Source organism: Haliotis cracherodii, unplaced genomic scaffold (assembly GCF_022045235.1).
Source record: "Haliotis cracherodii isolate W230 unplaced genomic scaffold, xgHalCrac1.p SCAF_7, whole genome shotgun sequence".
Classification (NCBI taxonomy): domain Eukaryota; kingdom Metazoa; phylum Mollusca; class Gastropoda; order Lepetellida; family Haliotidae; genus Haliotis; species Haliotis cracherodii.
The window spans coordinates 19,148,489-19,207,511 of record NW_027266330.1 but is presented as its reverse complement, the minus strand read 5'-3'; the positions used below and the strand labels follow the sequence as shown (position 1 = coordinate 19,207,511).

Genomic DNA, 59,023 nt, shown 5'->3' with positions numbered 1-59,023 from the left:
AGATGCATTTTGAGCTATCATTTGAAGGGATCAGGGGTTTAATGTCTGTTTGTAAGATGTAGGGACTGTGTCACTAGAAGGGACCAGTAAACAGACAACGATATTGTACTGGCATCTTCATTTTGAGAGCGTTGGAATTCGTATCCAGTCAATAAATCAAGCAAATTGTCAGTGTAAGACTAGACTCTAGCATCACCTTAGTCACCATGACACCGGCATATCCTCCTGCAGCCTGGGGCAGTCTGTCACGTATTGAAATAGCCACAAACACATGTTATGTTTTAAGAATGTATTCTATATATTCTCCCCACATTCATGATTCGATTAAAACCGAATTATCTACATTGAAATCTAGACTAATACTCAGATAACTAATACAACTAACTAAACTTGCTTTACATCTATTTCTAACCTACATCTGTGAACCTCTTACTAATATACTACTACTACGACGACGACGATACTAATACTAATATCTTACTACTGACAATAATACACACAATAAATAATTAACCACACGGATTTGCATAAAAACACTTCAGCGCCTATTCCAATTCTAGTAGATACATTTACTTCAACATATGTGTAGTTTCACTACCATTAGTGTCACTGTCACTCTCCACAAGGGGTCACTTCCTCACGATGTTGTTGTCTCCACACGCTGTATGTTTTGCCTAGGTTGTAGACGCGTCATGTGACATCCGGATGTCACGGCTGTGTACATCCAACACGAAACGCAATCCCGGAGATGTACGCTGTGTGAGACTCATGCGGATCACGTGATTCCGTCCTTACAATGCATCGGAAATACTTCTCTTCTTGTGCCTTCTTGGGTGCGAAATTGTTTGTTAGGGTCGCATAACAATACAAAGTTTGGAGCGAATCACGTGGAAAATGACAATTTGTGTTCATGGTGCTGTGACAATGATGAGACCTGATTCTGCCCCACCCTGATTCCGCGAGAACCCGATTTCGTTTTATTGTATACCACACTACAGCTCACCCTGTAGTCAAATGAACCGCCATCTACTAAATTGTATTGAAGGTAACTCTTCCGTGTTTATGAAATTTCCATCATCAATATTGTAGAAGCACACTGAGTCAAATAAACACCACATGAAACACTGTCGTAACTTTATGTACCTTTCACATCTTCAAAACAATTGTCCTTAAATTCCAATTAAACCTTTCATGACGTCAGGCTTTTTTGAAAAATATCGAATCGTCAATGCTTCACGAGTAATGTATTCGCAATGGATAGAGGGACGTAGTATGTACAAACCCCTACAATATTGACAATGTAAATTACCTGGCCTGGCGGTGACATATGACAATGATCTTGACGTATTGTGTATACGATTTCATATGGTAAGTAGTCATGGAATTATTCAGGCAATCTCGGAAACATATTTTGTTGCTTGGTATTTCTGAAGAAAGATTAATGACAGTTTACCAGATCGTTAGGCATTGCTTGTAATATATGCACGTGAGATGACAGTTAATAATATGGAAATAGTTGAAGCGATGATGATTGAACCAGTGATTCATTTTGGCAACATATTTGTTTCTACCCAAGGAAAGTTGTATACATGGTACAGTAATACAGAAGGAGAGAGAGAATCTACACCTGACAGTGATATTTCACTTCTGCAAAACAGCATGGGGAAAGGGAGGTAACCCCACCGCGCTGGTTATGGTGAAGTGCAACCATACAACTGTCACCTTGCAATTCACGCTCGAAGTTAAATGACGTGCTCATTGCACTTGAAATCAGTTCTATTATCCGCGATCCGAACCACCAAATACATGTACATGTTTTCGCGACTGCTGAGGGGCTGAGTCCATTCAGCAAGGATCTGAATGCCACAAAGGGTGCCCCAGTAGCATGGTACGCTTTATTATGGCCGTACTTTATTTATAATGGATCGTAATGGCGACAACTTACTAACACATTAACCGCATCATACGCAAAATGTTACTTATTTTTTATTCAACTTTTATGACAGATCAATTAGGCTTGATTGATGCTGACTGTCTTTACCAAGTTCGGTAAACAAAGTACCTGTCATTGACGACTCAAGGGCGGGCAGCTCTATATTATCGCTGTATCAATAGTGTGTGTGTGATACGTGTGGATTATGTGATTTACATCACTTACTGGGTTTTTGGATTATGCTCAATCAGTATTCATACGACCTACGTTGGGTCAAAGGACATGGTCCAAACAAGTGGATTCTTTTCTTACCAATTTCGAATGCAGGTAGGGGTAATTCCACTTAACAAACATTCCGGAAACTATCATAAAAAAGTTAACGTGACATAACGCAACGAGTCCCGTATTCGATCATGCGATGAAATATTGTGATGATTTACCGATGCCGCGATACTATAGAGCCAGTGATAACATAGAATCATACTGTACATGATAAATGCGTGATCACCAGTATGCGACCTACATCAGCTAAATATGCATTGATTTGTGCTTTTATCATAAGTTTCTGTTCTTTGAAGAGATGTATGTTGACCTTTGTCACAAAAGGCGGGCAACCCTTTATAAGTGAACAGCAGCATTTTAATCTACAATTTCATTGTCATGTTTGTGCAAGAGAATGAAACAATCTACGTCCAGTGTGAAGGTTTCGCTGCTGAATAAGGTCCACTCCGTACGTTATCTTTCCTCAAGAAGTGACTGACATGAGATCGGGTGGTTACAGTAGCACGTGTTCCACGACAGAGTGTGCACCTGGAACTGCGGGCCTCAAGCAACAACGCCTCTGTGGTATAATCGATAGAGCATTTGACAGTATGTTGATTAAACAAGGACAGGACGCTCTGAGTCAGTATACTGAGTAAGTAAAAACCCAAGAAGATCCTGGTTAGAATAGGTCTTCAGCAACCCATGCTTGCCGTAAAGGCGACTATGCTTGTCGTAATAGGCGACTAAAGGGATCGGGTGGTCAGGCTCGTTGACTTGGATGATGCCTGTCACCAATTGCGTGGATTGATGCTCATGATGTCAGTCATTGGATTGTCTGGTCCAGACTCGATTATTTACAGACCACCGTCATATAGCTGGGATATTGCTGAGTGTGGCGTTAAACAACAAACAAACGAACAAAAGAAACTAAGTTAAAGCTGTAGCCTTTCGATAAAAAGAGAGACAACTCTTCCTGCTCTACTGTGGTAAACAGATAGAGGGAGAGAGTGAGAGAGAGAGAGAGAGAGAGAGAGAGAGAAAGTGCCAAAGCACATTGCTGGTTGGTGTTCCATATCGATGTAAAGGGAGATAAATCCTACTGACTTATTGAAGTAAATAACTGCTTCTCAGGACGCCTCGTTTTAAAGTATTTATCTCACCCAGACTAAGCATGTTAGCATTTACATTTACATTTACAGACATACATACACATATCACTTATAATTGCAGTTGACCAAGATACAAGAATGTGTATGTTTGTTGTTTAACGCCGCACTCAGCAATATTCCAGCTCTTTGACGGCTGTCTGTAAATAATCGAGTCCAGTTATTGATACGATGAGCATCGATCTACGTATTTGGGATACGATGACATGCATCAACCAAGTCAGCGAGCCTGACCACCCGATCCCGTTAGTCGCCTCTTACAAGGAAAGTGGCTTTTTATTGTAAGCATGGGTTGCTTCATGAAGACCTATTCTATCCCGGATCTCAACGGGACTCAACCCCAAAAAGTACTAGAATCTGTGCTTTACTAAGAAAGTTGTATCCCAAATATAACATTTGTTACATTTGACCACTTTCTAAATGGCATTGTGTATTCATAGCTTTCGGCCATGGGAGCCGTGCCAATATACACTTGTCAGAGGGGTACTCAAAGTACGTGATCTAGACTACCAGTTGTCGGACTTTCATTTTGTGGAAGCCTCGGTGGCTGAGTGGGTTAGATCGCTGACTTTGTGTGATGGCGAGTAGGTGCCTCACTCTGGCAAGTGTGAGTTCGAATACCGTACGGGCTCAACCCCAAAAAGTACTAGAATCTGTACTTTACTAAGAAAGTGTTATCCCAAATATAACATTTGTAACAAATATATGGCAAATATACTTAACCAAATTAAAAACTTCACAAACTATCATAAAAATTCCTAAAATTTTAACATTTTGACCAGTTATCATTGTGGGCCCTTATTGTGTATTTAAACAGTAATGGCCACATATTGTCTTCAGATAACACCCGTTTTTATGCAGGTGAATCGATCAAAATCATGTGCACAGAACTATAGTAGCAAAAGTGTTTTTTCACGTGCAACTGGCCATAATACCGCACGTGTTTTCAGCCATACTTGTTAGCAGTCATTAACAACAACAACAGACACAAGAAAACAAAAGTCTTTACGGCCATTTGTCAAGTGTTCAACGTGAACGTGCCATCGGCATGTTGCAGACGGGAACGTCCGTAGCTGAAGTCGCAAGGACGATGGGTTGTAGTTGACGGACTGTTTATGATTTACAGACGCGTCTACAGCAAACGGGTACCACCGCTGATCGCCCTCGGCCAGGTAAACCACGTGTGACGTCACATGCAGAGGATCGTCAGATTGTCTTACGTCACCTCCGTAACCGATTTTTGACGGCTACATCAACCAGAAATGAACTGTTTAGGGGTAGACATAGTGCGCAAACTGTTCGAAACCGTCTGAGAACTGCTCACCTTCAAGCACGACGGCCATACTGCGGGCCGATTCTGACTCAATTACACAGACGTTAACGTCAATTGTGGGCACAGCGACACTTACGATGGACTCAGAGGAATTGTAATCAAGTCGTCTTCAGTGATGAATCCCGATTTAATCTTCGATTTGCTGATGGTAGGGTGAGGGTGTGGAGGCGCCGTCATGAACGTTACTCCCAGTGTTGTGTACAGGAAGTTGACAGATTTCGAGGCGGAAGTGTCATGGTCCGGGTGCTTTCTGTGGCAATGCACGTTCCAGGCTTCTTGTCATCCGTGGCAACCTCCACGCTGCTGCTTACCGCGACCAGGTACTGGCACCGGAACTTCTGCCTTTTATGGCAGCACATGGGCGCGGCTTGATCTTCCAACACGACAATGCCAGACCCCACACAGCAATTTTGACAAGGAATGCGGGAGTGAACGTCATAGACTGGCCGTCAAGGTCTCCCGACCTCAACCCCATCGAACACGCCTGGGATGCTCTTGGCAGAAGTCTGCGCACTCCTCAGAACCAACCACAGAATTTGCAAGATCTTGGCACCATTTTGCAGCAACAATGGCGTACTCTTCCCAATCATGTGTTCACAAGCATCACAAGGTCCATGTGGAGGCGTTGTGTGGCAGTTGTCAACGCACATGGTGGCCATACACGCTACTGAACTTGCGTGCCATCAGATTCTCGTGCTTGGGACTAATGATTTAAACTGTTGATGTTATTACCGAATACCGTAGGTGCTTGGAATAAATTATAATTACCACCGTTAATTAAAATCCTTCTTTGGACATAAATGATTAAATAATACCTTCTCTGATACATTTGGCCTCATATAACGGATTACTTTTTAAAATGTGAAGTTTTTAATTTGACTCAGTATATTTAAACAGTTAATCAATTAAAACCAGTTGTTTGACTTCCTTTGTGTTGAAGACTCGATGGCTGAGTGGGTAAGATCGATGACTTGTGTACTGGCGATTAGGTTAAAATCCCTTCTGTGCTGTATTCCAAAGCAGCACAGAAACCCGTACAAAGAGGTTTCTGTTCCCGTGTCAACCAAATGTACCGCTAAATTCCTCTCAAAGATTAACGATAATCCTTAATGCAATCAAGGACAGACTGTCTATATATTCACCAACAGTAGTTGAGACAAGTGGATACCATGTGGATTCCCAAAGTCAAAGGATTTGTTTGTATTTGTGCAATCTCATAATAGAACCACGTTGCATTATGTCAACAGGATTGGTTATTCAACTTTGTACAAAACTATCTCACACCATATATCTTGATCCATGGCGCATTTGTCATGATACGCGGTGACCATAGATACATACACGTCCTCAAATGTATGTAATATGAGGATGCAAACTAATGAACATAAATAATGGAGACATATCGACTGAAATAAATGTATTTTCATTCATTTCAAACTGTATTACAAAATATATGAGGTCAAGGTTTACCGAACTCTCCGATGGGTACCCTACAGCATGATGTTTACATAAACTGCTGTAGTACTCAGGACGTTTGGTGTAACCTCCCTTCCTTCCGATTCCCTCTGTGCATCATGCCCACATGCTCCTGACCCGGTTCATAATCACAGCCTAGAACTGACTTGATCCCAGGTCAGGAGCACAAGCCGACTTCTCCATCCTGTGTTTTCCTTGTAGATGAATAAATTGAGGACCATGAGGATTCTGCAGGATCGGGGGTGACGCATAATCCTTATGAATCGGGACAAGTATCTCCTTTCTGGAGCGTTGTGAAGTGACATATCCAACTACAATGTGTAATTGTGTCCTTGCAGTAGCTGTAAATCCACCCCAGACCATCATGGAACCACCCAAAATCGATTATGCGCCACTACGGTAGTATAATTAAAACGTTGATGTTGCCACCTGTATACTCGCGGCCATCATTGATGGGGATCTGCTTTCATCCGTCAACAACACTGATAACCACTGACGTTGATTTCAACCCTGATGACTTTCGGTAACAAGGGAGTTTGTCAGTTGTGGGCGAACTGATAGACTTCAAGAGCGGGGACCAGCAGAACGCAGTCTGCTTCTTATGGTGTCTGGGTAATGCGGATATGGTTGGCGTTAAAGTGTTCATCCCCTATCTGACGTGATGTCAGAAATCGGTCAAGAAGGGCAAGGCTCACAAGATACAAATCCCGCCCTGTGTTTTGATCCTATGACGACCTGGTGGTCTGGTATCGCTGGCTTAGCCTCCCAGTCCACACTCTGCACTCTGAGTGACGTAAAATGGGCACAAAACTCACGTTAACCTTTGCCTGTTTGGAGCATCCCAACAGCTCTGCCTCGATGTTCATCACTCTGTGGTCATCTGTATGAAGGCCCTATGGTTGGTGCCTGGCATCCCAACTTGTCCATGCAATCCATGTCGACATCTGTGAGAGAACCCAGTTATCAGTTCACTGGTCAAGCAATCTTGTACCGATACAGAGACTGGTCCTGCAATTCCCCCTTTACATCTGCATCTGTGTGTGGACATAGACTGGTCCTGCAATCTCCCTCAACAGCTGTGTGTGGACACAGAGACTGGTCCTGCAATGCCCCTCAACAGCGGTGTGTGGACACAGAGACTGGTCCTGCAATCCCCCTCAACGGCGGTGTGTTGACACAGAGATTGGTCCTGCAATCCCTCTAAACAGCTGTGTGTAGACACATAGACTGGTCCTGCAATCCCCCTCAACAGCTGCGTGTGGACATAGAGACTGGTCCTGCAATCTCCCTCAACAGCGGTGTGTGGACACAGAGACTGGTCCTGCAATCCCCCTCAACAGCTGTGTGTGGACACAGAGACTGGTCCTGCAATTCCCCTCAACAGCGGTGTGTGGACACAGAGACTGGTCCTGCAATCCCTCTAAACAGCTGTGTGTGGACACAGAGACTGGTCCTGCAATCCCTCTAAACAGCTGTGTGTGGACACAGAGACTTGTCCTGCAATCCCCCTCTACAGCTGTGTGTGGACACAGAGATTGGTCCTGAAATCCCCCTCTACAGCTGTGTGTGGACACATAGACTGGCCCTGCAATCCCCCTAAACAGCTGTGTGTGGACACAGAGACTGGTCCTGCAATCCCCCTCAACAGCTGTGTGTGGACACAGAGATTGGTCCTGCAATCCCCCTAAACAGCGATGTGTGGACACATAGACTGGTCCTGCAATCCCCATCAACAGCTGTGTGGGGACACAGAGACTGGCCCTGCAATCCCCCTCAACAGCTGTGTGTGGACACAGAGACTGGTCCTGCAATCCCCCTCAACAGCTGTGTGTGGACACAGAGACTGATCATGCAATCCCCCTCTACATCTACAATCCTACACTAGATCCAGTGACCAGCCACTGTAACCCTACTCGGCATGTAATTCATGTATTAACTAATTATATTTATGATGTTAACTTTTCAAGACGTTGCTGTTTATTTATTTTCCAATTCGTAACTGCACTTATGTTTTAAACATGCTTTGTAAAAAGAAACATATTTGATAAAAAAATACGTCTTACACATTCAGTCCCATATATGGCACATTGCAACCTGTACATGTAATATTACATGTATAAGGGAGTGTTTTCTGGTGATCAACAGACCTTTACTGCTTCCTTCATTCGACCTACAAATGTGCACTGCTGTCACATTTATCTGCGTGTTGGCTTTCCCTTGAGAGGTTTTAATATTACCTGTCTCTATATCTGGTTTCAGTTGGGCAAACATCTGTGTCAGGCGTATTGAGTGGCTGTATGGGGATATATTGAGAAGCAGCCATCAACAAGTATACATCAAACACATTTATTGACGACAAAAGATGTTGAAACTATCGTTGCGTTTAATCCATCATATATTACCGACTAAAACATATATTTACTTCACGTGAATCTGATGTTTGGCAAAGGGTATTAACTGTTCTCTTTCTGCACTGCTATACTACGTTACATGTATTTGGATACTTAGTGTATTTTAGCTTGCTTAAACAGTAATTGGATGTAGGTGATAAACACCTACATGTTTTTAATGTGTGTTTCCTGCAGCTTTGAAGACGCCAAATAGAATCAGGGCCCAGAGGTTTTGTCTCTTGACGTTTAGTAAAGGTTCACACATAACACTATTCAAAACAAACGAGTCTGTTGTATAGCTTCCCTTATATTCTGTCGGTGGTATGTGAAAGACGCCATGCAGCCACGTCGAAACTCCCTTTCAGCGTCTTTAAATAGTCTGATACACATGGACGCTTTCTATCAGGGTGTTAGCTGAACTGAAACCATTTATAGAAACAAGGTACAATACAATCCTTTCCAGGAATACCATCAGGCAGAGTATGTGACAGTCATGGACATTCCGTGGAAGTATAAAGTAAGCCACGAAGCTGACGATCAGTTGTTCCCTTCTAATATTACAAGTAGAAATGTGCCCTGCAGTGGGGTACTATTGGTGTAGGTTCCTATCACTTTATGTGGCGATAATAAGGCAGTCCTGGCCTTTACTAAAGCCGTCACAATCGGCTTCCTCAACCACGCGCTTAATAGTGAGTGAGTATGGTTTTACGCCGCTTTTAGCAATACCAAACACCCCCCACCCCCACCCCCCACCCCCCACCTCCACCCACACCCACACCCACACCCACACCCACACCCACACCCCAATATACATATACAATGATAAATGCATGTCTCCTGTTTACAAAATTATTTGAAATTAATTCAACAATTCACACCAAGACTAAATTGAATATGTTCATGCTTACCATCGATGGAATGAACTGCTACCCAGAACCATAGACTAGCCAGTTTGTTCAGGTATATCCTTCTGACCATAAAACAACCACGTTCACCACTCATGCATGAACATTGCTACATCCACAATATAGGCTCTTACTACATATATTCCAAAAACATCAAGCTTTAGAAATGAAGATTTAATTATGTTGCGAAAAAATGTATTTTTTCGGGATTATATCTCAACGATGTCACTACAAATCGTCACTTAGGGCACAGGATCAACAGATGGTATTTAAAGAATAACTTTATACTACTCTAGTGAAATTACCGTTTAAAATACCGAGCCATGCACAATTGACTTGCCTGTTCACGTTTTTGTGACTTCTTCCACCAGCACGGTAGGCAAGGCTTACCTTTTGTGAAGACCTGGTATCATCACTATTTGATAGTGATTATTTAAGACATCCTTATGATATAGTCTGAACCGTACAATGGAGTCTTCAGATTTCTTTAGTTTATGGAAAGAGGTTTGAATCTTTAACTCCCGTGGATCTATATGGTATTTAGAAATCTGAGTGTTGGTTAATTTGGTTTAATGACAAAAACCTGAGTTGACCTATCCTCGCCGCTCAGGTTGTTGTTGTAGATGTCCCGTTAGTAGTAGTTGTAGCAGTAGTAGTAGCAGTAGAAGTAGTAGTAATAGTAGTACTACTACTAGTAGTAGTAGTAGTAGTAGTAGTAGTAGTAGTAGTAGTAGTAGAAGTAGTAAGAGCAACATCAGCACGACCGATGAGGAGTGATGCTCATGATATCAATCACTGGATTGTCTGGTCCAGACTCGATTATTTACAGACTGCCGTCGTATAGCTGGAATAGTGCTGCGTTAAACAACAAATAAACAAACAAACAGCAGCAGTAGAAGCAGAAGCTGCAGCGGCAGTAGTAATAGAAGTTATTATCGTTATTATTCCTTTTGTTTATTTTTATTCCTACCAGTTTCAACTGGCGAAGAGACGTTAGGGAAAAAACATCTAGTAACGGCATCCTTTGAAAACAGTAATATCGTGAGGTGAGCGAGTAGTCAGCCACTGCAATATAATTCCTCCAGCATTATACGGGGAGGAATGTGTAATGCATGGATGGATAATCACACTGCCATAACCTACAGCTTGATGGGAAGGGTAGAATGAGTTGGCGGATGTAGCCAAGCTCTTGATAAAGTCACACTGACATGGTGTTGAATACACCGTTCCCCTGGCAACAACCACGGACTATTGATCCTGTACAATGACAATCTGTTTCTCCGTGTAAACCTACCGTCCGTGTAGCAGTATTGTATAACTTACTGTTTTATGTACGCACCGCTTGAGTTTGGGAGAAGGTATCGATTCCATTAAAGATATATGATATTTCAGACGGTCTATGTATACAGGTATTCCTGTAGGCAGTGGCGAGTCACAACTAGATGCATGTTTACCTTATTTGCCTCTACAAACAAACAGGTACTAACGGTCAGCTTCCCCAATCAAAATAAGAAACTACAGGTGTTAAGATAAGGTGTTGAGGTTAGGAAACTGAATGCATACATGTTATACAAAATATGTTATGTTGGCAACACAAGAATCAGGTAAACAAAATAACATGTGCCGCGCCATGTAGGTGCAAGTTACCTGAACTGATATTTTGTGGACAATCTTAACTTTTTGACAAGCAGTTTATGAAGCTGACAAAGGTTTGTTATTTATGTACAAAACATGCGCTGTTGAATTGAAGGAATTTGGTATGAAGCTTATATATGTCTTTTTCTATCCCTGCTATGAAAAACTTTTTAAATTTAGCTGATGATAAATATCTACGTAAGAAGACAATTACATACTTCCTGTTACATATAAGAATCTGGAAATATCAAGCTGATGCTAACGTTTCATTCCACGCATTTACATAGCATAAACGAAAGTAGAATTGGATGTAGTGATCTCAATAGTCACAAAAGTGAAAGACATTTGCAGCATGACAATGCGGTATTTATTTGGATTCTCCACCTCATTTTCTCCTCACTTGTTTTTCTTATCGTGACATTAGAAGCACAATGTACTACTACGCAAAAGGTTTTGGTCTGAACAACACGACTGTATGGTAACAGGAATTTGACAAGAGATGTCAAACACAACATACTTATGTCTGTCCATGAATTCAACTAGTGGTAAATTTGTACCTTGAGTATGAATATAAAAGCTTATATTCCTGTGACTTTAGTCCTGGAGACATGAGTGGTCGTCTTACTCTATAATGTCTGTATTGTTTCTTGACCTTAAAATCTTGATGTCTTCACAAATGTATTTATGTAATCGATCGGTATTTAGATATGCCAGTTAGTCCTGTTTACCAATCCCTTTCAAGTAAAGTTAAATAAAATATATTTAAACTATGAAGGAACGGTGTTTCCTCAATTGATGTTATAAAACGAACAAGTAATCTGAGATCCATATGAATATAAATATAAGCGATAAAACACTGTCAATATTTGTAAGAAATCAATGCTAAAATAAGAGTTGATTTACCATTCCGACTTTATCGTGAGCAGGTGGTTATGAATCACTATGCGTATTATTAATAGTGACGATACGAGGTGTTCACGTACATGTAGGTGCGCGTAGCCTGTCCCGCCCATGGCACCCATCACAAACATTTGCAAGGGTAAGTAAATTTTTCAAGTTAAAAAACACGGAAATATATGGTTCAAGTCAAAATAGGGAATTGCATAATTTTTTATCACCCCATCATAATAATATCAGTAGTGAGCAAGGGCACCAGTGCAGGGGATACCACATATTGGCTTCTCACATTGTATCCATGTAGGGAATCGTGTGTCTAAAAACTTCAGTTTGAACCATCTCTGATACATGCCTTATCTCAAGAAGGCCTACTTACTGACTCTGTATATTTTATCAAAAAGTAGATCCTTTAATGTTTTCGCCAATGTGTTGATATCATATCTCTTGCAGAGAATACATTTACATCTAAAAGCCCCCGTGGGGACCCGGGGTAGGATGTGTCCCCCAGCACCCCATTGCTGGTCGTGAGAGGCTATGTCGGCAGAGGAAGGGAGCGTGGTGGTTGAGGTCGCCGGAGCCGGCAATATTGTTCCTTAGTCCAAGCACCACTTCGACCATAACTTTGCCTTGACCTTCGGTAGAATGGGCCCGATTCTATCAATCGGCTGGGCATGTCAAGCTCTGTGCATACACTATTACACAAACGTTTTAAAATAAATTTATTCAAAATGTCTATTATATATGTATCAATCTATAAAACTTGCTTAGAGCCTTATGCCCAGAAGGCTCATGTGCCAATCCAGGTGGCTCATGTGCCAATCCATATGGCTCATGTGCCAATCTGGTGATGCTCATCTCAAAATTCTGTTCGTCTCCAGTCTGGTTTTGTGTCGAATTTGTTTGATTATACAAATTGATCTGAAAATATTTTTTAAATATGTTTGTGAATAATTAATTGCTTGTTTTTAAATTTGGTGCGATGATTTTACCAACTGACATTACTGAAGGCTTTGTCAAGGAGATTAAAGTAATGTAAAATTATTGTTCCCATATCCCGTAATCCTATCACAATTGATGTAACTATCATCAACCGGTATTTTAAGCTAACTCATTTTTTAATATATTTTAATATTGGCTTGTATTGTCCACAACCACAAATAGCTAAACTGCTGAATTACGCACTGCTGGGATATCATCCAGGAGGTTGAGGTACCGTATAACTAAGTCCCCACGATCTCAAGCGAGGTGGCCTAGCTTTGGTTATTGGTGGCCTATAACCTGTGTTTTAAACTGTTTGAATGATATTGTTATGCCCAAATGTGTTAGATGAAATTTGTTTTTAAGTATAACTTTCGTGACTACATTGTGTATATATCAACTTGGTCTCGTCTCTATATGGCTGAATAGACGATAATTTTGAACCCTCTCACTCACTACATCTAAAAGCAACATTGTATTATATGTTTTTATTTCTACATGGATTAATGTGACATCAATATGAAGCGGCACATTATCACTTAAAATAAGGCACTCTAGATCAAATATATATTCAAAATATCAGACATTATCATGGCAGGCTGAAACCTGAGACGTACTTCATGTGACGATTGTTCTTTACAAATCTTGGACAGATCTTCACCAATGGCAGATCAACAATTGTCATAATGTATAATCGAAGAGGTTTCGATAAATATTGATAAAACGTCATATTTGATTAAAGTGACATTTATTTCGTCAAGACAAATGGCAGGGTTTTATGCAAAATTCTAGATTGAGAAAACAATACACTTTTAAAGAAAGTTTTCATATGCAAATAAAAAAATAAATACCTGGGATCCAATCTGTTTTCCGGTCAATCAGATTGCAGCCCACGCGCAAGAATATGTTGTTGTATTATGTTGTGCAAACAATTATGAAGCATTAAATCAAATTAATTATACTTTATATCTTATATTTGAAGCAATGATTTCATTTAAATATGACTTTTGACCTAGGATATGGTCGATTCCACGTGCACTCGAAAATGAACTGCCATGGTATTTTATAAACACGTCTTACATGTACAGATGTATATAATTAACTATTTCTGTTGTGTCCATCTCCATCCGTATTTGATGTTAGAAATGGAAATGTAACAGCTACTGTTGCGTGGCCTCTATGATAAATGGAACTGTAAACACTGAAAGATCATAGCCAAATCCTATTGTCATGGAAATGTATGTTTCAAGTTCCTACTTGTGCGAAGTTGACTGCTGACACCTTCAGTGGCTTGAGTGAATGTGTTTAAAAGTCTAGATGCATGCGTTTTGAACATAGCCTTGTAATGGGGTTTGAAGGATTTAGAATTACCTGGTATTGAATTATGTTATCATAACTGGGTGATATCTGGTGATACACTATAAAGAAAGGTTTTATTAAAGGTTCCAGAAAGGTAATTCTAGGTTCCAGGAAGGTAATTCTAACTACCAAAAACTTCAGCGAGAAGGAGGTCAAATAGATTTAATCAAAAAAGCATATCCTTCCCAGGGAATGTGGTTATTGAGGACTTTGCAAATCGTTGCAAACTGTGCTTCTTTTCAGATAAGCTTTTATAAAAACGAAGTAAATTACAACTGACTAACCACTGTCATAACAGAAAATAAGATGGCTCTATATTCAAAACATACAACATCAAATATGTGTCATAGTTTGTAAATTTAAATTATAAAAGAAGATGTGTTGGAAGTTTGTGTTTGTGACCATTCCAAAAGTCATGTATATGCTCTTATCCTTATGAAAATGTTTATGTTTGGAAACATATTACACATACAGTGCGAGAAATGTGTGTTTTCATGCGGAAATAAAAACAAAATTGAACATCTGTGAACATGACATTGACATATAAACAATTCTTGTAAAGAAAGTTTTGTGAATATATCTTTTCGTTATGACATTCACATATGCTGATGGATAACGAGAAAGATTTTAACATGCTAGTTAGAATCCCAAGCGTAAAAAGTCTTTTCTGGTCAATTTCAGTGGGTTTTCCTCTACTAAAATCCATATGGGGACAGAAAAAAATGCATATTATTAAAATTTAGTAATATACGTGGTTTTTTTTATCTATTTCACACATAGTGACACAATGTGTGGAGGCAGAGTTTACTTCAAGAGGGCTTGTCTAATATGCAGGTGAAGCCTTCTGTTGGGATGGAAGGATATTTCTTTTACGCATATGGTATGTTATTTATTAGATTATGAAATGCGTACGTAATTACAGCTCCATAACCAAAAGCAATAAAAAACATAAATATAACGATTGTTTTCAACATCATATGATATAACAGATATAATGGATGAGACAAAGCTGTGTAAAATGTCTTTGTTACATGTATTCATCAGTCAGAGAATCATTCAAACAATCGTTGTTTATTCAGATTAATGAATGGTCTTAAACCAGTATTGTACATCGGTATTATGCGAAGTGGTTGTGAGATACTACATTTACAGTACCCTTTTCTCTTAAATTCAACTAACAAAATTTCTTCTTCAACATATTCATTTCTATCTTCCGAGATGAAGCAACAATGACAGTTCAACGCCAGGTACATCAATCTGATTGGTTGATGAAGGAGTGACGTCACACTCAAAATAGCTCGTATTGTACATTCAAACCGGTCGAGAGCGTGAAATCGGGTCATACAGCCAATCGTCTGTCAGCTGTCTAAACAAAATGTTTTTTGAATAACATAGCGGTTTGCTTATCATTACATGACCTCCTCAATTTGTGTAAAGGAAACATTTCACATTTCCACGAGATAATACACATATACAAGTATGCTTTTGAGAATGAATGTAACCCAGCCTCAGCTCTAGATGAATGACAAATGGGGAATGAATATAGAATTTATGAATACTCTATGTATGTATCATTTCACATGCAACCATGGCTGACGGTTGGAAAGTTTATTTGTATGATATTTATTTTTACTCAAAACATCCAGTCTCCTTTTCCGTACCCAATAAGCTGTATCACACTGTCAAAAGAGAGGGGAAGTATGGTATCAGTTTACATCATATTAAGAAGTGGTTAGCTTTTCAAGATGTCTATTCACTGTAGCAACCTTTAAGGTATAAATTCAAGCGGAACAGAGTGGTGGCCTCTGGATTGAATGATCGCTGGGATAGACTTGGCTGATATATCCAATATTGCTTCAGACAATGATGGCGTTAACTACCTGATGATAGTTATTGATGTGTTTACCAGGTATCTCTTGGTTGAACCATTGACCAATAAAAAACCCGACTCTGTTATTAAATCTTGAAAGTTGGAGATCAAGTCAGACAATCCCATTTAAGGTATGCATTTCAACGGGACTATCAAGAGAAAAGGACTGAAGAAAAAAAAAATTGTGAGAAGGCGCTATTATAGAGACGGTATTCCTGTCTACCAGTTGAACGATATAGGGAAGTTTTTTATGAGAATGAACTTCAGAAAGTAAACAAGCCTACTGGCACCATCTGGCGTGTGGAGAATGTTTTGAAGAAAAGGAAACGAGTTGGCTTAAAGGAGGTGCTGGTGAAATGGAAACGATATCAAAAGAAGTTTAACAGCTGGATCCCAGAGGATATTATGTGACACTATTCAACTCCCCTGTGGACAGACATCAAGTCCAGTTGTTTGCCATACATTTGAGTTTTTGATTGACTGTTTTATCTATTTTTTTCATGATTAAGTGGCTGTCATAGCCACGGAGATTGTTAAGGATTACAGGGATAAAGTACTCTTCCCTTTTCTTCCCATCTCTTCCTTTTGTCTTTTTAAAATGGTATTGGCGATTGCACTTCTGATGTGCTGCTCCACGATAATTATAACCAGACATTACGTGATTATGATCCCGAACTTTACATGACTCGTCACTGAATGGTTGACAAGATATGTGACATTGATCAGCCATTTGAAAAGCTCTTTCGTCACGTTCAGTCATGTCATAGGTTCAATGTCTTTCAGATACTGATTAATCCCCTTCTGTTCCCCCAACAGGTTCATGTTTCTGATAAGTAGATGTATGAGATACCTCAGGATTTGGTTGACATCCACTGACTTTTCCGTTATGGCCTCAAAATCAGCAACTTCCACATAAGGGACTCTCAGTTGTTTTTCGATGCTACTAAACTTCACCCATATTTGCTCCTCAGTTTGAGGTAAGTTAACTGTCTGAATAGTGAGTGGAGCAGTAAAGACTATGATCTTTTAATAAATCTGACCTAATAAATTCATGCAGACATCATCTACAATAAAATGTTTTACCATCATGCCGGGTCCTATCTCCCATCAGTCGACTGAAACTGCGAATTAAACAAAAGTGTCTCTTGTCTCCCTGGCTTAAAAGCAGCAAATCTACTGTTGTCTTGAAACCATTTGAACTGACGTGTAAAGGGAACATACCACCATCTTCCTCATAACCAAATACACTGACAGAAATGGCATTTTGTGTTTCAAATGTTTGAATTTGGGCTAGGGGTACAGGTATATCAATACCTTCTAGATTGAGCTCTGGCTGATAGGGAAAATACTTGCTGACTCTATTCGCATAATTCTTAAATGGGATTGAATGCAAGGCAGCGAGTATGGACCACATGAAACATTTTTTATCATCATTTTGGATATTTAAAATAGCTTTCTTGTCGGCCAGACACTCAGGCAGAGGAATGTAGGTTCTTGCTGCCAGGTGTGCATATTCCACGGTGTTGATTTCCAAATGAATAATATGGTCTAGTACCCACCCACTCCCTTCTGCCTGAAACTCTTGTGTTGATGTATACAATTTTTGGTAAGTCTGCTAACTGTTGCGCAATTTCAGAAAGGTTTGTGGTCCAAAAGTTGATAGTTCTAAGGATAGGCTCCGCTAAAACACTCTCATTGTTTTCATTGTACTTCATAAATTTGAGTTTCAGCGTTAGAAACCACTTCATACCTTTTTTCTCTGTAAGAAAATCGTTCAAGATTGATTCAATGTTTGTCTGTTCATCTGCGAGAAACTGGAGAATGTCCACACTGTTAGAATCATTTGGTGTTAGTGTTGTGGTTGACACCTGGCCTCCACCGACCTAGTAACGGCTGACATCATAACTTTCTCGCCTGAGTATACAGCTATCACATAGATCTACACGTTGACTGTAGAAACGCTCAGGCAGGGGCCGATGACAATGGAGACATTCACGACCTATTCTCGAGCATCGTTGACAGAAGTGTTTGCCTGGTAGTAGACACTTGTAATGTACACACCAGTTGCAAGTCGCAAGTTGTGTCGATGGTCTATTGTTGTCATCGAGATCTCGCCGCTGAAGACAGGGGCGTTTTGGTTCAGGAGCACTCTCCGTTGACTTCCGTTTTAGGTTACAGCGGTGACTGTCAAAGTTATCCTCTCTCGTAAATGTATGTTTACACTTTTCACATGTGATTTTATTATTTCCATGAACAGTACGGACGTGTCTAAGCAGACTTTGTCGCTTCTTGAAGGACTTCGTACAGATGTTACAGATGTTACCTAGAGGTTGTGCTGACACAGTAGACACAGGACGTGGAGTCACTCTAGATGTCAATAATTCTATGCGTTTGAGATTGACCTCTGGATCATCTTTACAGTTGTTAGCAGCAGCCCATGTCTAAGTCGGACAGTGTTTTCACATTGGTTAGACATTGTTTGCATTCAATTCTAAATAGATAAAATGGAAAAATCTGTAGAAAATTCTCACAAGTCCAAGCAAAATATTACTCTTTTTGCTTAATTGATAATTTGTCAGTTTTTAATACAGTTTTTAACCCGAAAATCTTAAATGTATATGATACTCTGAACCTACATACTTTATATCTAGTTGATAATAATCGGGACATTTTACACAATAAAGGATGCTCTGAGCGAAGAAGAAACATATATATTACTTTCCTTTTTTTAACAATATTAGGGCTGAGTGAAAGATACTTTTAATACAGGAGTGTGTTCTTGAATTGTATTTTGATTACCTTGGTCAATACAACACGCAGAGTAGACAGGATAAACTGACAAGTGTATGCTGTCAGAACGTCTGTCTTGGCTGATGGTGTGAAACAGAATTAGATTTAAATAATGTTCTTCCTTTATATAGGATTCCAAAGGATTAGTTCATTTAAGCAGATGGCATACGTTTACATATAAACATATGACATTTTCCATCACAACCATGCGAGGGGTGATAGGTGAGGTCTCATCCAAAATTTTAGACTGAGCCCCTGGTGTGATTATTTATGAATGATCCTCAAAATAATAGACTCTCCGTTACCGCTCCATTCAGGTCAGCACTTGTTTGTACCTTTTAACCAGACGTGCTGAGACTGTTATTCGTTACCACTGTGCTAGGCGACCTAGTTTGATAGAGCATGTATGTACACTATCGAGTATGTATTGGTTGAAGGAATTAAGAAAGGTATGTTCCTTTCTTGAATGAATGTATGAAACACATAGTTTATGAATCATTTCTAAAATCCATCTAGTATTTGAATGTAAAACCGTTTAGCGCGGGCTTCCACAGTTATTTCACCATCCCGTGTCAGCAATAGATGCTGTGCTTGACAGGTCACGTCTATTTTTAGTGTGACGTCACTCCTTCATCAACCAATCAGATTGACGTACCTTAATATACCTGGCGTTGAATTGTCCTTGTTGCTTCATCACTTCCGTCCTGTACGCTAGTTTCCTCTTTTCAAAAGCGTGAGCATTCTCCTTCGTGACTGATGTTTTCTTTCCTTGCAGAACCGGTTCACAGCCATCGATTTTATGAATACCGTGTGGCTTTGCAGGATATCTATGCACTCAATAGCTATTTATCACGTGATGTGTTGACGTGGTTGACTCGAATGTGTGTTAGTCGATATCACCTTGGTTACGGCGCAGTTTGACAGGCACCTCAATGCAAATAGTTTCTCCCTCCATATGAGTTTACATTAACAGTCAGCGCTTCTCTTTGCATGTTGTAAAATGTAAACCCCAAGGTTCTAGATGTCATGATACTTTGTGATTATTGTGGAGATGAAATACTTGCAGACTCTCAACGTGTGTATCACAAGGATGTAGACGTTCGTTATGTAACACAGCAGGATTGTATACCGGAGGACTTTGAATGTGTCACTGTTACTGTATGTGGCGAAGGAGACAACATCAAATATCTCAAGGAGGGGAGCTTATTACCTGAAGGTTTTCAATGTGTATCTGTTTCTGTCAGAGATGGGGATGTAAAATATGCAAGGAAACAAGACTTGAGACCAGAAGGTTTTGAACAGGTTTCTGTCTACGACAGGAATGGAGAAATAAAATATGCAAGAAAAGGGGACATCTCACCAACAGGGTTTGATCATGTTTCTGTCTTTGCAAAGAATGAAGAAATAAAGTATGAGAAAGAAGGTCAGCATATCCCAGTAGGTTATGAACACGTGACTGTCTATGTCAAAACCGAAGACATACTATATACAAGGCAAGGAGAGCTTGTACCGACAGGTTCTGAACCCGCAGACGTTTATGTGAAAGACAAAGACATAACACATGTAAAGCGTCTACAAGTAAAAGAAGAATTTCACACAGACTGTCTGGAGTAAGTATTGTATTTCAACATTGGATGTGCACACTGTAAAATGCCTCGTTAGTAATTGTTATACATTTCTTGCACCTTGTTCAGATATTTGTTTTCTCAAGTTGTGTTTGATACGTGTTTTATTAGTATTTATTGGGGCGGTCGGGTAGCCTAGTGGTTAAAGCATTCGCTCGTCACGCCGAAGACCCGAGTTCGAATCCCGACATGGGTACAATGTGTGAAGCCCATTTCTGGTGTCCCCAACCGTGATATTACTGGAACATTGCTAAAAAGCGGCGTTAAACCAAACTAACTCACTTACTATTAGTATTTATTCTGATGATTGTGTCATTACAGAAAACATATTCCAAGGCGTGATGAGGCAGTTCGTAAGTTTCTGAAAAATGTCTCTTCAAAATGCAATGTCCTGTCTACCGGGGTTCATGTCAAGTACCTATTTGGGGTTGGGAAAGAAAAACAAGATAAGTCAAAGAAAAAGGAGAAGAGAGATTGTAAAGCAGCGGAGTTACTGAGAAAAGTATCAGCTCTGCGCAACTCCAACTCTGGATATATACTGGTTCATTTTGTTGGCCTCGCGCCTGGAGATTCCTTCACTGGCGCATTTGATGAGTTTGCTGACCCAAAACTTCATGATTTGATTCAAGATGGGAAACAATTCTGTGATGTTTATAGAAAAGAGACACTAAAAAGTCATTATGCTTGTAAGGATTTTGGCGACTTCCTTGTTCTCTATGTTGGAGCTGCTTCTACTGTGACAACTTCTAGATTCAATACCAAGACAACATTTGATGACTGCATTATTGACATTCCTGCAGCAACGCTCAGGACATTTGTTAGAGAAAGGATAGCCTTCAAAGAAACATTCCATACAATTCCTGGTGTGACTCATGCAGATGATCTTCTGAATGTTCGTGAAAACAGATCACTTCAATTGAAAAGTAACTTTGAACAAAAGGAAGGGGATCAAGCATTGGCAGAGTATATTATCAAGAATCTCAAACTTGCAGAATACATAAGCGCATTTACTAAAACTGAATGTGGTGGTTCTTATCTCTATGGTGTCCATGAGGAAAATTGTTTTCTAGAGGAATATGGTTATGAGACTAAAGTAATCCGCATCCAGCCTGTTGTTCTGAGGGACAGAACTGCATTCAAGGACACGTTAGAGGATAACATTGGGAATACTGTTCTCGTCTGTGACTATGATGGAAATGAAGTATCTGTCAAAGATGAGATTATATTCCAAGTTCACTTTATTCCTTGCACACCAGCAGAGGAAGAAGTTTATCTGAGAGAAAACTGTGAATCTGTAAATCACGGACATGGTGATGTAGATGCAGTAGTTGTTCATGTCTCAGTCAGACCAGTGAGCGGGATAGTGTTCTATGACAAACAAGGACCACTTGCATATCGATATGACAAACAATTCAAACTGATCACACGGATAAATATCAAGGATTGGGTACGTGCTCTTACAAGACGAAGGGAAACACCAGAGTGAACTGATATAATACACAAAAAGACGGTAAGTTACTTGTGTCATCTAAAATTTCTATCTAATACAATAAATGGGGAAGGCTTCCGGTAAAGGCATCACATGGTCGATCACCGTTTAGGAGTACTCAGCTAAAATAAAGAGTATGTACAAAAATGCATGATTTTCTTATGTGATTGTAAAAAGACTTAATTGTTACGTATGGACTGTAATAATGAAGAAATATGTCTTAAAAAAGCCTTTAAAATTGAAATTGTTATGAGGTATCATAAAGGTACGACATAGTCGGAAGCACATACATGCAGCATAAAGTGAGCACAGACACGCTGCAGAACACGCAGGGAAAGCAATATTTTAGGTTTGCTTCATCGGGAACCTTTCATCATTCCTCATTAGTCATAACATAACGGCGATCGCGATCTGTTTCTTTCTGCCCGACATTCAGTATGCTCTGACCGAGCATCCGGTGGAAGTTCATGGGACTCAACATTTTAACATGAATAATACAATATGACAATGAATATAGAAAACAATATTTTTGTGTTTGTATGTTAAGAAAGGGAATGTATGACAACTCAATTATTGTCCAAAATAATGACAATTATGGGTTTGTTTTATAATAAACGTTCAGCTTAATATCACGTGCGTATGACGACAAATGGGTCCATTTCAATCCATGTCAATATAAAACAATACTGATTTGTCGTATAGAAAGTTCCTCTTCAATGAACATTTAAACTAACACAATATTGATACCTGATACCTGCGGTTCCTGTCAATGATAAATGTTTGTTATGTGAAAGAAATTTGTTTTCATAATTATATCAAAGTTATCTATGTATCTCTCAAACGATAAAATCATGTATAATTAACCAGAAACATTAAATAAGTTCCTGCTTGATTAGGTTTTGCGACTACACTATTGATGATGAGAGTTTGGGTGGTATTCCAGAGTGACGACGGATAATGGGAGCGTGGGTGGTAGCCAAGTTTCTTAAAGTGAGCTTGATAATATATGATAAAACATGATAAACTGTTACTCCTTTTAATTGCATACTCCTATTAAATGCATCCATTTTATTTACATTATTGAATTATATAATTAACAAAATTCGAACACACACCGTTTTCGAGGGATTCAAGTTGTTCAGTCCATGGCACAACTGCGGGTGTAATAAAAATTATTGGGAATTGATAACGTTGAATACAATACTGGCCGTCTTGGGTATAAAGACCATAACGTATGCGCGCGCTGTCTAAGCAATGTTATACTTTTTTTCGATTTAGCAAGGTTATACCTTTGCTAATAACAAGATATATGCAGATGAACACACGGTAGCTTCCTCATAATCATTGTTTTGTGGTAAAAAGAAAACACTTACACCGTCAGTTTCGAAGCTATCCACTTCATTTTTTTTATTTTGGAGGGATGACATTGTAGATTAGAAATCCACTCTTAACTCAATACCGACCACGTGGTTCCTTTACCCATAGGCTTGATTACGGCTGTGACTTCAATTCTGTGTACACATTTGGAACATAACCTTGACGTTGCTTGGCCAAAAATATAATTAAATCTTATTAAATGATTTCTTCTTCTCGTATCGTGATATATTAACTGTAATTATTATTTGACACAACATATATTGTACCTACAGAATTGTATATGTCAGACGAAACAACATAATATGACAAAATATATTCAATTACTATCTCTACACTATCCTCCAGACAGAACTAATTGTTCATGGTGAATCTAACAACCCTTAGAAAAGGGAACTAATCAGAAGAAGTCTTGATACATAGGCTGCTGTATTGATTCACAATCGTTAAGGGACACTTTGATACATATTTCAGTGTTTTACAAACAAATTTCATGTATATGTTGTGCATAAGCATTTATCACGCTTGTGAATTGCAATGAATTGAACGTCCAATCACTACTATAGCAGTTGCAATAATACACAGAACACACTAGAAAAAAGAGTCTAACTTACTGCTCTGTGTGTGCATGCGTGCATCATAAAGACAAAACACTTTATCACTCATTTCAAGCGTACAACACATTTGCCAAGGACATTTCTATACACTAAACTGCTGAAAAAGTGCCGAAATATTTTAACTCTTACCCAAGCTAATTTAAGACGGCAGTTGGGTCGAATATCGACTTCTGAGAATGCCTAGATACATAAATGTAATCAATATATAGGCACCCATGATTAAGTTCTGCAATAGTCATTCATCCACCAATTAAGCTACTTATCCAATCCTTGCTTATCTATTTCATTGTACATCCGAGTCATCATTGCTCGAGGTTGGCAAACTCAAAGCAAGGAAATTTGGCAACTAAGTTTAATTTAGGCTTCAGGTATATGGATGGTATTAGATTGTTCAATAATAGCCAAATAGCCAAGTTAACTTTCCCTTTTATCTTGAACAATATTCCAGCCTTTATGGGTGTACATTTCTCAATTGTTTAGGTAAAGTCGTGCTTGTCCTCTCCACGATGCCCTTTCCACGTTGTCATACAACTCTCACTCTAAAGTTGTTTGGTCAGGATCACAACATTCAAAGCGTCAGTAAATATTTCAAAACGTTTATGATAGACATTTCGAAATTTGAGGCAAAAGTTACAGAATTATTGCCCATGCAATTCCCTAGTTTGACTTGTACCATATGTTCCCGTGTTTATTCAGGTGAATAACTGACTTGCCTTTGCATGTATTTATGGCAGGTGAGACCGGTGGGGAAGGTCTGCTCGTCTTTTCGCGAACCCCTGGTATCATTACTATTTGATAGTGATTCATAAACACATGCTTATGATATAGTTGAGATTGTACGATGGACTTAATGGAGATTTCTTATGATTATCAACATGATTTTTGTCGCTTTTATGAAGTATTATATATTTGTATTTGACGTTCGTAAACATGTATCAAGTGATGCAACTTTATGTGAATGTGATAGATACAGTTCATATCTGGAGTAGTGTGTAAAATATAAGTTTAAGCTGTTATGTATGTCAGCTAACATTACTCAAAGCAGTGTTGTATATAAAGATATTTGACTTCGAAGGGTAACAGGGGGCACGGGTGGCTCAGTCGTCTAAGGCGCCGCGATTCGCTTTGCAGATTTGCTTCCCTTGGGCACTCCAGGGAACCTATGATTGTGGGTTCGAATCCCGGTTCGCCCCGATTATGTTTCTAGGTTTGTCAGCACCATACCGGTGCTCGTGGGTTTCACCGAAGTGGTAAACGTCTGAGACCTGCATCACTTCGGGCTTTCCTCCCACATTAAGCTGACACGCCGTGATATAACTGGAATACTGTTAAAAGCGGCATTAAACCCAACTCACTCACTCACTCGAAGGCTAACAAGGATTTGAACTGTTTGTTATGTAAGATGTGGATTTAGTTTTAAATCGGGGTTATTCTAAACGTTAGGTTCAAGCATAGAATAGACGATTATGGAAACTAGTGTTTTATGGAAAAATGAATCATCACATATGTTAAACTGTCAGAATATTAAGTCATTGATAACTATGGACTATAAGTCAGAAACATTAATATAAGAGAACATACAAGATTCCTCTGCATGATAAATGAGACAGTGAGTTTAACGCCACTTTCAACATAATTTCAATTATATCATATTGTATGAAAGGCATTGTGCATTCATAGCTTTCAGCCATGAGAGCCATGCCAATTTATACTTGTCAGAGGGATACACAAAGAGTCTGATCTAAACTACCAATTGGGGGACGTTCATTTTGCCTCGATGGCTGACTTTGTGTGCTGGCGATTAGGTGCCACACTCTAGGAGTGTGGGCTCGAATCCTAGATGGGACTCAACACCCCAAAAGTACCAGAATGAGTACTTTACTAATAAAGTGTTATCCAAAATATAATATTTGTAACATTTCTTAATGGCATTCGATATATGTTGCCTTTCAAGTTTGCTAATATGATAAGGATGCGCATAAATGAAAATTTACTGTTATGTTCTTTTTATTGATCGGTTTTGTCAAATTAATGTGATATAATTGTACACAGACTGATAACAAATATATACCTGCCTTCTATTCCCAGAATGTATGCATTTCTTGTCGATGGAGATGTTTTTAAAATATTCTTGATTTTTACTCAATTTTTAATAATTGCAGGCAGGATGTGGAGGCTACTAGTAAGTGCACATATATTTGTTACAAAATTTAAGAAAACATATATGCATGTAAGGAAAATAATTATTGATATTTATTATCTTTCTGTACAGCTGCCAAGATTAAATACCATTTATTTCTATAAATAGGCGACAATCACAAGACTAGTAATGTTTCCTTAAAGAGTTGAACATTGTTTAACGCCACAGTCATCAATAATAAAGTTGTTTCAGTTTCATTTAACTTTGTCAGTATAAACGTCATGTTTAATTTCATGTTCCAGCAAAATATCGCAAAGGAGGATGAGCATGGTCTATGTCTGGGGACAAACGACTTCTTTCGTCCGGGCCTAAAACAGATTGGAAACAGTCTCTATGAAATAAGAAGTTACTTCATTCAAAAAGGTAAAAAACGTAATCATTTTACGGACTGCCTTCAATAATTTCAACAAAGCATATATTTTATAGCATGGACTTCCTCCTGTTGAGTTTGGTGAGGCTATTTTCATACACATTTTATTAAAATCTTCGAAAGACACCAAAACGTGTTACCCCTTGAAACGTTTAACAGTGCTGTCCAAACACACACATATATGGGCTAACTTATTTGGTTAATTTGATCTATGTAGTGAATAGAACATTTTGTAATCATATTTAGATCTGTTGTGTTGTAGTCTTTTATCAATATAATGTGTAGGAAAGAATTACTCATCCGTCCACATGATAATCACAGTCTGCAAATTAAGATTCTGTTATGTGATACTCGTTAATTAGCGGTGTCACAGAATTGGCATGGGACCATTCTTCATGTAATAGCGTGCCTTCAAGAACTGTTTATTTGTACATTTCCAGATGGTCAGGATATTGTGCCAACAAAACTAACAACCTCTTTGGAACAAGTGAAAGAACGACTCATTGAACACATTGAAAATCACGCGTTCGACTTTGTATTTGATCCTCTGACCAATGAAGTAGTAGACGTTCCAAACCCAAAGGCTGGACCATGCTTTATGTTCTTAGCCCATTCCTTATCCGTAGTACTAGATTTCCCCACATCACCCCGTCCACGCCACACAGTATGTGATGTATTCCTAGCACTACCTACACAACCTGTGATAGTTTTGTCACTGGTTGATGGAGATGCAGAGTCTCCTGAGGCAGTGATGTACAATACATCAGTGGCCAGAGGACTGATAGAGACACTCAGCAGATTCACGGATGAAGATGTCAACTCCATACATGGAGTCATTCATACTTCAATCCTCGGGGACGCTGCCTCATTTGAGACTGGACTGAAGAAGTTGGCAAATGATTCTTCACATTTTGTCACAAGAGATTCTTTGGTAATGACACCTGGCAGATATGAGAAAGTCCTCACTGCTTTCTGGGCTGGTGTTGCTGAAACAAAATCGGTGCTTAAAGATACTGGTGACACTGATGGCGATTGTCTGAGATTTCTCACCAAAGAACAATGTATCATTCTGGTGGAGAACATAAACAATAAGAATGTCCAGGTGAAGTGTGTGCCCGGAAGTGGAGCCACGACGTTGATGCTTGAGGTGGCCAGGAGACTGAACCGACAGGGGGACACTCTGCTGGTGTGTAGGTCACGGGAGGAGAGGGACAGACTCAGGTTTGTATTAAGTTATAGCAAATGTAGATTGTATGCAGTCGGCGTACTTATTGGTTGGCGCCATCAGTAGCATAAGTAGTCGTATTAAATTAGGTAACACCATAAAGCATCAAACAATAGAATTACTTTCGTATAAATGAGTCTGCAGGAAGAAGCCTTAACTTAAAGCCTTAATGATTGTTTGAAACCATCACTTGATATGAGTTCAGTTTGGTAAAAACCTGTTTCCAGGTCGGTGTACCCATCTGCTGTAGCAGCAGAGGATCTCAGTATGGTTGACCTGTCCTCCTGTGTGAATATCGTGGATGAAACCAACACAGTCATGACACACGCAAGCGGTCGGAATTGGCGATTTGCCCAAATATGTGAGGCAGAAAGGGTAATGTATGTTGTAACACTAACCGTATCATGGCAGGGTATAGAGGTGTGAATGTTTCGATTGAGACAGGTACTTTTCTTCATAGATAGTCGTCATTTCCATAGGGATGACATGCACAAATGCATCTCATGAGTTTGTTTCCTGAGCAGGATTGCCAAACACTCATAAACAATGAGACTACAACATGTTATGTGAGAGCTTCCACGTCCACTCAATATAGCCTTCTGTTATGCAGTGAACACTTAAATAACAACTAGTTGCTATTAATACCAGTCAGTCGTATCAATACCCTACCTCCATATGGTGTTTGTATATTTCCACAAACCAAGCCATGACAAACCGTTTTACAGGGACAAGAATATATTCATTGAATAGCCATAACTGGTTCCCTCGGGGCCGTTTGTTCCAGAGTTGCTGATTATTAACAAAGCTTTCATTTTATGTTTGCAGGAAAAAGAAGGAATGAAGAAACAAATAGATGTTTTGTCTGATGGTAAATGTTTATTACAAAGCACGATAAATAATGAAGTTAAATAGAATAATGCTATTTCCTGATGATGATGATGATTATATTGAATATTATTCAGGAAACATTAATATTCGGGAACTTACACTAAGCCTCTGTATGCTCAATGAGTGAGTGAGTTGCCTCTTTAAACATAATTTAAATAATATCTCGGCATATACGCTTGATGTGGGAGGAAGGTTTTAGTGAAACCCGCGAGAATGAGTATAGTGCTAACACAACAAGAAATAGAATAAGGGCTAATCTTGGATTCGGACCCACGATGACAAATTGTAGGCACGCATAAGTGTCGCAACTTTGCACAAACTCGTGTAACTTTCAAAAGTAATAAAGGAAGTGATAATTTAATGTGTACACTGCGTGAATCAATTTTGTATTTTATCGAAAAGCTTTGCGACATAAGGGAAATTACATCACACAGCACCAAAGTTCGACGATCATAGGTAGATTCGTTAAATGATTGAATTCTAATGATATATCCGTTTCTTTTAAAGTTTACTAAATGCATTAAGGATGCTCATAAAGGTAAATCTACTGTTATGTTCTTTTCCTTGATCTGCCTTGCCAAATTATTGTAGCATAATTTTACACAGGCTGATAACAAATCTATCCTTCCATAAAACAAAATATTCTTATGCTCTACTAGTGTTCTGTTAAGAGAGAATATATTGTAATACTTGTCGATGGAAATGTTTTTTTATCATATTCTTAATGTCTCGATGTTTAATCATTTCAGGCAGCATGTGGAAGCTACTAGTAAGAGCATATATATTTGTTACAACATTTAAGAAAACATCTATACAAGATCGGGGAAATATTATTGATATTTACTATCATTCTATACAGTTGTCAAGATTAACATCATTTTATCTGTGAATAGGCGACAATCACAAGATGTTTCCCTAAAGAGTTTCTTTGTGTCACAGTCATCAATGATCGATAAAGCTGTACCAGTTTCATTTCAAATTATCATTGCAAGCTTCACGTTTTATTTCATGTTCCAGCAAAATATCGCAAAGGAGGATGAGCATGTTCTATATCTGGGGACAAACGACTTATTTCGTCCTGACCTGAAACAGATTGGAGACGGTCTCTATGAAATAAGAAGTTACTTCATTCAAAAAGGTAACAAAAGTTATCATTTTACGGAGTGCCTTCAATAAATTTAAACAAAGCATATAGTTTATAGCCAGGACATGTTGAGTATGTTGAGGTTATTTATAGATACATATTATTAAAATCTTCGAAAGACACCAAAACGCTTTGCACCTTAAAACTTTGATAGTGCCCTTAACATACACAAATACATCAGGTAAGTTATTCGGTTTATTTGATCTATGAATAGAATTATACATAATGTAACTATATTTAGATCTTCTGTATCATCAGCCTTTATCAACATAATGTGTCACATAATTGGCATTCTACGTGCAGTGGACAAACTTTCAAAGAACTGTATATTTGTATATTTTCAGATGGTCAGAATATTGTGCCAACAAACCTAAGAACCCCTTTAGCACAAGTGAAAGAACAACTCATTGAACACATAGAAAATCACGCGTTCGACTTTGTATTTGATCCTCTGACCAGTGAAGTGGTAGACTTTCCAAGCCCAAAGGCTGGACCATGCTTTATGTTCTTGGCCCATTCCTTATCAGTAGTGCTAGATTTCCCCACATCACCCCGTCCACGCCACACAGTATGTGATGTATTCCTGGCACTACCTACACAACCTGTGATAGTTTTGTCACTGATTGATGGGGATGCAGAGTCTCCTGAAGCAGTGATGTACAATACATCAGTGGCCAGAGGAGTGATAGAGACACTCAGCAGATTCACGGATGAAGATGTCAACTCTATACATGGAGTCATTCATACTTCAATCCTCGGGGACGCTGCCTCATTTGAGACTGGACTGAAGAAGTTGGCAAATGATTCTTCACATTTTGTCACAAGAGATTCTTTGGTAATGACACCTGGCAGATATGAGAAAGTCCTCACTGCTTTCTGGGCTGGTGTTGCTGAAACAAAGTCGGTGCTTAAAGATACTGGTGACACTGATGGCGATTGTCTGAGATTTCTCACCAAAGAACAATGTATCATTCTGGTGGAGAACATAAACAATAAGGATGTCCAGGTGAAGTGTGTGCCCGGAAGTGGAGCCACGACGTTGATGCTTGAGGTGGCCAGGAGACTGAACCGACAGGGGGACACTCTGCTGGTGTGTAGGTCACGGGAGGAGAGGGACAGACTCAGGTTTGTCTTAAGTTATAGCAACTGTAGACTGTATTGAGTCGGTGTACTTAATGTTTATTGCCATCAGTAACATTAGTAGTCGTATTAACATCATAAAGCATCAAACAATACAATTACTTTCGTAGATGAGTCTGCAGGAAGAAGCCTTAACTTAAAGCCTTAAATGATTGTTTGAAACCATCACATGATATGAGTTCAGTTTTGTAAAAACCGTGTTCCAGGTCGGTGTACCCATCTGCTGTAGCAGCAGAGGATCTCAGTATGGTGGACCTGTCCTCCTGTGTGAATATCGTGGATGAAACCAACACAGTCATGCCACACGCAAGCGGTCGGAAGTGGCGATTTGGAACCTGTAAGTATATTTACATATGACAATAAATTCAGTACTCTATAGTCAAAACCAGACTCTTTGTCGTTAATATATATACATCCTTGTTAGATCATGAATGTTATTTTTAATCTGACAAATTTGGTGAAAGAAAGAGAAAATGAACACTATAGCATTTCTTATGTACTGGTGATACAAAAAATTATTCTATGTTCAGCTAACAATATTTTTGTTGACGACTTGCATTTTCTTCATTTTAGATGAAACTGATATTAAGCAACTGACGTCCCAAATGTGTGAGGCAGAAAGGGTAATGTATGTTGTAACACTAACCATATCATGGCAAGTTTTAGAGGTGTAAATGTTTCGATTGAGACAGGTATTTTTCTTCACAGATATTTTGAGTAGTCACTTCCGTGGGGATGACATGAACAAATGCATCTCATGAGTTTGTTTCCTGGGAAGGATTGCCAAACACTCACAAACAATAAGACCAACAACATGTTATGTTAGAGCTTCCACGTCTACTCCATATGGCCTTCTTTTATGCAGTGAACACTTAAATAACAACTAGTTGCTATTAATACCAGTCAGTCGTATCAATACCCTACCTCCATATGGTGTTTATATATTTCCACAAACCTACCCATGACAAAACGTTTTACAGTGATAACAACATGTTCATTGAATAGCCATAACTGGTTCCCTCGGGGCCGTTTGTTCCAGAGTTGCTGATTATTAACAAAGTTTTCATTTTATGTTTACAGGAAAAAGAAAGGATGGAGAAACAAATAGATGTTTTGTCTGATGGTAAATGTTTATTACAAAATCACAATAAATAACGATGAGAGAGATATGTGCAAATTACAACCCAAATTACCCTGATGATACGACTCTCAGTTACAATGTTGGTACCTATTACACATACTTTAAGGTTTATGTAATTTTGCTTTTTTTCAAAAACATTTCAGATGCTTGGAAGAAACAGATTGAATATCTACTCAGGGATTTCAGTTTGCTGAAAATATATAGTTACAAACGTATGACTGTAAGTTGCTAACATTAATTACCTTAAGATAGATAGATAGATAGATAGATGGATAGATAGATAGATAGATAGATAGATAGATAGATAGATAGATAGATAGATAGATAGATAGATAGATAGATAGATAGATAGATAGATAGATAGATAGATAGATAGATAGATATTGTGTATTAATGCCACTTTGGTACTTTTGTTTATTTGCAGGTTCATCCACTACACCATAGTCTGGAGGACAAGCCACATGGGCTTATAACAAGCAAAGGTCACTATGAATGTGAGTATTTCCATCCATGAAGGCAATGCATGTGTTGAAAGAATGTTATAACCATGAACTTGGCTAAAACAATAACCGCTACTTAATGCAGTATAGAGCTATTATCGATGTTTCTTTATAAAACTGCTTTGTGTAATGTTTACTGGGGGTGGGAGATATGATGACATTTGGAACAATTATTTCCGATGTAAAAGATATTCTTTCTTCTTATTCATTTCAGCCTTGGGCGGCTTCAGGCAACTCTCTTCCACACACGAGGCTCAGTTGTCAGACCTACATGACGGAATAAGACAACAGAAGAATATGTTTCCTCTTCTAAGATCGGTAGGTCTAGAAATTACGGACAATCAGGTTATGAATCGCAAGCAAAATATGATGATGAAAATCACATTGTCTATATATTTTATTTCAGGTCATGATCAAAGATAAAACGCTTCAGATGTATCACGAGGTTAAAATGGCCCACTTGACGAAAGGTATGTAGTGTAGATAATTACACAGATGATTGACATGTCCTTGGAACACAAAGTAGCCAAATAGATACTGGATGTCCTAATTCGTCCCCTCCTCCATTCCACCTGCCCCGTTAAACCTCCATTCCTCATATTGGCCTTTATTCACCTGTACTCCACAAAGCCTTCATTACAATACCTCTCCCCATGACCTTCCTCCAGGAGACATTCTGGTCGTACTTCATCCCAATCATCTAATTGGTCCCGTATACCACGCACCCCTCCCCTTCATCCCTTGTCAAGCTGTTCATTCTTTCCTCGAGCACCTCGTCTCTTACATCACTTTTACTCTGTCTTACCTCCACATATCATAGATCACATGTTACATTTCTGTATTTGAACTGTTATCAATAATGTTCTTCTCTCTTTCCTTTCTTCTACCACTACTACCCAGTATCCCTATTCTTCCATCTGTGCTTCACCAGTTATTCCATCTCTCATTCTGTAACCATTGCATCTTCCTCCTTCTGTGTGTGCTTCATCTTTCCATTCTCCCATCTGTCTCTCGTTATTCCCTCCTACACTTAAACATGTTGTAACAGTGGGAATTTGCCTTGATAGTGGTTCAACTGGTATATAACATGTAAGTGAGATGAGAGTTCATAAATTGATATATTTCAAAGGCATATATAATACAACAACTTAATTGTGATTGTACGTTCTCTTTGTATTTTCAATCTTTCAGCTTTGGGTCGAAAAGAATATACAGAATCGAAACAAAATTTTACGATGGTAAGGTGTGACCTACATATCTATAATCACCGAAAATGTTCTTCCAAAAATACTGTAAATCGTGTATTTAATGCAGCTAGTATATTAAAATACAAAATCTCGGAATACAATGTTCTAACGGCATCTTAAGATTTAAAGAAGTTTTTGCTGAAATGTTTTGCCAATAATTGGATTACCTTGTTTTCTTCAAGATCAAGGGAGGTAACGTTTCATTAACTTTTCAGTTTGTCCATGTCGAAAGTCCAGACAATGAGCAACTAATGGGTAAGTTTCAACATATAATTACTGTTTAATATTGTTGTTTATTAATCGATGCAATATGAATAAATCGAAATTACAACGACAGCATGTTGCTGCTGGTCAAATGTCTCTCAAACTCCTGAAAATGTCAACACATTTCTGTTTTTGCTTGTTGCAGGAAGGTTTCACATTGAATCGAGGAATGCAGGAAAAAAATCTAACATCCCAGTATGTAACTAACAAGAATCTCACGTTCCTAGCCAGGTTATAGTTTCACAAAATTAATCTTATTAATCAATGTTATATTTTGATTATTGCATATTTAGGAAATGTGCATATTATCTTTAACTGCAATCTGATAAGATCAGGATTATATTAAACTTCTTTATCAACCAATATTATATCTTAAGAAACACAGATTACATGACTGTTTACATTTCAGCCAGTGCTGAAGGAAGGTAGCCAGACAACCGAGCTGGAAATGGAGGTACATGAAACAGATGGAAAAGATCTTGAAAGTCGTAAGTATCTGCAGCTAAGAGTCATGTGGAGATATTTCTTAAATGCCCCTTTTGCTGCAGTATTTCTTTCCTGCAACAGATTGCTTCCCTCTATTTGTCTCTGCAATTTTCAAAACAAGACATATAGTCATTCATTTATTGAAAAGGTAACCTCGTATTGATTGGTGATAAAATGATAGTTACCTCCCCTGGGTGGCTGGGTGCATGCTCGACAGCTCCAAAGAAAAATAGCATAATCCTTAGTATATATGAAGATCGGCTAAATCATACCATTCCACTAGAAATGGGAATACCCCTACAGTTATGGAGAGCACGAATCGGAACTTTCGTTCCCCCGAAAGGCTGCAAACAAGTTGAGAAAGTGTTGCCATACTCCCCACACTCACAGTGGACGGGCGGGACAGCAATGGCGTATCGGATAATGCTGTGTACCACACTTCTACTTACATTGTGGACCTTTGGATCAGTCACTGGATCTACGATGGATTACACTCTAACTACGATGGACTACCAACCGCTGTTGTGCTGCCGAGGTGAGATTAGCATAAATTACTTTGAAAAGGGAACTTTGTTTACACCACGAAAACTGAACCACACACACGACCATTGGAGATACCCGGTGGTTAGCCTTCTCCTCTTAGCAGGTGACATCGAGCTCAACCCTGGACCCATCGGTGACGACCTATCTGATGTTAAAGCAGCAATCATACAGCAGATTAAAGACTCGGAAAACAAAATATCAAAAGATATTACCTCAGTGAAACAGGAAATACAGTCTATTAAAGAAGAGGTACGTGTTATTAAAAACGAGATCGATCACCAGAAAGAAGAACAAGCTATCCTAAGACTTGATATAGATGCTATGAATAATAGAGTAGAAGACATAGAGAGTTATTTGGATGGTATCAGTGAGTTGGAGTCAAGAGTCGAAAATCAAGAGCGACAAAGTAGAAGGAATAATATTATCCTCTACGACGTGCCCGAGAGTGGGGATGAGTCCTACAGTACTTGCAGAGTCAAAGCAGTAGATGTAATTAACAGGGCTAGAGCCAAGGACGAGAAAGCGCCACTGCAACATAGAGACATTGAACGGGCCCACAGAATCTCTTCAAAAAGTGACCATAATCCACGCCCACTGATTGTAAAAATGTGTCATTGGGAGGACAAGATGCACACTATCCAATTAAGAGAAACCCTTAGAGACATGGGATATGGCGTAGCAAATGACTTGACATATAATCAAAGACAAGAACTCAATAAATTACGAACTGAAAATCCGACTAAAAGATTTTTCTATAAAGGAGGCAAAATCGTAGAGGATATTAGACGCCAAAAAGGAAATGACAACACACAGCAGAGTCAAGGTAGAGACATTAGACAAGGTGACAGGAGAGACACACGGACAACACAGGATGACTCTGGGAGCGGGGAGCAAAGGAGACGTTATCTTAGGTCAACCTCTCGCTCCCAGACCCCTGGTCGGAAGGCTGTGAGATAGGGGTGTGGCCAGGGCCATGACAATTTACGGGTGCTTCAAACAAGTGTACCCCACAGAACTATCAACAAGGATGTACAATTTTTATTTTGGAATGTATCAGGGCTGATGGCTAAATTACAGGATCCTGGTCCAAAGATATTGACTTACTATCCATATTTCCAGATTTTAAGGTTATAACAAAACATGGAGAAAAAATATCTGACTTCGGCCGCCTTTCAGGTGGAATAGTACTTCTTATAAGAAAAAGGTATGAGAATTTTGTGAAATGGACAAAAATCCGTAAAAGTGGAATATTTGTGTTATTAGACAAAACCATGTTTAATATAGATAAGGATGTAGTTTACTCATGTGTGTATATTCACCCAGAATCGTCACGCTGGTACAGTGCGTTATCACCTGATTGTAGTAACGGTGTGCTATTGTTGCAGGAGGAGCTACTAGATGTTCTTTCTCACTGCGGCAACTATTATATTATGTTAGGTGGAGATTTCAATGCACGCACAGGTACTGAGCCGGATTTTGTTGAAGATGATATTCTTGAATATTTAGAAAATGATAATTCTTCCGTGTATAGTTTTCTACTCGACCATTTTAACATGGTACGAGCGTCAGCAGATAATGTGTTAAACAACTTTGGAAAAAGTTTGATAAATTTATGCAGTATCTTAAATATACATATCATGAATGGAAGATGTGGGTCAGACTCAGAAGTTGGAGACTATACGTTTATTGGCAATCAGGGTGCTAGCGTCATAGATTACATAATCTGTTCATCTGGGTTGTTTGACGTATGCTGTAATTTCACCATTGTATCACGCACGGAATCCTGTCATCTTCCTGTCATGGCGAGCTTATATACTTCTGTGCAGACTAAACCCGTGCAAGCTCATGGTAATAAGAAGGCTTCCAAATTCGTTTGGGTCAATGATAAAGCTGACCAATTTATGTATAACTTGTTGAGCAGTGAATGCTACTCTTTATTAGAAAAGGCTGTTGACGAAGTGTTACACAATATAGACGAAAGTGTTAGATACATGTCAGAGGCCTTGTGCACGGCAGCAAGCGACATGAAAAGAGTGTGTACTTCTAACACATCTAGTCAACAGTGGTTTGACCGTGAATGTGAGCTACTCAAAAAGGAAAGATGTAAATATTTAAACAATTTTAGGAGAAAAAAGGATAATAACTCATTATATGAGTATAATTATATTAGAAATAAATATAATAGTGTATGCAGAGAAAAGAAAACGAATTTTTTCAAAGAGAAACAGGAAAAACTTGAACGTTGTATGCGCGATTCTAAACAATTTTGGGCCACTCTTAAAGGGCTAAACACTAATCGTTATACACAAAACAATATTCCAATTGATGATTGGTTTAACTATTTCAGGGATCTGTTTTCAACTTCTACAGAGAACGAGGAAAGATGTTTTGATATCGACGAATGGAATGTATTTGATAACTCTTTTTGTCAGTAAACTTCAGATATTCTTGATTCACCTATAACAAGAAATGAAATTTCAGAAAGCATCGCAAACTTAAAAAGCAATAAAGCAGCTGGTGAAGATAATTTGATTCCTGAATTTTTTTAATATTCGTCCGATATTCTCCTCCCCTACCTTGAAATTCTTTTTAACGTTATGCTTGAAAAGACTTATTTTCCAGAACAGTGGACTCTGGGGATAGTAATTCCTTTGCACAAACAGGGATCAACTAATGTCACCAATAACTATAGGGGTATAACTCTTTTGAGTGTTTTCAGTAAGATTTTTACCAGTATTATACACAAACGTTTAGTATTTTGGACAGATTCCTTTAATAAGATAGATGAAGCACAAGCCGGTTTCAGGCATGGATACTCTACAATTGATAATTTATTTGTATTGCAGACACTTGTACAGAGATATTTTGCACGAAAAGGAGAAAAAATGTATGCTATATTTGTTGATTTTGCTAAGGCGTTTGACTCAATTAACAGAAACATGTTGTGGTCCCTTTGCAAATCTCAAGGTATCAGTAGTAAAATTGGTAAATTACTATGTTGTATATATCACAATGTGAAGGTCTGTGTTCGAAACAATAACATCTTATCTGATTCCTTCTACTGTAATATTGGGGTTAGACAAGGATGTATTCTAAGTCCATTCCTGTTTTCATTTTTCATAAATGAACTTTCGATACAAATATCTGAAAATTGTAACGAGGGTATCCAACTCCATCCAGAAACTATTAAACTTTTCCTACTCCTTTTTGCTGATGATATAGTTATGTTCTCGAGCACAGTACCTGGACTTCAAAAGTTAATAAATGAACTTGAGTATTATTGTAACAAATGGAAATTGAAGGTCAATATCGATAAGACAAAGGTTGTAGTTTTCAAAAATGGAGGGAAATTATCAAAACGAGAAAAATGGCTATACAAAGGTGATAAACTTGAGGTTGTAAGAAGTTACAAATATTTGGGGGTACATTTTACAAATCGACTTACTTGGTCACTGCATTGCAACAAAGCCGCACTACAAGCCAAAAAGATTTTAATTGGCATTTTACAAAACCTAAAACCCCTTGGAAATATTAGCTTTGAAACATTCTCTAAGATTTTCGACACTAAGATCAGTCCTATTTTACTCTATGGTGCTGAGGTCTGGGGCCTAGAGAACTATGATACAATAGAGAAGGTACATCTATTTGCGTATAAAAGATTTTTAGGAGTAAATTCCAACACTCCAGTTTACAGTGTAAACAGTTTACGGGGAATGTGGGAGATACCCAATGTATATATTCAGTTACATAAAAGTAATAAAATATTGGATAAAATTGCTTAAAATGCCAAATACCAGATTCCAAAAGAAATGCTATAACATGATGATTCTTTACGATAGCAGAGGTAAAAATAACTGGGCCTCGGGTGTCAAAAAGATACTCCAATCTTGCGGGTATGAGTACATTTGGAGAGAGCAACATGTAACAGTACCAGATCGTTTCATATATAATTTAAGACAAAGGCTAGAAGATATGTATTTTCAAAAGTGGTACTCTTCACTAAACTTACATAATAAGTTAAAGCATTACACCTGTTTTAAATCATTCATTCTGACCGAAAAATATCTTTTGGATATAAATATTAAGAAATTCCGAACAGCACTATCCCGTTTCAGATGTGGTTCTCATGACCTTCTAATAGAAAAAGGTAGACATTTAGCGATACCAAGGGAAAACCGATTGTGTAAATATTGTACTTGCAAAGAGATAGAAGATGAATACCATTTTTTGCTAGTCTGTCCATTGTATGCAAATATCAGAAAAGAATACATACATAAATATTTTTATCTGAATCCTAGAATAGACAAATTTTATATCCTCATGTCATCCCAAAATGAAACAGTCACAAAATATCTTTCAATGTATATATATCATGCAATGAACATCAGATCCTCTGCATTATAGATGTGATATTTTGTTACGATATATGTAATTCCTATTGCACCCATTGCTACTGTATGTATATATGTACTATAGGCCTATGGCCTTTTCAGTACTTGAAATAAAGATTGATTGATTGATTGATTGATTGATTGATTGATTGATTGATTGGTGTTATAATAGTCGATGTTTGTCTGCAGACTCGGGAGAACTCGACATGCTTAATCAAGATCTGGACAACGTACTGAAGGTATGATCATATTTTTAATAGCATATATAACAAATTAAATGACCTTTTTAACAGCAATTTACAATGTGCATATAAAAACATTCACAAACATTCATAATGGTAACAATCACAAATAGACTTTCTTGTTTCAGGACAGGGATCAGAGAAAAAAAAAACTCCACAAATTATTCACGGGTATGTATTCAGATTCTGGAAACGTATGCATTCAACTGAACTTAATTGAATGTCCTGCACATAACAAAATTACTGTCACTACTACTACCACTACTACTACTAATACTAATACTAATACTAATACTAATACCGGGGCGGTGGGGTAGCCTAGTGGATAAAGTATTCGAAAACCTGGGTTCGATTCCCCACATAGGTACAATGTGTGAAGCCAATTTCTGGTGTTTCTCGCTGGGATATTGCTGGATTATTGCTTTAATCGGCGTAAAACCATACTCACCCGCTGACATACTACTACTACTACTACTACTACTACTACTACTACTACTACTACTACTACTACTACTCCGTTATATGATAATTAATGACTCATTGTTGATAATGTACTGCTTAAGTACTTTCTTTTCCAGTGGAGTGGCAGGCTACAATGGAATACCTGACCAGACACACATCGGTCTTGTCTTTGTTAGACATGGAGATACCAGGATTTGAAGTCGTGAGTATTGCCGTTTAGCTACAGAGTGTGATGTCTGCATGTTTAACGTTTGTTTTATGTTATATTTTACAGATCGTTTCCAATTTTGGTAAAAATAATAATATAGGTTTATGAACATTAAAGTTTCTGTTTATTTTTCGGAAAATGATACAATGCTCATATCTTTAATTGTAGTTAAGAAATAAAATCAGCTTGTGTGTGATTGTCCACTTCTGAACGTCAGACACCTAGACATTATGCATGTTCCCCAGGATACTTGGAAGTCATCTTATATCATTGTTTCAGGGTGCACCAGACAGACAGGAAACAACCATCACGGGACGAGTCCCTGCAGTACCAGCATTGCCAGCATTATCTACAGAAGGTTATGATGAAAGTGGGGAACAGACAGGACCTTCAAAAAGTAAAAAGCGAAGACTTCATGTGAGTATGACCACATGTCTTCTATCTATACACTTGTCTACATATCTGTTCTCAGCATTGTAACATTCTTGTCAGAGAACATGAAAAATAATCATGTTCCACCCGTGACGAAACTCCCTTCTGATGTTTGAAACATTAAAAAATTCCCTTCTGGATGAACCTTACAAGTATATCAGTATTCAATTTGCTCTTACAAATGGTGTACAAATGAATGTACACCATCCCATGATCCTATGTATCCATGACAGTACTATTAGATTACATTTGGTGTCATCGTACCCCTACAGCGTAGATCATTTCTCATCATATCAATCACTGGATTGTCTGAATGTGGCCATAAACAACACACGCACGCACGCACGCACGCACGCACGCACGCACGCACGCACGCACGCACACAAACACGCACACAAACAGCTTGAAACGATTATACAAGCTTTGTTACCAAACTGATATATTGGATGCGTTCGGAAACCAGATGAATGAATTTGTTCTTGGTTTTAACGCATGTTCTTGTCTAGTATTTAACTTGTACCTTTTCTTACAGATCGATGGTCCTGTAACATCACAATCTGACCACACGTGTGATGGCCGAGACTACAATAAAGGTGAACCACAACTTGCAGCATGTGATGTATTTAGTTAGCAGCAACTACATTGAGTGTGTAATGCAATTGCCCATGACATACCATCTTCAACTAACGCTTTTGTAGAGATCTCCACTCATCCAGAAAATTGCCAGCTATCCAGTGTTTATTTGAAAGTTTTATACGTTTGATAGATATAGGTCACAAAATATTTCATGAAATTTGTTCTCTTTTGGTATTTATCAGAACAGGAATCTAAAGGACACACAAGAGCTCCCGTTCTGATTCACCAGCTGAGGCAATACCAACAAGGACGACTGACAGAAAACCACCTGGCTGCAATTGCAATGGAGGTAAATAGCAGGGACAAATATCAATAGAAAAACAGATATCTAATCTATTATCGACCTGACTACTAACATGTACCTAGGATAAAAACATATCCCCCAAACAGCCACTCCATGAATGTCTTTGTCGTTTAAATGAGGACGAAAAGAAGCGAACATAAAATCTGCGTATGTATTCCCGCTTCTCATGCACTGACCTGATTAATCTTAAATAGTTTATGAAATTCACACACGCACGCACGCACGCACGCACGCACACATACACACACACACGTGTATAGATAGATAGACAGACAGACAGGTGTGTGTGTGTGTATTTTATCTTTGTGTAGTTCATGTGCTCAAGTCATTATTATCAGTATGTTCTACTGATATTTGAAACCTATATATTGGGAGATACTTTGAAATATACATATTCATAGCAAGGTTTACTGAATTGAATGTATTGTGATTTGATATACATGTATATGGTATATGGTTATGTATATGCTTAGAGATCGGTACGATCTGGGTGTGGGGTAGTTTACGGGTCTGCAAGCTGTTCATTAGCAAAGTGAATTTTCAAAGTATTAATTCAATGCTTGGACGGAAATATCATGATCTCTTTCATGCGTTGATCCCCTTTGTGTAATTGTACTACGATTTTTTTCTCGTTCGGGATCTCAAAATGTTGATGATTAAGTTTGTCATTTGGTTTATGTCTCAATACTGAAGGAATGTCATCCTCCATTGAACTCGTGAACAGCTGCCTGAATAGTGTCACTGTCAGTTCTTGGTTGATTTCTGTACAACCAAGGATTTTATGAAATCCTGTAAAACATGGCAACACATTGCTGGATTATTTTATCTTGTAGATAATCAGTGAAAACGAGCAGAAACTCACGGAACTGAAAGCAAAGAACGATAGTCTGGAAAAAGGTTTGTACAGTTAGGTGACAATGCTTACAGACAAATCTCTACTGTTCTGTTCTTGTTGAAGTTTCCGACATGCACTGTATACACAGATCGATGATGCTATTATGCTGGACTTCTGTAATTCAACTGCTGACAAGGAGCATTGTCCCAACATCGAAGGAGTTTATCTTTCACGTGTAGTTTTGTTTCAATACTGAAATTGTTTCTGAAATTAGCCGTGCTTCATAAAATGTGATGGAAAATGAGGTTTAACGTCGCGTTCATGTTTATTGCACTTAAATAACGCCGATTTTATAGTGCTAGCTCACTCAGATACCATGCCTCAGTTTAACATGAATACCCTACTCTGACATGGTAAAATGATTCCGAGCCAACCAGTCCTTGTTCAAGCCCCTTAATGCCGAGTGCCAGGCAGGGTAACAACAGGTGCCATCTTTTACCGTCTTTTCGAATGTCGCGGCTAGGGATTGAACCCCAACCTTCTGCTCTTCGGGCGGACGCTCTTTTACTAGCCCACGGAGGCGGTCACTTCACATAAAGTTGTGTAAATGTTATGTTTTTGCAAATAACAACACACTATTTAGTCATTCGTTTGATCAATGTTTTATTCTAACAAATTCGTTGACAAAACTCATACCTGGTAACCGGAAACATAGCGACACGTCCTAAAATAGGGGGGGGTATAACAACTTAGTTTACAATGTCAATATTGGACCACCATTTGATGCAGGTGATGCAGCAGGTGCGCATTGAAGACACGAGATGATTGAAAACAGCCAGGGGGTTGTTGTTCAAAATGGCAAGCAAAGCTTGGCCCAACTTAGCTATATCGTTACCGTCTGGTTCTGATACTGTTGTAAGTGTCGTTCCATCTCAACCCAGGCATATTCCTTTGGGAAGAGGTATGGAGAAACACCATGCCATGACAGTACAGCAATGTTATGCTGCCTCAAAATAGTTGTTCCAACACTTGCAACATGTGGTCGGATTGATCCTGCTGTAACGTGACGTTACGTCCCTGGATTTGCACAAAGGGTAGAACATAATCTCAAACGATATCGTCCCGCTAGCGCATGCCATTCAAATTACCATTAACAATGATGAGTTGTGTTCTCAGTTGAGTTGTGATGCCACCCCATACAATGACACCTCCAAACCCAAACTGACGGTGTTGAGTCACGCAAGCGACAGTAAGACGTTCTTCTCCGTGCCTGTAGGCCCTTACATGATTTTCCGCGCTGACAACTCAGTCCTGTCTTCTGAACCTTATATGCTGTCAACACCAAACTAGACGTGACTGACGGTGATGTGGAGGCAACATTTGGGATATCGCTGAACGTTGTGGTCAGATATTATGCTTCCTCAACCTGTTATGTATGGTTTTGCCACTAATTGGTCTCAACCTAGGACTTGTCCGAGGTAGTTATGTAGCAGTTTGGTATCGATTCCGTACATGCACCAACCGAATACGGTTGGCTTGTTGACATGACGTCACACATTTCCAACCGGCCCGTGGTACGTTTCGAGTGTTGCCATGTCATAGATGATATTGTGTTTCGATGAACATGAAAGTGTCTGACAACTTTGTTTTGCGCCGTCCCTGTTTGCAGCATACCCACGGCACATAGCCGTTGCATTGGGTAAGCGTTAGTTTCCCAAAAGTGTTTTGTTTATGAGCACCTGATAGATAGACAAGTATTGTGTGCTTTTGACAATCAAAACAACGTGTGTGAGTATCATGCTCCCGACAAACACGCAACCATTCAAAGTGTGCGCCGTGAATGAACATGAACGTGCGAATTGTGAATCTCGACATTAAAGTCGAGGAGATGTCTCCATAAATTTGTATTGAAAGATGCATATGTAACGGTTACTTTTTTCCGTTTATGTATATTCATACCATGATAATGAATCGGAATCGGAATCATACAATGGGCTGTTCTTTTAGCAGAGATTTATGATTATTGTAAGGTGGTGTCGCCCTTGCAGGGGTTCATTTACTAAAATGGTCTGTCAATACCATAAAATGCCATATCTTTTAAATAAACTTGTGAGAGAATCTAAGGATTTTGTGTCCATGGGAGATATTGCACCCCAATCTGTCACTGTCTATGTAATGTTGTGTAGTTTTATTATTAAGTTGTTGATCCCCAAACTTTTACCCAATGAAAGTAGCCAATACCTAAATGTGTAAAGATAGTTCTCACCTTTCAGACTATGGAAGCACTGTACACATTGTTGGACTGACATGTCAACCTAGACTGGTTTCGTGTAAGTATTTCCGGGAACGAGTGAAAGCATGGGCGGATACAGAGGGGGGTAGCGGGGGTGCGCACCCCCCCCCCCCCCCCTTTTTTTATTTCCAAAAAAATATTTATTTCGGTATAAATTACTACCAAAGACAATAAATAGATCTTAATTGTGCAACGCCAAAGGATAATCTATCTAGATTATCTGCCGTAACAGATTCCATTGGGCGTAAAAAGCAAAATGGCGGTGAAAATAATATGAATGGATCACTGAAATCAGTGATGACATCAGGTGTTCGCGAAAAGGGTAAGCATGTCACTCACCCGCCACTCACACAATTTACATAAAAAAGTAATTGTTGTCTGACGCGGTGAAACAGTACTCCTGGCATACAACGGCGGCCTGTAAACAAACCAGACAGTCAGTTGATGGATCGGAATACCCAGTGACAGGAAAGCGCATTTACTGATTTTGCTGAAACTAAAAACGATATGACAATTTTGAATTATGTCTGCTGAATCATGAAATATGTTCGGGTTTTCTTCAACACATTGGGAGACGGAGGGGCTGGGGGCAGTTATAATGTGTCACTGAAAAACCAGATGTTCGCGACCTACATGACCTATGCTAGTATATTGACCTTCACTATGTCATGATCTACCCTATGAGAGAGGGATAATTCTGCTTAAAATGCAGTTCAAGTGACTTCTAATATGAATCTGTTCTGTACTGACCCAAGTGTATAAAATGTCTCATGAACTCACAATGCATACTACACTGTAGTAGAGTTTATGATTGTGTGATGCCTGCATTCGACTTGTACATAAAGATTAGGAAAGAGATGCTACATTTGATAGTACGCTACATTTCACATTGGGTGAAACACAGAATGTTATACAGTTGTGGTTTTAATTTCTTTTCATGTGTATTTGTATTATTTGGGCAATGTTGATGGATTGTAATTGTGATTGTGGTTATATGGGAGTCCACCCTCTCCGCGTAATTTTAGAAATTGGAAGTTTAGAACAAAAAAAACTTGTCACTATAAAGCATATATGCTTATAACGAACTACGGTTATAACGAATTAAAATTAGTGATTCCTTTGAGTTCGTTATAACAAAATTTTACTGTATTTGTACGCAAGCAAGTCAAAATTATTTCGACAATTTTGATACATTTTTGCGTGTTTTAGGCAAAAATGCAGCCTATCTGAGCTCTGTGAGGTAACAGACGTCTTTATTTCTCAAATTCCCGTGTTGCAGACTGGTGATCCAGTGTGGTTTGGTTGGTTTGTTGTTTAACGCAGCACTCAGCAATATTCCAACTATATGATGGCTGTCTGTAAATAATCTAGTCTTGACCAGACAAACCTGTGATTGATAACATGAGCATCGATCAATGCAACTGGGATCGATGACATACATCAACCAAGTCAGCGAGCCTGACCTCCCGATCCTGTTAGTCGCCTTTTACGGCAATCATGGGTTGCAGACTGGGGATGCATTTGGATAGCAATGAGGCGAGAGAAAAACTTATCCCTGGGTTGTAGTGCCGTGTGTTACCTTAAATTGTTTCCTTATAACACCCCGACACAAAAAGCAACACGTGTATCAGTCGGGGTGTATTTACAATAACAAGATCAATCGTGTGAGTTATTTCAAAACAATAATCACACCGCATGCAGAATGCACATGGTCTGACCTGTAGGAGATAAAAACATGAAATTTGGATTTGTAGACAAGGCCCAGTTCACAAAATATATTCTGAAGTCTGAATAAAGACTACAAGTTATCAGAAAATGCACTTCGTCTTCAATACTGTAGGCATAAAACAATTTCATGTAGGATTTGATATGGGAGTTTGGGGCTTTGAGAAACGGCCGAGAGGTAATGTGCCAATCTAAATTCTGAGAAAATACTGCGTTGCGATCTCTAATAGTAATACTAAAAACATAATGCGAGACACTCAAAGAAAAGTTAAACAGTGCTGTCCTTCACTTAACGTTTCACACACACACACACGCACACACGCACGCACGCACACACACCTGTACATGGCGACACACAGACTGTGACGGTGTAACGGTGAAAGTGACTGAAGCGGACATAGAATATACCTGTTCATGCGGTGGATGATGAACACAAAAATGTCAAAAATATCCTAAAACACGATACTTTTTAGTTTATTTTCATCCTATTCTGTAAAAGATTCATATAGAATCCACACACAAACACTTTTGTTGGGAAATTCACTCACTGAGATCGTATTTCATACACGAACATCGTCCACGCACAACACACGTCTGGCAGATATCTCCACAATGGGGGTAAATCAAAAGTGTACCAAAAATTCTTTTATATTACATTTTACGGTAAATTAATCCATTTGTTTCTTAATGAAATGCATTTTGAATTCTCGTAGTAATAGTTTTACATTGTAATTAGCGCGCTAATATAGCGCAGTTGTGGGAGATATTCTGTACTGATGAAAAACACAGACGAACATTCAGCGCGCTGTTTGGAAACAAGCAAGCAATCAGCCGATATTTTCAGTAAATCTCTTTCTGTGTCTCAGTTTGTAACAAACAGTGAAATAAACTTGCTACACAACAAATACAATGTTTATTTCCAGGTCCTAAACGTCACCTGGACGCGGCTCGGGCCAACGCAGAACGCTGCCACGTAACTACAGACGGTGAGCTGGTCAACTCGCGGCCCGACACATGGGATGAGGGGCAGAACAGGCTACAGGAGTACATAGGGACCTGTAGCTCCCCCATCCCCCTTCCTCCACCCCCCTCCACCCTCACCCCCCACCCCACCACACCAACATACTGGGAGACAAAGACCAGGGTGCGGGTGGTGGTGGAGGGAGTACCGTGGTATGTCCTGGAGATGGGGGTGTGGGAGGCAGGAGAGGTGGAGAGTGGGCCGTGGGTTTCTATACAGCGTCGCTCCTGGTGTGTCCGTGTAGGGAGCTGTGGCGGACACGGGGAGAGTATCTGTACCACGGTGTGGCGGGAGGAGGAGCCGGGCGACTGTCACCAGAACACCATGTCCGACACTCCCGGCACACAGGCCACCCTCCACTATGGCGTGGTGCTGGATGTGGGGAGGGGGAGAGTGGCCTTCATTGACTTGGACAGGGGGATTGTTCTTGTCAAGTTTGATGAGGTGTTCCGGGAACCTCTTGTCCCCATGTTTAGTGTTGGGTTGCCGCTATCTGGCTACACTGGGTCGATGAGTCTGATCAGCGGGGAGGACGTCGACATGACAGACACCAAGAGGGCCCTCGTCTACCAAGCGCTGAGATAGGTAATAAACTGGTTATGTAAAGTTGTCCGTGTAACTGAGAGATTTCTATCAACTGTTTCAATGACAGGCGGGGAAAGTGAGTGAAGCGGACATAGAAGTGTTCGGTTTGGGTTCTGTTTGTTGTGTACAAAATACAACCAAGTTCTTCACATGTCTGGTTTCACTACTTTCCTGGTTTCTCCTGGAGTTGGAAATTATTTTAAATACTCACACGAATATTGTTGTGATGGAATTATTGGTGTAGTTGCTGAAATTATGCCACAGCAACAAATTTCTGAAATGTGATGTGACACAGAAGAGAGTACACAGACAAAATGTAAAAATTGTTTCAAAACATGATTTCTTCTGCTAATATTGATTTATTATGATAAAACAATTGTTTTAAATACCCACACAAATATTGTTATAATGGAATTATTGCTGTAGTTGCTGAAATTATGCCACAGCAACAACTTACTTAAATGTGATGTGATACAAGTGAGAACATGCGGTGACAAAATGTAAAAATTGTCGCCAAACACGATTTCTTCAGCTTATATTGATTTATTATGATAAAACAATTCTTTTATATACTCACACTAATATTGTTATGATGAAATTATTGCTGTAGTTGTTGAACTTATGTCACAGTAACAACTTTCTGAAATGTCATGTGACAAGTGAGCACAGAGACAAAATGTAAAAATTCTTCCAGAAGATGATTTCTTCTGCTTATATTGATATAATACTATAAAACAATTGTTTTAAATCCATACATAATATTGTTATTATTAAATTATGGCTGTATTGGCTGAAATTATGCTACAGTAACAACTTCTGATGAAATGTGATGTGAGGTATGTTGCAAAGAAGCGAGTGTACAGACACAATGTAAAAATTGTTTCAAAACAAAACAGTTTCTGCTTATATTGATTTTATATGCGAAAATAAGGTTTTTAAATTCACACATAAAACTTGTGATGAAATTATTGCTTTAGTTGCTGAAATTGGTACGGTAACTCTGGTCTGACACAGAAATGAGTGTACCGACAAAAAATTAAATTTGTTCCCAAACAAAATTTCTTCTGCTTATGTTGATTTAATACAGAAAATATTTGTTTAAAGCCACACATGAATCTTGTAGTGATGAAATTATTGCTGTATTTGCTGAAACTATTCCACATGGTTATTCGTTGCTTTTGCTGAAGCTAGTGCACACACAACATATAAACATTCTCTCGGAACAAGATTTCTTCTGTTTGTGAAGGTGTGATACCGTAAAATAAATATGTTAAATCCAAACATGAATAAGTTATATTAATGACATGGTTACTGCTGTCATGGCTGAAACTAGACACATTTGTAATTCTCTTGTATTTGATAATCGTTACTCCATTTGCCATTATTTTTTTTTTCTATATTTGCGAAGATTTACAACTATAAGATATCTGTTTTGAATACCTACGCTAATAAATTTATGACTTAACAATTGCCATAAGTAAATAACAACAAAGAAAAAACAGCTTCTCTATTCATATAATGCCAACAGTGGCAGATTAAATGCCAATGTCGACCCGATGTAGGTGTGCTAACTGGGACAGGATCATGATGATAGAATGTTTATTAAAAAGAGTTCATGATTAACATATTCTTCGAAAGAAGAGACTTGACTCAAAACTTCCTTTTTAAAATTATAAAATATTTTATGACATGGTAAAATTTTGCATGTAACTCAGCAAGACACGGAAGATTTTGAAATATTACTTCAGATTCCATTATTTCGTATTCCTCATGTTTTCATTATGTTAAATAACTGTTATATCACCCATAGCTTATTTTAATCAGGGTGTACTGGTGGTCCAGTCCTCTCACAGGCCATAGCTCACCGTGCAGACTTTGATCATGGGTTCTAACTTCAGATTAGCCCCATCTTCCTGAGGCAAGGGAGTTAACAGTTTTCACCCTTGCCAAACTAGGCAGGAATTCCACAGTTAAGAGTCTATGCATAGGCCAATCAAAATCATGTAATGAACTAGTCATCATGGATTTCAACATGCAGATTTCGTTGACTGCAAGATTTGCAAAGAATGTGCACTGCCAACTGGGCAGCGACAAAAGATTTTGCAAATCTTTTCATGTTTTTAATTAAAGTACTCAAAAGGTTGGGAACAAGTCTTTATAGTCAGTTAACTCCCTTGCCTCGGGAGGAGGGATTATCCCTGATTATGATTCTTGGTTTGGCAGCACCATACCTGTGTTCGTTGGGAGAACATTAGTGATAAATGTCTGAGGAATGCATCACTTTAGGCGTTTCCCCTACATTAAGCTGAGACGCCATGATAGGACCGAAATACTGTTCAAAGCTGCATTAAACCAACCTGATTAACCAGGTTTCACTGTATGTACAACAGCTTACCACAATGTAACTTTGGACACAATATTATAAACGTTAGTTCAAACCAATATTGTATGGTTGTACAGATCCAATTTGATTGAGTGTTTGTTTCACCTGGTGACATTCATCTATGTATTCATCGGTGTAATTTGTATGTTGCATGTATGCTGTGTTAATCCTAGCCCATGTTGTCTGTATATGTGGATGAAATTGCCGTCTCACGATTAATAGAGTTCCCCACTTTTGATAGGGATATATTTTATTTCCATAACACACAAAACTGATTCTCATTATATGTCAAGTGTTTATTTAAATAGAATGACATATCTGATTATCTCTATCAGACGTTGAGTAGCTAAGTATAGAAATATGTATATTTTTATTTGTGCATAGCTATGAATTAGTAATTAAATCATATGAATCTCATTCTTGTGTTACTTTGTATATTTTTATTGATTTTAATTTGATGCTCAAAATTAACAGTATAACCCATAAATATATAATCATATTGGTCCATAATAGCAGGATGAGCCATACATACCTAATGTATTATCATAACTTATTGATCGTATGCACAGTTGGTTGGTTGCTTTGTTGCCTAACGTGGCACTCACCAATATTCCGGCTATATGACAGTGGTCTGTAACTAATCCAGTCAGGACCAGACTTTCAGTGATTGACATCATGAGTCGTCTTTTACAGCAAGCATGGGTTGCTGAAGAGCTATTATATCCCGGATCTTCACGGGTCTCGTATGCATAGAGATCCATGTTATCTCAATGTATCTAACCTTCTGATACTGATTGACCGAGACCCATTTTTTTCAATGCACTCTTCTAATATGAAAAGTACATTTCCTATGTTCACTGCTTGAATTGTCGAACTGTTGCAATTTACACTTTGCATCTCGCACTCTAATGTAAGAATATCACATTACAGTGTAAGGCGCCTTTCTCAAGATATTTATATTTTCCAAATGAAATAGATCTAAGGGGAGTAACTCCCATTTTAGCTGCTGTCATCTGCTGTCATGTTTTGTTTGTTTTTTAACGCCGCACTCAGCAAAATTCCAGCTATATGACAGAGGTCTGTAAATAATCGAATCTGGACCAGTCAATCCAGTTATTGACATCATGAGTCACCTTTTACAGCAAGCATGGGTTGCTTAAGACCTATTATACCCCGGATCTTCACGGGTCTCGTATGCATAGAGATCCATGTTATCTCAATGTATCTAACCTTCTGATGCATCACCAAGTCAGCAAGACAGACCATCCGATCCCAATGGTCGTCTCTTATGACAAGCATTGTCGCCTTTCTAGCAAGAATGGGTTCCTGATGACCTATTCTATCCAAGATCTACTTATAATATTATCAGAGAATACTGATACTATGCCCCCAGAAGCGTGTTATCACAATGTATAATTCGCACCTACTATTTTCTCCCAAGAGTGAGGATGTATGCATCTATGCATGTTAATGATAATGATGAAACACACACTTGTTGAAGGTATTGTATATTGTTTTATTTACTCCCATGTAAGCAAAATCAGCATACAAACCATTCTGTGTAAAATATGTTGAAAAAGACATTGCACTCTATTTGTTATATTGTCAACATGCACACTTTACAAGGCACAGGAACAGCAAATGGGGCCGACCTTGCAGACCTAAAGCACTGAAATACCTGCACAGGATATGCGTTCAATTCACTGTCTTCAAGAAGCAAGACATTCTACATATTACTTCAAACACACATTTAAACAGAAAGAAAAGAATCATCAAGCCCAGATATGAGCACCATTGACCTCGACAAGGAATATAAGGGATCGAGTAACCGGTTCAAGATTATTCAACCTGCAATGTCCAAGTAAAACATGAAACTATTTTTTCATTTGGACATCAGCACTTTCTTCATAATGAAAAGTGTGGCGGGAAAAGTACAAACAATTGTTAACAGAAATCATGGACTTTTGTAAACATCCGTGTAGTTGTGCATATCTGCTTTCTGACTAGACACAAAATGAATCTCAATTATCTTGGAAAAGTAGACGTCACGCTCACACAAATAGCACATATTACTCAGCAGCAACATGCTCACTGTTAAAGTGAACTGATTGCTACTTATTCCACCACAAGTTTGGTGGACAATTGACTCTGATAAAGTCAGAGGTTTCAAATCACAATAACAAGGTTCTGGCTGAAACAGTTAATCTGATGCCAGCATCATTGTGTACATGTTCTACACAGGAACACAATGCAAAGCCTGTCATGGCATTTCAGTGAAGGAAAGAAGTATTTACCTGTCCTAAAGTTATTTAAAGTTTCCATGAAAATGGGAAAGTTGTAAAAAGATGTAAATCAGAAGTTAAAATCCATAATTAACACAGCAAGTAATAGACATTTGCCTTTTCGTCATCATTCATATCCATTCAAAATATTTTACAGCTAAAAGATATACAGTTAACAGTAGCGTATATGCTGTAACATAACACAAATACTGATCAAATATGTGGTAGTCTTACCATTTAACACTGGTACCATTTATATACATTGCAAATAACTTCATGATCACGAAAGACGAATCTGTATCACTGACTACATCCTGAAATTCACTTAGACGCCCACAGCTTAGCATCACCTGTGGTACATTCCATACAAACTGATTCATGTCATTCAACCCTTCGAAGGTGACACCCGTGTTCCAGTCATCCGTCACCAAATACCTGTGCAGAGTTGCTTCCCTTAGGCATGCCTGGATTCAATGATCATGGGTTTGAGTCCCAGGTTTGATATTGGTCCTTTGTCATGATAGTGGTCAGTATTTTAGGTCTGCATCACTTTCCACATACATTAAGCTGAAAAGATATGTTATAGCGGAAATACATTTCAAAGTGTCATTCACCCAAACACACTCACCACGTACTCATTCAAAGTTTTTTTAGAGCATGGGACATGCACGAAGTTCAGATTTCTTTTTAGATTACAAGAAGACAAGAACACCGAGAGTCTTACCACCCAGAGGACAGCGTTACACGTATCACTGTATTTCTTATAGCCGACATTACAGAGAAAAAGCTGAGGTCAGCAGAACCAAAATAAATAAAATACGAAATTTTGTTGAGAACAATTCAACATTCATCCAACAATCATTCAACATGTCTACCATTATATCATGAGTCCATGTCGTAGTGATATTCATCAAAGGAAACAATATACCAGGTATATTAACAAGACACAACCAAAACCAGAAAGTAGAAATCATCTAATACTGAAACATCAACAGCATTCATTCTTCGTGGGTGCATCTGTTTGCCAGCTGTTCAATCTATCCATCATTCAACAATGGTTGGCTTCAAGTATATGTTTGTTATGCTTTGTTTACTGTTGACAAAGTAATAACTACAGCAGCAGACAAAGATATAAGATAATATATTTAGAATAATCATACCTCCATGTCAGAATGTTGAGATCTGATTGTGCACATGATCTTGATAAAATATGATGTATCCCGCCTGCGAGGGAAATAAGTTATTCAGCGTCCCGCAAACTGGAGGCGAGTGGTATAAAACCTAACGAGGGATGTATAAAATCCCATGTACCGCTCTTGATCCTGCTATAACTTATAGTGTATGTTAGTAAACACTGGGTAGTTTCAACAAGGAATCTTGCATTATGATGTAAGATGCCTTTCTCCAGATATTCATGATATTTTCAAAATGAAATAGATCTAGGGGGAATAACTCAAAATTTAGTTTCTGTCATCTGCTGTTACGTTTTGTTTGTTTGCTGTATAACGCCACACTCAGCAATATTCCAGCTCTGGGACTGCAGTTTATAAATAATCAACTCGGGACCAGACAATCCAGTGATTGACATCATGAGCATCAACCCACGCAAGTGGGATACGATGACATGCATCATCCAAGGCGGGGTGACCATACAATCCCGTTTGTCGCCTCTTGCAACAAACACATGGTAAAGTTAAGAATTTCATTTCAAGGTACATGATAAACTTTTAGTGATAGGTAGTTTCTAGGTTTATAGTGTATGCACAAAGTATTGAAAAGTATGTCTGTATGTCCTTGCCAGATGGATCTACAAGCACTGACCAGTCTGATTAATGACTAAACCCTAAATACCAGATAAACTTAATTCTCTTGAACATCAACTGAATTCCATTTTCTAGGTACAGGGTCATACAGATATTCAGTTTAGAAACAGGTCGGTGTGATGTCTGTCCAAGCTTTTTTGTCAGATCAAAAAAAACTCAAGACTGTGTATGGACAGACAAAGGTAGAACATTTGGTACATCATCCCTCAGTTGCTCCCAAACGCCAAATCTCTTTGAGTAAACCATTCGCGTGGTCCCCAAACAGAGGCACCACACTGTTAATATCACACACTGTCCTCTGTATCACACATCACATCATGCCAGGATACAGTTACTATGTCACTCAAGGCACTCCGAAAGCTATGCCGAAGAAAAAGCCGCCAGCAAAGGATCCAGCAAGTAAGACATTCTGTTGCACAAATTTCTTTGCCTGGAATAAAAAAAAAAACATATTTATGATCGGTGAATCATTACTTCACAATACAAAATTAACAGTCTTGTATAGAAAATATGTTGCTTTCATGCAAAAATGTACCATTCCCCTTTTCTCTGAGTGCACTTAACATAAAATAACATCACTAGCCACGTGTTATGCCAATGTTTGATGAAAGGGGGCTACTTAAACACATCACTAGCCACCGACCAGTTGTGGTCTGGTTCAGACAAGGAACATTGTTCTACTCAATTCGGATACAATGACATGCATCAGCGAGCATGGCCACCCGATCCCGTTAGTTGCCTCTTACAGAAAGCATAGTCGCCTTTTGCGTCAAGCATGGGTTACTGAAGACCTATTCTGAATCAGATCTTCACGGGTGTTCAACATAGCTAAAAACAAGTATGTGAGTGTGACGAATTCAGAACATTAACCCTGGTAATAATGCCACCCTGGTTGTGCGACCCTGGTTATAATACCACCCTGAGTATAAAACCATCCTGGTCATAATGCCACCCTGCTGACAATGCCACCCTTATTTTAATGCCACCCTGGTTATAATGCCACCCTGGTTGTGCAATCCTGGTTATAATACCACCCTGCTGACAATGCCACCCTGGTCATAATGCCACCCTGGTTATAACGCCACCCTGGTTATAATGCCACCCTGGTTGTGCCATCCTAGTTATAATGCCACCCTGGTTATAATGCCATCCTGGTTATAATGTCACCCTGCTGACAATGCTACCCTGGTTATAATGCCACCCTGGTTGTGCCATCCTAGTTATAATGCCACCCTGGTTATAATGCCAACCTGGTTACAATGCCACCCTGGTTGTGCCTTCCTAGTTATAATGCCACCCTGGTTATAATGTCACCCTAGTTATAATGCCACCCTGGTTATAATGTCACCCTAGTTATAATGCTACCCTGGTTATAATGCCACCCTGGTTGTGACATCCTAGTTATAATGCCACCCTGGTTATAATACCACCCTGGTTGTTCCATCCTAGTTATAATGTCACCCTGGTTATAATGCCACCCTGGTTATAATGCCACCCTGGTAGTGCCATCCTAGTTATAATGCCACCCTGGTTATAATGCCACCCTGGTTGTGCCATCCTAGTTATAATGCCACCCTGGTTATAATGCTACCCTGGACATAATGCCACCCTGGTTACAACGCCACCCTTGTCATAATGCCATCCTGGTCATGCTATCCTGGTTACAGTGCCACCCTTGTTATAATGCCACACTGGTTACAAGGCCATATTGTCTGCTGGACAAAAGGTGGCACTATAAGCAGATAGGACTGTACATCAACAACCACAACACGTCAACTGACAAATGGTTGAAATGTGCACTTGGTTGTATGCCTGAGGTTATAACATATCTGTCGTACATTTTGTAAGATCCCAGGATACCGCCTGTTGGCTTCTTTATGGAGTTCTTTCTTGGCCCGGTTCACACCTTGTTCAACCTTGTTCCAGTTGACACGGATGTAGCCTTGATGTTGAGCGAGCTGTAACACAATTATAGAAATAGAAACACTGGTCAGCCGTACGATTGGATGTGTATGCCACTGATGGCAATGCTACTGCAGCTATATATATCACAGCATCCAATAGATGAATCTGGCCCAATGGTTGATAGCATGAACATTCATTCATGCCCTCAAGTTACACACAATCAGCCAGGTAACACTTTGCTACAATCCAATAATACCAACTTTTACAGTAATCACTGCAATGTATTAATCTATTCTATCCCAGAACCCCCAAAAGATATCCCTGTGAAGAGGTATGTGATCCTAGCCTGCAGGATGTAATTTCATATTGTTACCTGTATAAGCAGGATGGTTGTCCCGAGTGACGTAGCTGCTGTTTTTCCTACTTTGATGAACAGGAACCCAGCTAACCTGAAAGATGAACAGTGAGACAATAATCAAATCTGGACCAGAACACCAGTGACTGAAACCATGAGAAATTTAAGTGATGTCCTCAACAAGTAAATGAATGTTATTTTAGGTAGCAGTCAGACAATAATCAAGTCTGGACCAGAAAACTAGTGAATGAAAGCATGAGAAATTCAAGTGATGTCCTCAACAAGTAAATGAATGTTATTTTAGGTAGCAGTCAGACAATAATCAAATCTGGACCAGAAAACCAGTGACTGAAAGCATGAGAAATTCAAGTGATGTCCTTAATGAGAAAATGAATGTTATTTTAGGTAGCAGTCAGACAATAATCAAATCTGGACCAGAAAACCAGTGACTGAAACCATGAGAAAATCAAGTGATCCTTCAACGAGTTAGTGGCATTTCGGAGCTATCTACCATCATCGATAGATTTGTGAATGGGTGAACGTGTGTAAGGCGCAGTCAGCAATAGTCCAGACCTATCACGATGACTTTAAGTAATTACATCTGGACTTGGCAAACCAGTGACTGAAAGCATGACTCACAATCCACGCCATCTCTGCATGCTGACATGCAGTCAGCTAAGTCACTTAAAACTGACCAGTCTGTCAACCCTGGCTACTGAAGTCTCGAGACCTAACGTCTCCAGGAATTCTCAAAGAGATTTACTAAAATATGTGTAACATTTTTAAGGAACCTCAAAAACAAGTCAATAATTATAATAAACCATGTTACAGTTCCCCAATATTGACATTTGGGATGAAACGATACATCGGCGCATCGTGAGGTTTTCATGCAACGATATGGTTAAATGATTTTTTTCTGTGTCAATACAAGAAAATGCACTTGCTGATAAAAATAATTCTTTAATGACCGCCACCCCAACCCAAGGGTTTTTGCCAGTAAAATATTACGAAATGTTTTGTGAAAGGCTTTTCAAGTTTAATAATATAAATAGGCGCTACCAGCATGTGTCTGCAGCTAGCTTTTCTTTGGTAACCTGATGTAAAATATTTATAGTCAAGGCGTTTCCACGTAAATATACGTGTTGCGAAACGTATCATATCGTGATCTTGCTGTATTGTTTCACCCCTAATTGATAGGATTATTTGGTTACAGTTCCTCCTGTTCACTCTCTTCTCAATCAAATATTAGAAAAAAACGAGCAGGTTTGTCTCTTATCCACTGACGAACTGGAAGCCAATGTAGGCTGTTAAGTAGAGGGGTGGTGTGATGGTACTTGCAAAAGCACGAGACAATCCTAGCGGCTGTGTTTGAGCATAATTAGGATGATAAAACATATGAAACTTAATGGACAATTACGAATATTTTATCATGAAAAAGTAGAGATACAGAATATATACTCAAAGCACTATGAACCCAAATAATTAATTTAGTATACATTCTATTTAAATAAATGAAACTATATTAGCCACTTCTATCGATAAATTAGGCCAAGAGGTAAGCAGAAAGTTTAGCCATACAAAATTCCTTATATCCCATTATTAATACGCCTGCAGGCTATTGCAACATAAAGACAGTGTGTTTATAAAGGGATGCGTATGCGCCAACTCGTAGACACAATTTACATTGAATTCGTAGACACACCGGGTCGAATTCGTAGACACTTGTTTTTAAAATTGGAATTAAATGATAATTAATGTTATCAATATCGTTAATACTGATTGGAATATTGAAGTCTTACCTCAACAAGGGGCATATGTTTCGTTGGGTCACTTCCTTCATTGGGTACAAGTTTCGTTTATGTTTCGGAGCATTTTCTTTGAAAGACAATATG

The 59,023-nt window shown here is 38.8% G+C and overlaps 2 protein-coding genes and 1 pseudogene across 2 annotated transcripts; 2 read left to right on the top strand and 1 right to left on the bottom strand.

Annotated features, from left to right (window-relative positions):
- Nucleotides 1-17,266: 17,266 nt before the first annotated feature.
- Nucleotides 17,267-19,690, bottom strand: LOC139448722 (uncharacterized; annotated as a pseudogene).
- A 332-nt stretch (nucleotides 19,691-20,022) lies between these two features.
- Nucleotides 20,023-26,603, top strand: LOC139447437 (uncharacterized). The gene is made up of 4 exons (XM_071228783.1): nucleotides 20,023-20,606; nucleotides 20,943-22,131; nucleotides 26,264-26,283; nucleotides 26,544-26,603. Exons 1-2 carry the CDS (start codon nucleotides 20,023-20,025, stop codon nucleotides 22,105-22,107), a joined length of 1,749 nt encoding a protein of 582 aa, XP_071084884.1. The 3' UTR covers nucleotides 22,108-22,131; nucleotides 26,264-26,283; nucleotides 26,544-26,603.
- Nucleotides 25,942-50,810, top strand: LOC139448721 (uncharacterized). The gene is made up of 28 exons (XM_071230267.1): nucleotides 25,942-25,962; nucleotides 26,544-26,664; nucleotides 27,112-27,892; nucleotides 28,124-28,271; nucleotides 28,722-28,764; nucleotides 29,534-29,553; nucleotides 29,802-29,922; nucleotides 30,273-31,053; nucleotides 31,275-31,405; nucleotides 31,642-31,691; nucleotides 32,149-32,191; nucleotides 32,353-32,429; nucleotides 32,634-32,691; nucleotides 32,924-33,027; nucleotides 33,116-33,179; nucleotides 33,901-33,947; nucleotides 34,172-34,211; nucleotides 34,366-34,415; nucleotides 34,630-34,708; nucleotides 39,830-39,879; nucleotides 40,011-40,053; nucleotides 40,461-40,546; nucleotides 40,832-40,969; nucleotides 41,517-41,577; nucleotides 41,803-41,909; nucleotides 42,758-42,821; nucleotides 45,033-45,089; nucleotides 47,701-50,810. Exons 1-28 carry the CDS (start codon nucleotides 25,942-25,944, stop codon nucleotides 48,381-48,383), a joined length of 4,068 nt encoding a protein of 1,355 aa, XP_071086368.1. The 3' UTR covers nucleotides 48,384-50,810.
- Nucleotides 50,811-59,023: the final 8,213 nt, after the last annotated feature.

What these genes read in the sequence shown, in the direction of transcription:
- LOC139448721 (XM_071230267.1), top strand. Translation starts at nt 25,942, where the DNA reads ATGGGACTCAACACCCCAAAA. An exon ending in TGGGACTCAACACCCCAAAA is followed by an intron (nt 25,963 to 26,543) that starts GTACCAGAATGA and finishes TTCATGTTCCAG; the next exon opens with CAAAATATCGCAAAGGAGGA. An exon ending in AGATACCAGGATTTGAAGTC is followed by an intron (nt 40,547 to 40,831) that starts GTGAGTATTGCC and finishes TCATTGTTTCAG; the next exon opens with GGTGCACCAGACAGACAGGA.
- LOC139447437 (XM_071228783.1), top strand. Translation starts at nt 20,023, where the DNA reads ATGATACTTTGTGATTATTGTGGAGATGAAATACTTGCAGACTCTCAA. An exon ending in TTTCACACAGACTGTCTGGA is followed by an intron (nt 20,607 to 20,942) that starts GTAAGTATTGTA and finishes GTGTCATTACAG; the next exon opens with AAAACATATTCCAAGGCGTG.